General features: G+C 47.0%; 4 protein-coding genes and 1 non-coding gene across 6 annotated transcripts; 2 read left to right on the top strand and 3 right to left on the bottom strand.

Moving 5' to 3' along the window:
* Window positions 1–13,078: 13,078 nt before the first annotated feature.
* Window positions 13,079–13,690, bottom strand: LOC119314414 (histone H4). The gene has a single exon (XM_037589128.1). The coding sequence runs from the start codon at window positions 13,647–13,649 to the stop codon at window positions 13,338–13,340; it is 312 nt and encodes a 103-aa protein (XP_037445025.1). The 5' UTR covers window positions 13,650–13,690; the 3' UTR covers window positions 13,079–13,337.
* A 7,848-nt stretch (window positions 13,691–21,538) lies between these two features.
* On the top strand, window positions 21,539–24,869 carry LOC119318833 (potassium transporter 20-like). Of its 2 annotated transcripts, XM_037593410.1 has the most exons (6): window positions 21,539–22,177; window positions 22,271–22,748; window positions 22,822–22,872; window positions 22,972–23,232; window positions 23,310–23,362; window positions 23,443–24,869. In XM_037593410.1, exons 1-6 carry the CDS (start codon window positions 22,073–22,075, stop codon window positions 24,712–24,714), a joined length of 2,220 nt encoding a protein of 739 aa, XP_037449307.1. In that variant the 5' UTR covers window positions 21,539–22,072; the 3' UTR covers window positions 24,715–24,869. The 2 variants fall into 2 exon arrangements, with proteins under 2 accessions (XP_037449307.1, XP_037449308.1); XM_037593411.1 differs by lacking the exon at window positions 21,539–22,177 and having other exon boundaries at window positions 22,196–22,748.
* A 2,697-nt stretch (window positions 24,870–27,566) lies between these two features.
* LOC119314412 (protein H2A.5-like) lies at window positions 27,567–28,444 on the top strand. Its single transcript, XM_037589126.1, has 2 exons — window positions 27,567–27,839; window positions 27,946–28,444. The coding sequence occupies exons 1-2, from the start codon at window positions 27,663–27,665 to the stop codon at window positions 28,213–28,215; spliced, it is 447 nt and encodes a 148-aa protein (XP_037445023.1). The 5' UTR covers window positions 27,567–27,662; the 3' UTR covers window positions 28,216–28,444.
* Window positions 28,445–29,208: 764 nt separating this feature from the next.
* Window positions 29,209–33,581, bottom strand: LOC119314411 (putative F-box protein At3g16210). The gene is made up of 3 exons (XM_037589125.1): window positions 32,423–33,581; window positions 31,880–31,973; window positions 29,209–29,631 (listed from the first exon to the last, which is right to left on the bottom strand). The coding sequence occupies exons 1-2, from the start codon at window positions 33,537–33,539 to the stop codon at window positions 31,927–31,929; spliced, it is 1,164 nt and encodes a 387-aa protein (XP_037445022.1). The 5' UTR covers window positions 33,540–33,581; the 3' UTR covers window positions 29,209–29,631; window positions 31,880–31,926.
* A 4,418-nt stretch (window positions 33,582–37,999) lies between these two features.
* TRNAA-AGC lies at window positions 38,000–38,072 on the bottom strand. The gene has a single exon. It is a non-coding gene; the product is annotated as a tRNA-Ala (tRNA).
* Between the last annotated feature and the right edge of the window lie 26,528 nt (window positions 38,073–64,600).

Below are 64,600 nucleotides of genomic sequence, written 5' to 3'. Positions count from 1 at the left end.
AGACTAGGTAGTTATATACCGTATGCACCTTGTATAGTTTACCATACGGTATAGTACGGATCGTGCATCACTTGTATAGCTAGTGGTGCACGTCCTGAGGTAGTGGCATACCCACGATCTTGGCTCGGCTGAGGACAGCAACCTGTACTTCAACCCAGCCTCTGAGCATAATTGAAGTGTGTTGAATCCCATTCCTTCTCCTCTCCTCAACAAGCATCAACATGGATCTTTGAGTAACTGGGTGGAGGAGCTTTTGGTCGGGTAGTTCGACTTGCCTGCCGATTCGGGCACTGCGAATTTTCTTTGGCATAAGTTCAAGCTCTAGGATTAACCTGGTAACGAATTGGTGTGTGGCTGGAGGGCTTTGGAACAACTCCTCATGGATTGCTTTCCTTCTGGCTCACTATATTGCCCACAGTGTTACAACTAGCTTAACAAATGCCGCATGCAATAACGTGTCTATCATCAAAAAGATCCATTACTTGGCACTCGGTTCGGTAGTCTCGCAAAGATGTTCTGCGAGTTCTCCATCCAACAAGGCCCACAAACATCTTGCCATTGAGCACGCAAGTAGTGAATGACGCCAAGAGTTTTCGGCTCCACACAGGCCACCCAAACTTGATGATGACATATTCCTAATCTCTCTAATGTCCTCTATTGGGAGAGAGTGTTTAGCGAGACGCCATAAGACCATCCGAATCTTTCCAGGAATCGGAGTGTTCCATAGAAGTTTCCAAGACTCTTCATCATATTATGTACTAGAAGAATATGTTTTGCCATCAGTCCAGGCTCCCCTTCTTAATTCATTTTGTACCATCATATGATATGCTGATCTTACCGAGTAGGCTCCACTTCTTAAAATTCCATGCCCAGGAGTCCACCATATCAGAAGTACAGAGTAGGATACTCAAGATACATGGTATATCAATCGGGAGGCAGACCTCCTCCAACATTGCCATATTCCATGTGGTCGAAGTTTGATCTATGAGTTCGGATACTTTCTCAAAATTGTTGTTGACACGCCTCCCATAAGGCCTCGTCATAACATCTGTAGGTATCCAAGCATCTACCCATATGTTAGTTGATTCTCCGCCGCCAATCCGCCTAATGAGACCCAACTTTAATATGTCACGGCCTCCAATGATAGCTCGCCATATTTGGCTAGGATGGCTCCTAGGATCGGCACTCAGGATGGTTCCATTCGGAAAGTAAACCCCTTTCAAGATTCTAGCACTTAGAGATTGAGGATTTCGTAAGTTCTCCATGCCTGCTTAGCTAGTAAGGCCAAGTTAAACAACCCAAAATCTTTAAAGCCCAATCCTCCCATACTCTTGGGTTGGGTCATGGCTTCACAAGAAACCCAATTAGGTTTTTGTCTTCCATCCTTACTTCCCCACCAAAACTTCCTTATCAACATTTTAAAATGTTCGCACAAACCTCACGGAAGCTTCAAACATGACATAGAATACACAGGTGCTGCTAGGCAACCGCCTTTACCAAGACCACTTCACCTGCCAATGTCATAGTTTGTTCAATTCACCCTTGCACTTTACTCCATAGGTAGTCCTTAAGGTACTGCTACTTGTGAGCTGCGTTGGGATTTTCTCCGAAGAGGAAGATGAAGCAATACAGTAGCAGATAGTATTTCCATCAATGAGAACCAGGGTTATCGAATCAATAGGAGAACCATGCAAATTCCTAGTGAACATTATCTACACACACAAGAGCAAATACTTGCACCCAATGCGGGCAAGACGGTTGTCTGTCAATCCCCTTGAACTCGTTACTTGCAAGGATCAAATCTGATAACGACAGATAAGTAAACTGCAAAGTAAAATAAAAAGAGTAAAACTAGGTTTTTTTGCAATATGATTTAAGTAGACTCGGGGGCCATAGTTTACACTAGAGGCTTCTCTCTTAGAAAAATAGTATATGGTGGGTAGACAAATTACAATTGGGCAATTAATAGAAAAGCTCATAGTTATGATGATATTTATGGCAATGATCATATATAGGCATTGCGTCCATGACAAGTAGGCTGAAACGATTCTACATCTACTACTTTCACTCCACCATTCGACCGTTGTCCAGCATGCATCTATTGTATTAAGTTCATGATAAATAGAGTAACGCTTTAAGCAAGATGACATAATGTAGATAGAATAAAACCAAGCAATATGATTAAATCCATTGTTTTACCCTTAGTGGCAACAATACAAATACGTGCCTCGATACCCCTACTCACTGGCAAGGACACCGCAAGATTGAACCCACTATAAAGCACCTCTCCCATCGACGACAAATCAGCCTAGTTGGCCAAACCAAATGGATAGATCAGAGAGAAATATAAAGATATAATAATCATCCATAATAAAGTTCAGAAAAGACTCAATTACTTTTAATGAATATTACAATCATAAACCCACAATTCATCGGATCCCAACAAACACACCGCAAGAAGATTACGTCGGATCGATCTCCGAAAAGAACATTGTAATTGAAAATCAAAGAGAGAGAAGAAACCATCTAGCTAATCACCATGCACCCGTAGGTATCTACTCACACATCATTAGTGGTGCAGAAAAGTTGATATAAAAGCCCTCCGTGAATGATTCCCCCTCCGGCAGAGTATCAAAAAATGCCTTCAGATGGGATCGCGGAAGAACAGAGACTTGCGGCGGTGAAAAAATTGTTTCGGACGGCTCTATTTTGGTTTTGGGATTTATCTAATTTATAGGCTTGTAATTAAGTCAAATGGAGCTACGTGGGACCCACAAGCTCAGATGGTGCCCCCCCTTGGGGCGCGTCGTGTGAGCTTGTGGCTCTCCCGTAGATCTTCTGGCCTCCTCCCGAAGCTTCTAGGGTCCCATCTGGTCCAAAACAAATCACCGTAAAGTTTCATCGTATGTGGACTTCGTTTGGTATTGATTTTCTAAAAAAACTAAAAACATGCAGAAGATAGGAACTGGCACTGGGAACTGAATTAATAGGTTAGTTCCTAAAACTGATATAAAATTTCATATAAAGCATCCAAGATTGATAATATAATAGCATGAAACAATCAAAAATTATAGATACATTGGAGACATATCAGGTACTTAAAGGAACCGTTCTTTGATGACCCCACATGATGGAAGTGAAGGAAATATGCCCTAGAGGTAATAATAAAGTTGTTATTTTATATTTCCTTATTCATGATAAAAGATTATTATTTATGCTATAATTGTATTGATTGGAAACTTAGATGCATGTGTGGATACATAAACAAATACCGTGTCCCTAGTGAGCCTCTACTAGACTAGCTCGTTGAATAAAGATGGTTAAGGTTTCCTAACCATAGACATGTGTTGTCACTTGATAACAGGATCACATCATTAGGAGAATGATGTGATGGACAAGACCCATCCGTTAGCTTAGCATTTGATCATTCAGTTTATTGTTATTGCTTTCTTAATGTCAAATACATATTCCTTAGACTATGAGATTATGCAACTCCGGGATACCGGAGGAATGCCTTGTGTGCTATCAAACATCACAAACGTAAGTGGGTGATCATAAAGATGCTCTACAGGTATCTCCGAAGGTGTTTGTTGAGTTGGCATAGATCGAGATTAGGATTTGTCACTCCGTGTATGTGAGAGGTATCTCTGGGCCCACTCGGTAATACACATCACAAGAAGCTTGCAAGCAAAGTGACTAAGGAGTTAGTTACGAGATGATGTATTACCGAACAAGTAAAGAGACTTGCCGGTAACGAGATTGAACTAGGTATGAAGATACAACGATCGAATCTCGGGCAAGTGACATACCGACAGACAAAGGGAATTACGTATGTTGTCATAAGGTTCGACCGATAAAGCTCTTCATGGAATATGTAGGAGCCAAAATGGGTGTCCAGGTTCCGCCATTGGTTATTAACCGGAGAGGTGTCTCGATCATGTCTACATAGTTCTCGAACCCGTAGGGTCCGCATGCTTAACGTTCATTGACGATATAGTGTTATATGAGTTATGTGATTTGGTGACCAAATGTTGTTCGAAGTCCCAGATGAGATCATAGACATGATGAGGAGCTCCAGAATGGTCCGGAGGTAAATATTGATATATAAGACGATGATATTCGGACACCGAAAGAGTTTCAGAGTGCACCGGGTAGTCATCGGATCATCGGAAGGGGTTCCGGGCACCCCCGGGAGGATGATGGGCCTATTGGGCCATTAGAGGGGAGCACACCAGCCCACAAGGGGTTGGTGCACTCCCCTATGGCAGCCGGCCTATGGGAGAAAGGCAGGAGGGGGATTCGGCCTCCCCCTTCCTTCCCTCTCCCCACTTTTCTTTCCCTCTCCGGCATATATGGTAAGCGGGGCGGCCAAGGCAGGAGCCCAAGTAGGATTCGGCCCTACTACTTGGGGCGCCTCCTGGCTACTCCCCTCTTCCCCCCACCTATATATATGTGGGAGGGGGGCGCCACACATAACCACGACAATCTCTTACCTATGTGAGGTGTCCCTCTTCATAGTTTTGTCCTTCGGTCATATTTTCGTAATGCTTAGGCGAACCCTGTGGAGATAGCATCACCACCTCTATCACCACGCTGGCGTGCTACCGGAACTCATCCACTACTTTGCCGTCTTGTTGGATCAAGAAGGCGAGGACGTCACCGAGTTGAACGTGTGCTGAACGCGGAGGTGTCATACGTTTGGTACTCGATCGGTTGGATCGCGAAGAAGTTCGACTACATCAACAGCATTACTAAACGCTTCCGCTTACGGTCTACGAGGGTACGTAAAAAAACTCTCCCCTCTAGTTGATATGCATCTCCATAGATAGATCTTGTGTGTGCGTAGAATTTTTTTATTTTCCATGCAACGTTTCCCAACAGGAAGGCTTATATATTTTGCACTCAATGACTCATTTGGAACTTGTAGTACGTTCTTAACTTCCAACCTCACACTTTTTTGGACAGCCCAAACTGAAATAGATCGAAGATTTCTCATTGTTTATGTGTTCTCCAGAAGCCTGACAATACCTATTCAACAACAAGTTTACCTCATTAGCCCCAGTTAGACTAGCTTTAAAAACATGAGGCTATCATCAGTGGATATAATAAATGGTTAGCCGGTGGCGTCAATGGGGCCATCCGAATGCTAGTAAGGTTGGATGACTCATCGATAGATTTTAAGAGGCACGAAGGGCCCCCTGCTACAATCAAGAATAGGTATGAAAAAATTGGGTTCCCTGTCGAATACCATGTGATGGTGTAAACTGTTGTAGCTTCTTCCCATTGAATAAAACTGAGAGCTTAACTGATATTGCTAGACTCAAGACTATATTAACCCACCTCATTGTGAAGCCGAGCTTTATCATTATTGCATGTAAATAGTCCCACTCCACTCTATCATAGGCTTTCATCATATCCAACTTGAGTTCACAAAACCTATTTCTCTTGGCCCTATTTCTTTTCATAAAATGAAGACATTCATAAGCTATGATTATGTTATCCATAATAAGTCTACCTGGAACAAAAGTTGGCTGCTCGTCAGACATGCATGATGTCAAGTAGAACTTGCTTCAATTTGTTTGATATGACTTTGAAAACAATCTTGTATAAAACATTACATAGAGAAATTGGCCTGAGCTGAGACAATAATGTGAGGTTCTTTACCTTTGGTATTAGCACTAAAATAGTCTTATTAATGCTCTTCACTAGCTCAGTTCCATTAATAATTCGAAGTACCACTGTTCTGACAACAGTCCCACAAACATCCCAGTGACGCTGAAAGAAGTGGCTGAGAACCCATCTGGACCTGGTGCTTTTGTTGGGAACATCTGGAACATGGCTACCTTAATCTCCTCCTGAGTGTACTCTGCATTAAGAATATCATTCATCGCCGGAGTAACCTTCCCTGGAACTGTATTTAGAACTTGATCAATATCAGTCACACCTCCAGAGGTGTAGAGCATGCAGCAAAAAATCGTGACCATCTCTTCCATCTCCGTGTTGTCCTCAGTTACACTGACATCCGGTCTTTGGAGAAACTTAATTTGATTTTTCCTGCGGCGCTGGCTCGCCCTCGGATGGAGAAAATAGGTGTTTTTATCACTGTGAGCAAGCCATTCGATGCAAGCACGCTGATCAGGGATGCGGCGGAGCTCAAGGGCGTGGCGGACCTCGAGCACGGGGACGTGGCGGAGCTCAAGGGCGTGGCGGACCTCGAGCACTGGGACGCGGCGGCCAGGACGGGCTCCCGCAGGGGAGCTCGGCGGCGCGGCGGCCGGGACGGGGTCCTACAGCGGAGCTTGGGGGCGCGGCGGCCGGACGGGCTCCTGCGGCGAAGCTCGGGGACGTGGAGGCCGGAATGGGCTTGCGCGGTGGAACTCGAGCACGGGGACGCGGCGTCTGGGACGGGCTGGTGCGGTGGAGCTCAGGAGCGTGGCGGCCAGGACGGGCTCCTACGGCAGAGCTCGGGGCACAGCGGACCTCGAGCACGGGGACGCAACGGCCAGGACGGGCTCCTGCAGTGGACGCAGCCGGCCAAGCTAGGGCGGAAGTTTCACTCCCGCCAACTGCTTCTGTGCGATACAGGAATCCACAAAAACAGGTCTGATTCCCGCATATATAGAGGAAATGGCCCAAACTATGCGGGATCCCACAAAAAAATAGGGGACGGATGATTTTGCTGGATATGTTTTAGGCAATAAAAAACGCACTCGTCCGCTATATTGGTTGTTATTATTTCGAATGACCCGATTTACAAGATCTGCTAGAGATGCTCTAGTCACTTAGGACACATATACAACTTTGCAGTAGGCGAAATTAGTGCCTCTTCGCTGAAAGATCATGGTCATTACCGCTTCTTTCAGATCGGCGGTGTCAGTTTCAAAAATTACACTACCAATTCCAGCTTCCGCGGCAAAACCGAGGGAACACAACCATCGACTGCTGGGGCAGACTTTTCGCATGATATTATTCTAGTTTATATATTGCATAAAACACGATATGCATGGTTCTGTCATCAGTTTGACACGCGAACCTGAAACGAAACCATGCACCTGAAGAAGAACCCCTTGCTCGCGCACAAAATTCACAAGGCCCCACTCCCAACATGCCTCAAAACTGCAGTTCAAACCTGCCCGTTACAGCAAAAGAATGAGTAGTGCACCCGCAAAAAAAAAAATAGAGTAGTGAACAGCAAGGCTAGCTGAGAGGTGACAAAGCGCATAAGCTTGAGTAAGGACATTTCTAACCGATTTCCTAAAAATAGTGGAGGATCATGTAGAGTAACCTTTAGTAGAGTATATTTACTCCACTAAAAATAGATTTCACCGGACCTAGCTGATCCCCTATATATAATGGAGTAAACATAAATTTAACCTAAATTCGACCGAAATATGCATACATTTAAACATAAGTTCAACTTTGTCTTGACAACCAAATTTTAGACATAAATTCGAACTTAAACTACACTAGACTACTTATAATCATAGCCATAGTAGAGGTCGAGCCAATCTTCCCTTGTCATGCCACTGTGCATTGGGTCCGGGCCGGTGCCGTCATCGTTGCAGTTGGGGAAGATGCGCCGCCACTCTTCGGCGTCGAACTTCTTCTTGTCCTGGCCGCTGTCGTCGCCGCCTTGCACCTCGTTGTCGGAGATGACGATGACCTTCCCTCCACACTCCACGAGTATCGCCCGCTCGGCCTCCACGAGCTAGGGGTGCTGGTGGCGGAGGTTCGCCATGTACGCATCGTCGGCGGCTTCCTCCGCGCATGAGGCGCTCCACCTCCCGGTCCTCCCGAGCCATCATCGCACTCACTACACCCGGCTTCGAAGAGACGAGGTGGGTGGGCGCCTTTCCCCACGGGAAGTTGAGGCGTGCCTCTACGCCATGGAACCGGACCTACCACCGGCCGTATTCAAGTGCGGCGAGCTCCGCCGTGTGGAATGACCTGCTCCACTTCCTCGTGTGGGTCTCCCGGTCGGTTATCTCCGCCACCCATGTCCCCCACACTCGATGGTGAACGCCGGGGTATTTCCCTTACGGCTTCTGCGGCGGAGGGAGGTCCGGGTAGTTAGCGAAGCGGGCGGGGGCCGGCGCATCAGCCGCGCGGCTACGGCTCGAGGATGCAAAGCTTGAAAGGTGAACCGCGGGCGTGGTGGCGCGGATCGGCGGTGGGGAGCGCCGGCGATGGGGTCCAGCCATTGGGAGGAGGGGGGCGAGTCGCCAGCGCGGGGATAGGGAGAAGAAGAAGCAAAGGAAGCAGAGAGGAAGAGGAGACGAAGTGAGATTTTTTTACTCGGTCACCGTATGGTGGAGTAAATATAGGGAGGTGTGGCACAGCTGAGGATAATTTATCCTCCACTAACGTCGATTGGGGATCGGCTAGGTGCTGGTTAGAGAAGTAAAACCGGGTTTTTACTCCTCTAACTAGTTATTAAGGATCGGTTAGAAATCCCCTAAGCCCTTATGCTAGCATAAACACATCTTTTATAAGGTCTAAACACATCTCTTATATGCGCATAAGCTTGAGTAAGCCCTCAAGGATGAACTAACTGCAAAATCCTCAGTGCTCCGGCTACCGTGACCATCTCCTACATAACTGCAAATGAGCCACTGTCCTGTTCTCTACTCGAAGAGCAAATTTTCGGAACAAGCTGAGAGCTTGCTTAAAATAAATTGAAACAACATTTTCATGCATGCTGAGCTAAGAGGCTAAAAATTGGCTCTGACAACGCCATATTCCAATTACATCTGACATGGTTATACTACAACTATATCAAAGGTTCAAAATTTCTTTGGGCTAGACCTACATAAAAGTCAAGGCATCTTATAGGGGAAGCTACCACGGCGAGCAGTAATAACCATGCATCAAGCAGGTCACGAATAGAACCATGCATCAAGCAGGTCACGAATAGAACATACTAGGCACAACCCACGTAGGTTGCATCATACTGGCACGGCCTCTGCAGATAAAGATTGTTGGAGTAGAGGCATTTCCCTGCAGTGGCTTGTCCAGCTCAAAATTGATCCAATTATTAGAATCATGGAAATAGAAGTATATAAAATTGCTCCTCCCTCCCCATCTCTCTGGGTTCATGCAACACAATGGCTGGCTTCTGTCGTCTGTGCTGATGAAGATTGCCCAATTTTCTAGCTTTTCCACCTTCACCCACTTTGCAGGTTCACTCGTTAGGTCGAGGCGGAAAGCTTCAAACGTATCCCCTGTTGATGGAAAAGATCGATGACAACCAACCAGGAGAAGCATATCGCCGCACGCAACAAGCCATGGGTGGGGAAGATGCCATTTGTTGTGCATGCTTTCACCAGGATCAACTGTTATTTTCTGTATTCGGATCCGTGGTACCAAGTTCATGATAATGAGCCTGCAGTCATTATCCATGCCAAATATTTGTCCTTTGAAAACCATGACCTTCTCGATCGTTCCATTGTGAAGAGAACGTCTCAACCAAGATTTACTACCAACACGCCAAAAGAAATAGTGGCGTCCTTTGGTGACCATGAGATATGAGTTGGGTGACGCCAGAGGAGCCGTGAGGGAAGCATGGTCCAGGAAAGTGTTTTCATCGACTGGTAGTTTCGGAGTTGAGAAACTAACACCAGTAAAGACATCAATAACAAGACATGATTGATTTTGGTTAAACAAGATGAGATGGCCATAGGAAACACCCCCGAAATAAGAACTATCTAGAGGACTTTGTGGGGATTTGCTCTCACCAAAATGAGAAAACCAGGGAATCTGACAACGCATGTAGGTACCTTGGTTGGCTAAATCAGTGACATGGCATGAATGTTTAGGCACGAGGCTGTTGCTAAATGGGCGAGGACGAGGAGGGCACTCATGAACATCAGGTTGGAGGAGGAGAGGTGGCAACATTTGCAAGAGCGTGTGTTTGGATGGATAGGAGGAGAAGGCAGCACGCCAAGAGGAGCAGGCGGCAGCGAAAGCAAGAAGGTCAAGGAAGGATCCCAATCGAGGAACAATGGAATGAAGCAGGTCATCCGGGAGGTCTGGCCAACCTTGAAGAGTGGACATAGCTGAGAGCCTCAGACGGGACAGACCCAAACACAGCAGACCTTGGAGTTACCCGCGACTGCAGCTTCTCTGAAAGAAATTTTGAATCAAAAGAAAAAACATTAGAAGAATGACGTGAACATTTGAAAAGGCAACAGGTAGAGAAGCGATAACATATATGCGCTTCGACATGAAAAACAACAGTGACACAGTAACACAGCAAGAGATTGGGTTCGCATGCTGCTGACAATAACATCGAAAATCAAATGGAGTAAATATTTATAACATTGCCTCAGTCTGTCATGTCCCTAAGCTACCATTGATTACTTGAAGGCAATGGAGAACACATCCATCTGTATATATAGACCAAAGAGAACAGCTATACAGTTCTATCTGTATCTGATAGAGGTAGTCTTAGTCATAGAGGATCAATGGATCCCATGATTCCCAATTTACCATCGATCCAATATCTAGGACCCATAGCAGTATGTTCAAAATTCTTTCTTACAGAAAATAAATCAAGTGGGAGTCTAAATATCTAATCTAGCCCTATCGAAGTGGCGACGCGATCTGGAACTCTTTCTCGCAGCAATTAATGGTGGCAAGACGTATGGACTGTACTACAAAGTAGAGAACAGCTGCGGCTCTATCTCTAATAATAACAAAGTTCAGCCAGCGTATCAATCGATCTGGACGATGAAACGTTGACGCAAGCAAAAAATTCTAATGGAACAAAAATCAAGTGGGAATCAAGAAACAAACAAGGGGAAAGCTAGCATGCCTTGTAGAGAAGGCGTGCGTTGGAGACGACGGCGACGGCGATGCGGTCGGCGGCGGTGCTTCGCATGCGTCCTTCTCCGGCGGCAGCTTGAAAACGAGGCGGAGCGACGGCGGAACGGGTGTGGTGGGGGGTTGGCGCTGTTGGTTGGACTGGGCTGAAGCCTCGGCATACAAGCGGGCCAAGCATATACTAATATTCTTGGACTTTGTTTTCTGTTTTTTTTTCCTAAAATATTAGAAATTGCATTTTTCACTTTCACTTTCTTTTTTCCGAACAGAGCCAAATAGAGCGGCCGTGTGTTTTCCTGTTTCCAGTTTTCAGTTTCTTAGCTTCAAAAAAAAGTTTTCACTTTCTCTGTTTATTTGTCTCAAAAAAAAAACTTTCTCTGTTTATTTGCCTAAACCAAATCTTCTCTGTTTATTATTTTTCCTTTTACACTTTAGTCCTTAAACATTTCAGGTTTTATAATGTATCTTTTCTTTTGTTCCCCCGGTCTGTCTTCCTCCCCTCCCCCCTCGCACCATCACCGTCTGTCTTGTTTCATCCGGCGCCGCCCCTCGTGTCGGTCCTGGCTTCATGTCCGGATGTTGTTTCTCCACCTCCTCTCCTCCGTCGATCGTCTTATCCTTTGCTCTGCGGCTATTGTGTTTTATGTCGGTTAGCATCGACTGTCCTCTTTGTTGTTCAATGTTTTCAGTTTCTTTTCCCCGTCATATTTCTGAGTGATGGAGTTTTATGGGATAATTACGGGTGGAGGCTCCAAGTACTACTAAAACAACAGCTTTCAACTCGTTTATACAATATATTTATTGAATAAATTCTTAGTAAATCTATCATTATACAACATATTTATTGAAGCAACATATTGCTTTGCAGCTATGTCTTGACCTTCTTGCTGCATGGCAACTAGCCCTTGTCCCCTTGGTTATGTTTGTCCAGGTCAGTTCACTATTATCTAGGATTTCTTTCATAAAACTTTATTTACTCCTAAGGACGTCACCTGTGGAATACCGAGAAAATTTAGTGCACGAACGCGGTAAAACTCCTCAAAGCCTAACATGTAGGCACAACATAACTATCAAAATTATCACATAAATTGGACTAATCAACTCCCCCAAGATAAAAGGTTTGCTCGTCCCGAGCAAATGCCGCAGCTTGTAAGAAAGAGGTCATCTTTATTATGAACTGCGGATAATCGAAATGAACGACTCCAATACATAATTCCAGAATTTGCCTCGTATGAGCTATCTTGTTGTGCACTATCATATTTCCATCCTAATTAGACAAGCATGAAGGTTTCCACACCTTACTATCAATCAGTAAAGAGACGTGTTCCAACTCTATGTGATAATTCACCCTGTCTTTCAGACGAATAATTGAGATGCTTTATTTCTTAAGAGGTAGTAGAACCATATCCAAAACAATGTTAGTTTCACTTTAATCCGGCCTATCCTTGACTGGATCAAAATCTATGTCTTTTTCTTTGCGGGGAAGTGAAAAGGTCCATTTGTTAAGAGAACTCTTGAAAGGGTTGAATTCAAATGTTAGCCAGCTCATGGAGGCCTTGGGCACACATCATCAGAGAGGAGAAAACTATGTCCCTGTAGCAAAATAGCAACTTTTTTTTAGGGGAAGCAAAATAGCAGCTAAGAAATTACTAGGACAAGATGAATGTAAGATTTTGTTTCCCTCTCTCTCACGTCACTACTCTACAAGTTAGCCGGCTTTTATGTTGAGCAATGTGCAACTCTATACCCATTTGATTTAACTGAACTAAAAAATTCGCCATCACCAGAGTTTTAGAACATACAGTATGAGTATGACTGATGACAAAAACAGATAAGTTCAGAGAACGTTTCTGCGTAACCAACTACGGTATTGCAGAATAACGGGAGGATCGCTCCCGGCTCCATTTTCATCATGAAGCCATCAGGCGCCAAGTACAGCATTCCAACGCCAAAAGTAGTGCTGAAAGTAGCACAGAACAGAACCATGATGCATCAAAGCATCAGAGATAAAACATCTACAGGATCTAAACAGCAGCACCTCTTAAGAAGGAGACAGTTGGACCGCCACCCCCTTCCACCTCGTTGACATACGGCTGCAAAGGAGCTAGCTTTGGCAACAGAGCGCACAACGAAATACAGCAGAAACAGAACAAAGGGGGCTGAATCGCCTGTCTATTTCGATCTCTGCGTGCTGCATGGTTTGAAGATCCAAACGAAAATTACCAGAATTAACTTTCTCTGCTGAGAAAATTTTAGGTGGCATAACAAGTTGATGGTGACGATTCAACTAGAAAGAACCATCAATCAATCCCATTTGCGTTCATACTCATCGCCTTCCACTGTGGAACTGACTACAGAGACCGGTAGAACAACGCACGCACTCTGACGAACTGACTGCATTCAGATCCATCGCCATCCACTAACTACACAGACCGATGGACCAACAACGCACGCACTCTGAATTCAGAAACGAAACCATAGCACGAGAACATGGAGATTGGAGCAGCGGGCGCAGGTCAGCCGCCGAATCCGTAGAGGGTGCGGCCCTGTCGCTTGAGCGCGTAGACGACGTCCATGGCGGTGACGGTCTTGCGGCGGGCGTGCTCGGTGTAGGTGACGGCGTCGCGGATGACGTTCTCCAGGAAGATCTTGAGCACGCCCCGGGTCTCCTCGTAGATGAGCCCCGAGATGCGCTTCACGCCGCCCCTGCGAGCCAGACGCCGGATGGCGGGCTTGGTGATGCCCTGGATGTTGTCGCGGAGCACCTTCCGGTGGCGCTTGGCGCCGCCCTTGCCGAGGCCCTTCCCTCCCTTGCCGCGGCCGGACATCTTGGCTTCTGTGTGTGTGTGTGTGTTGCGGCGGTGTGGTGGCGAGGTGAGCTGGATGGAGCTCGGGCGTGCGGGATTTATAGATGCGAGGTTTCCGACGATGAGAAGGGCACGATCCGCGTGATGCGTGGTGCGGGCCGTCAGATGAGTGATGGATGGCTGTGGGTGGGGGAGGAGGGGTGGCGCGGATCGGTGACGCGGCGGTCAGCGGGGGCGTGGGCGGGAGGAGGTGTGCTTTCTCAGGATGGTCGGGGTGGACTTGTGTGCATTTTGGGCCTTGGGAGCACATTCGAGCTCGTTCATGTGTTTTGGCCCAGGTAGCTCGGGAACAGTTCTATGAGTGAGCAGGCTCATGTAAAGACTATTTATTGTCTCAAAAAAAGTAAAGAAAATTACAACAGTTTTCGTGAAGCACCCGGATTTTTTTTGTTTATTATTTTCCACTCGGGTTTTATCTAGTTTGTTTTTACATTTTCATAAATAATGTTTATGAAATTTTCAAAGTTTGCTTTTTCAAAATTTATGAACTTTTTTAAAAAAACATCACCTTTTTTGAAATTCTGAACATAATTTGTAAATGATTTAAATTCACTTTCGGAATTTATAAATATTTTTAAAATTCATGAACTTTTATATTTCAACAACTAACACAAAATGTGATATCTACTTTTTCCATGGGAGAGCATACAGCAGAGGAACGAGCAAAAAAAAGAACAAGTCGATCGAGTGATTTGAGTGTCGGTCGAGCGTGTGCTATAGAAGTATCTTCGCCTTAAGCGCTAAATAGGAGCTCCCAAGTTTTGGTGTCAACAAAGACAAACTTGAGAGTGGTTCCCAGGGTTCTCCACAAGGCCCAACTGAAAGCAAGGCCCCTTTGTTTGGGCTACAAATTCTTGAGAATGTGAATTCTTGGAAATGAGTTGTGGCTGTAGATTTTCAGGGATCAAATGGGGGGTGTCAAAAAGCAGGTTGGTGTTGTTTACTTAGTTATTCGGGTTGTAGGAGTTGTTTGGGTTGTGAAGTGTTAATGACTTGCTTGAATGGTGAGTATGATTTTATATGTTGATTAAGTGCAAATTAGTTGTTTCAACTTGATAAAGTGATAATGTTGGTATGATCGTTAGTGCGAGCACGTTTGCCCGTACCATGCGTCGTCTTCTCCTCTAGAGGCGCCCCGACGCCTCCCGTTGACTTGTCTTGTTCACCACACTTCATGTTTTTGTTCTATGTGATGATATTGTTTCAACAACAAAATGAACTCTCTAAGGAGTAAGGAGTATCCAAATTGAATATAACTAGCTAATTGTTCGTGTGTTACAATGGGGGCATATATATTGTAGTGGTTCAACAGCAATCATGTGTGACATAGATCTTACACTCGTCATATTCTAGATTTTGGTAAGTTTTGATTTGATTTGAGTATTTGTAGGGTAGACAAGATAAGTTTTATTTGGCTGAAGTTTTTGATAATATTTGATTTAATTTTTGTATTGATAGGGGAATGCAAGTTTTTTTAAATTTCGTTAATGTTTTGATAAGATTTGATTTGTGGGTATGTGAGACTCAAAGAAATGAAACCTTTTATTTTGCTGAGGTTTTTATAAGATTTGATTTGATCGATTGAGTTAATGCACGATGTGGGCAGGGGGTAGAGGGGAGGGGGAGTAGGGCGTACAAACGTACATCCTAACTCGTCTTTAATAGTAGAGATAATTAGTGATATTTTCATAGAATTGTGGGACCCACTAGTAATAGTAATACTAGGGTGCTGCTCTAATTATATTTTTTTGTTAAAAAGGTCCATCAATACCTGGTTTGTGGGGCATGTAATCGGCCCTGCTTCCAGCATCTACCACGTGGCCCGGGCTGTTGTTCCAATATCCCAAGACACACAAGTTTGGTGTGGAAAGCAAGGCATAATAATGATAGTCGACACCATGGGGATGTTCGGGTCTTTCTGGCTGAAGAGATGAAGATGAGCTCCAGTCCACCTCGTCCAAACCCATCTGTCCAAAACGGAAAGAAACTAACGCAAGAAGGTCCTCTCGTGGCTGGACAAAACAGAAACAAACAAATGCAAGGACGCCAAAAACGACAAGTGCAGAGTAAATCGGATGGAGAAATCCTTTGCATGAACGACGAGTAAATGCGTCATCCAAGAGCGGTGGTCAGAGAGGAAAAAAAGGGTGGTCAGAGGGAAGATGAATGACGTGTGAGCGAGGACATGGTAGTGTATAAGGCTGGTCGTAATGGCAAGTATCATATACTAGTATCATGTTGTTGTAAATCAGAGAAATATTCAACAAATCTGGATTAGAAGATGGTAGAAGGAAGAACTAGAATGAGAAAAAAATCTGGAGCGCCTTATCCAGCCTCCTCTTTCTCTGTATTCTATATAGATATGTGCTTTTACATCTTAGCCCCCCAACTGTTACATATTCACACATTTACACAACTCAACACTCCCCCTCAAGATGGGATAAATGCATCATATAACCCCATCTTGCTACAAAGGATAGAAAACATTCTATCTGGTAAGCCCTTAGTCAAGATGTGTGCAAGCTGGTTTGAGGAGCTCGCATATGTCATACAAACAATTCCTTGATCCAACTTCTCTTTAATAAAATGTCGATCAATTTTAACATGCTTTGTTCGATCATGTTGCATAGGATTTTATGCGATACTAAGGGCTGCCTTATTATCACAATATAGCATCAATGGTTTAGTCTGAAATAAACCCAGCTCTGTCAAAAGGATTCGCACCCATAACACTTCACACACTCCATGTGCCATGGATTTAAATTCTGCTTCAGCCGTGGACCGCACTACAACACTTTGGTTTTTGCTGCGCCATGTGACAAGATTACCTCCAACAAATGTACAGTAGCCTGATGTTGACCTTCTATCATCCAAAGAGCCTGCCCAATCTGCATATGTATAACATTCCACCTGCAGATTGCCATGTGATGTATATAGTAGACCTCGACCAGGACATCCCTTAAGATAGCGAATAATTCGGATCACAGCATCCATGTGGCGAGTCCGTGGATCATGCATAAACTGGCTAACAACACTTACAGCAAAAGCAATATCGGGACGAGTGTGTGAGAGATAAATCAGTCGTCCAACAAGCCTTTGATAGCGCTCTCGATCCACAGGGGATCCTGCTTCACTAACTAGGCGATGATTTTGCTCAATGGGAGTGGGAGCTGGACGACATTTGGATAGCCCAGTTTCTAGTAATAAATCTAAAATATACTTTCTTTGGCAGAGATAAATACCTTTTTTGCTCCGAGAGACCTCAATTCCAAGGAAATATCATAATTGTCCAAGATCTTTAACCTCAAACTCCTTCGCTAGCCGCATCTTCAAGTATTCTATTTCCTTAGTATCATCTCCTGTAATGATGATATCATCAACATATACTATCAGTATTGCTAACTTGCTCATATTACGCTTATAGAACAAGGTGTGATCAGCATTACTCTGATGATAGCCCATTTTAAGTAAAGATCTCCTAAAACGATCAAACCAAGCACGAGGCGATTGCTTTAATCCATATAAGGATCGATGCAGCCGCAAAACTTTATCCTTAGTCTGAGCAGTGTCAAAGCCCGGTGGTATATGCATATAAATTTCTTCTTGAAGGTCCCCATGGAGAAAGGCATTTTTCACATCTAGTTGATGAAGATCCCAACTAAGATTAGATGCACATGAGATTAAAGTTCGTACTGAACTCATCTTAGCAACAGGTGCAAAGGTTTCTTCGTAATCAATCCCATATGTTTGTGTGTATCCCTTTGCCACTAGACGTGCCTTATATCGCTCCACCTTGCCATCAGGATTCTGCTTGATCGTATACACCCACTTGCAACCCACTGGCTCCTTGCCATGTGGTAGTTTTACGAGTTCCCATGTGTTATTTTTCTCCAAAGCCTTCATTTCCTCCAGCATTGCTTCCTTCCACTTAGGATGTTTAATAGCATCTCTCCAATCTGTGGGTATAGAGGTAGAGTCCAAAGAAGCAATGAAAGTCTTAAATGAGGGGCTGCAATTTTCATAAGAGATAAATTTAGCAATATCATGTTTATAACCCACACAATCCTTAAGACGTGCTGGTACGTCTCGATGTCTCACAGGTTTTCGTAAGGCGATAGGGCAATCATCTGGTGGAGATTTAGGAGCTGCAATAGGAATTTCAGTACCTTCATCAGTCGTGTCATCAGTATAACCATCAACTAATGGAGAATCAGTAGGGTCCATAGCATGTCCGCTACCTTCCTCTGTTTCCTCACGCGGCACTGAATCAAGAGGCAATGACCTGTAACTTGTAGACAGAGGGTTGTCATGTTGTATAACTTGTTGAGAAGTAGGAGTGTCACATACCTCATGAACAATTGAGCTGCTCCTACCCTCATTAGTACTCGCATTTTCCTCCCCCTTTGTTCCTTGATCTGGTTGAGATATATCTAGCAAAGGAGTCAAAATTGAACCAATACGAACATCCACCTTATCATAATTCTCCCCCTCACGACCAATACTATCAATAGTACTGATGGCTGACGTGTAATAAGGTTCTTTCTCCCGAAAAGTGATGTCCATACTCACAAAAAACCGTTTCTCAGTAGGGCACCAACAACGATAGCCTTTCTGGGTAGAAGAATACCCAACAAAGATGCATCGAACAGCACGGGGATCAAGCTTTCCCACCGAGTTCCTGTAATCATGAACAAAACAAACACAACCAAACACCTTTGGTGGTACAGTAAACGAATTAGTACCACTTAAGCATTCCATTGGTGTTTTATAATTCAAAACCCGTGATGGCATGCGGTTTATTAAGTATCCTGCTGTTTTAATGGCCTCGCCCCAAAGAAATTTAGGTACATTCATTGTGAACATGAGGGACCGAGCAACCTCCAATAAATGTCTATTTTTACGTTCAGCGACTCCATTTTGAGCAGCAGTGTTCACACATGTAGTCTGGTGTATAATGCCATTTGAAGCTAGAAAATAGTCAAACTCCTGATTAACATACTCGGTTCCATTGTCTGAGCGAAATATTTTCACTCTTGCATTATATTGATTGCAAATCAAGGCATAAAAGTCTTTAAATGCAGATAACACATCACACTTTTGTTTGAGCAAATAAAGCCAAGTATATCGGCTAAAGCCATCGATAAAAGTCACAAACCAACGCTCTCCTAATAGAGAGGTTACAACTGAGGGACCCCAAACATCTGAGTGCACAATTTCAAAAGGGGTTTGACTTCTCTCACTACTACTAGGATAAGTAGCCCGTGTATGCTTAGCTAGTTCACATACATCACATACAAGCTTATCCTTGCAGCAGGAAGCAAAAACTGATGGAAACATACGACTTAGGACTTGGAAAGATAAATGCCCTTGTCTACAATGGAGCAACAACAACTCATCTGTGGATGAGGTGGATGAGGTACATGCTGTAGCAAATGCAAGTGGAGCTGCAACATTGTCAAGATAGTACGGGCCATCACGCTCAGTTCCAGTCCCAAGTATTTTTCCTGACTTCAGGTCCTGAAATACACAGAACCGAGGCTCAAACATAGCTCTGCAATTAAGTGACTTTGTGATTGAACTGACAGATAGAAGGTTCATAGGAAAATCGGGAACATGTAAGACAAGACTTAAAGGTAAGGAACGTGTACAACTAATGGTTCCACATCCCATTATGGAAGACGAAGATCCATCAGCTATACGGACCTTATCCTTTCCTGAACGAGGTATGTATGATGAAAAATATTTTTGTGAACCTGTCATATGATTTGTGGCACCCGAATCAATTATCCAGGGCATAAGTAAATGGTTCTCACCTTCTGCACTCTGAGAGCTGGCAGCTTCACTAGATCCTTCAGCAGTAACAGCCATCAATTTTGCCTTGAACTCTTCTAGAGCCTGAGCAGCAATTGCAGGTAACTCTCCTGTGGATGATGCAAGATGAACTCGGTCTTGTTTCTTCTCGAGGCTGTTATCGCTGCCATTGAACCTGTTTATTTTTCTCTGCTGCCATCCTAGAGGATAACCAATCAACTCAAAAACAATCCTTTTTCATATGGCCAGGTCTCTTACAATGATCACACACAACTTTGTTTCTCCGTTTGTGGTCAAACTTAGTAGTATTTGCTTGACCACTTCTAAAACTCATAGAGGATTGTGTGTGAGTAAGTGCAGCACGATTATCACCATGCATCTGTGGCATTGCTTCCTGATTGGCCAAACGAGTCTCTTCTTCAAGAATACTGGCAATAGTTTCATCCAAGGTAGGCCAGTCAGGAGATGCTTGTATCATCTGAGAGCGAAGTTTGAACTCAGGATTCAAACCTTCCAGGAAAACCTGCACCAACAATGGTTCAAACCATTCTCTGAGGAGAGTCAAATCTCTAGGATCATGTGGCTTGAATGGTCTAAAAAACTCTAGATCCCTGTAAAGTTTCTTCAATTCCCCTGCATACTCTGTAACTGATTTCTGGTCTTGTCTAAAGTGCCACATCTCATGTAGTATTCTGCTAACCTGCATTTTGTTTGATTTACCAGAAAACTGTTTTTCAATACTTGTCCAGACTTCAGCAGCAGTTTGAAAACTTTCAACTTGTTCCCGAACAGTTTTTTCCATTGAGCCCAACAGCCAAACCATGACTCGCTTCTGATTCGTCTCCCATTGTTCCTGCATTACCTCTCCTGGCTTTTTCTCATCTTCATTTAGGTACTTATGCAGACCATGCGCTTCCAGAATTAACGACGCATTGCGAGCCCAACTAAAATAGTCACCCGGACCAGTTAATTTTACTGGATTTGGTTCCATAATTTCTCAACACTTGAATCTGCACCCTTGTCCTTGTCTTTGTCTCCCATGATCACTAACTAGCAAGAGAACTCTACGGCAACAGACCACAAATAAGACTCACAGGTCACAAGTTTGTATCAGCCAAACTCACCACTACCAAATCAGCCCAGCAAACGAAGTTGCCCCAGCCACAGAAAAGAGAACTGAATCACAAAGGACTCAAACTGACCGGAATCTCAGCAACTTAAAGTGAGAACAGCACCGCACCGTATCCGTCGTTCTTCTCTGCCGAACCCTCGATCTTGCTTGGCTCCACCAAATCGCAAAGGATCTGAGCGAAGACGAGCCCCAGCCGCCACACGACAGCAACACCTCAACGATGCGGCGTTACGGCAGAGCGAGAGAAGCACTAGGATCGTCTTGCTCTGATACCATGTTATAAATCAGAGAAATATTCAACAAATCTGGATTAGAAGATGGTAGAAGGAATAACTAGAATGGGAAAAAATCTGGAGCGCCTTATCCAGCCTCCTCTTTCTCTGTATTCTATATAGATATGCGCTTTTACATATTCTATATAGACGGCACGCGGGTTTGGGCTGCCTCATATACAAGTCGTTTGTGCAGAGGAGATGAATGTGGTTGAGTGCAAAATATTTTGACGAGCAAACACGGAAATGTTTTGGTCCTTGTGGCCGAAGATAGTTATGTGCACCGCGTCCGACTCCAAGCGTCCAAAAAGGGAAAGAAGCTAACGCCAGAACGTGCTCCTGCCGTGGACGAAGCAGAAAGAGACGAACGCGTAAAATCGGGTGGAGAAATCCTTCGCATTCACGCCGAGTAAATGCGCCGGCGAGCTGTGGCGAGGCAGGCAGCTGATGATGAGCCTGCCTGGCTGGCTATAGCCTGCTGCTTCTACGCGTTCCTCAGCCTCTGCCTGTATATAATTAGCCGGCGGGAGCGCGGCAGCGGGCAAAGGGATCCGTCGTCTACCGCTCTCGCGCCGGCGCCGCCGTAAGGACGGACGATCAATCTGGTCGCCGTCGCGTCCGCTTCAGATCAGACCTCTCCTCGCCCGCCGGCCCCGGTATGATCTATCTATCCCTCTTCATTTCTTTCGTCTCCTTCTCCTCGCCCGCCGGCCCCGGTATGATCTATCTATCCCTCTTCATTTCTTTCGTCTCCTTCTCCTCGCCCGCCGGCCCCGGTATGATCTATCTATCCCTCTTCATTTCTTTCGTCTCCTTCTCCTCGCCCGCCGGCCCCGGTATGATCTATCTATCCCTCTTCATTTCTTTCGTCTCCTTCTCCTCGCCGTGTGGATTTCCCACGATTTTGCCCGGCCGTGCGGTGGTGGTTCGTACGAAAATCGCCCTTGAGAATTCCGGCTTGTCTAGTGTTTTGAGTTTTGACGACCCAATTAATCCTCCTGGAGGATACAGGAGGATCTGTTTTGGATCACTCTAATTAGAATCCCTTATTGCTCTCGTAAAGTCTTCAAAAACCAGATCCGCCACCGCACTAAAGACTAAACCCTTACTTGTTTCAGCATCGAGCTTGGCAGGTTGTGCTACTTGAAGACGAGATCAAGATCAAGATCATGTCGGTGGAACCTGCCGAGGCCGCGGGGGAGACGCTGGCGCGCCACGACTCGCTCTACGGGGACGCCGAGAAGGTCTCCGGCGACACGCGCCACGGCTCCGGGGCCAGCGACCAAAAACTCATCCATCACCTTGTTGACTTGTACACTTAACCAGCTGTGCTGTGCCTGACTGTATGCATGCATGCATGCAGGCAGGCGAGCTGGAGGCAGACGGTGCTGCTGGCGTTCCAGAGCATCGGCGTGGTGTACGGCGACCTCGGCACGTCGCCGCTCTACACCTACTCGGGCACCTTCCCGGACGGCGTCATCAGGCACCCGGACGACCTCCTCGGCGTCCTCTCCCTCATCCTCTACACCCTCATCCTCCTGCCCCTGCTCAAGTACGTCTTCATCGTGCTCTACGCCAACGACAACGGCGACGGGGGCACCTTCGCGCTCTACTCGCTCATCTCGCGCTACGCCAGGATCCGGATGATCCCCAACCAGCAGGCCGAGGACGCGTCCGTGTCCAACTACAGCATCCCGGAGCCGGGCACCTCCAAGACCAAGAGGGCACAGTGGGTGAAGCAGCGGCTCGAGTCCAGCAAGGCCGCCAGGATCGCGCTCTTCACCGTCACCATCCTCGGCACCTCCATGGTCATGGGCGACGGCTCCCTCACGCCCGCAATCTCTGGTACCTACTCTACATACATTCAGCAACTTCAAGTACATTACCCATAGATTAATTGATGGCTGTGCTGCTGCAGTGCTCTCCGCGGTGAGCGGGATCAGGGAGAAGGCGCCCCACTTGACCCAATGTACGAACCTATGTTTTTGTACTACTAACATTTGTCAAGAGCTGTTGGTCAGCGAACTGAACTGAATGTGGTTTGTTGTATGTATGTATGTGAAAACAGTGCAGGTGGTGTGGATCTCGGTGGCCATCCTCTTCATGCTCTTCTCGGTGCAGCGCTTCGGCACGGACAAGGTGGGCTACTCCTTCGCGCCCATCATCCTGGTGTGGTTCGTCCTCATCGCCGGCATCGGGGCGTACAACCTCGCCGCCCACGACGCCACCGTGCTCAGGGCACTCAACCCCATGTACATCGTGGACTACTTCCGGAGGAACGGCAAGCAGGCGTGGCTCTCTCTCGGGGGCGTCGTCCTCTGCACCACAGGCACGTAATTCAACTCCAGTCAGTCAGATGATGCATGCCATTCTTTCTTTCTACTCATCATTTATTTCCCTGCGCAGGCACGGAGGCCATGTTTGCTGACCTTGGCCATTTCAACATCAAGGCCATTCAGGTTCATTATTAGTGCTATTGATCTGTGGTACATTATTAGTTCAGAGAATTTTTCTGAATTTTGCGGCCTGTTGCATGCAGCTGAGCTTCAGCTTCATCATCTTCCCCTCCGTGGCGCTATGCTACATGGGCCAGGCATCCTACCTGCACAAATTCCTGCATGACGTCGCCGACACCTTCTACAAGTCGATCCCGGCGGCGATGTTCTGGCCGACGTTCATCGTGGCCATCCTGGCGGCCATCATCGCGAGCCAGGCCATGCTCTCCGGCGCGTTCGCCATCCTGTCCAAGGCGCTCTCCCTCGGCTGCTTCCCGAGGGTGCAGGTGGTGCACACCTCCAAGAAGTACGCCGGGCAGGTCTACATCCCGGAGGTCAACTTCCTCATCGGCGCCGCCAGCATCGTCGTCACCCTCGCCTTCCAGACCACCACCAACATCGGCAACGCCTACGGGATCTGCGTCGTCATGGTCTTCTCCATCACCACCCACCTCATGACCCTCGTCATGCTGCTCGTCTGGAAGAAGAACGTCGCCTTCATCGCCGCCTTCTACCTCGTCTTCGGGGCCACCGAGATGCTCTACCTGACGTCCATCCTATCCAAGTTCGCCGAGGGTGGCTACCTGCCCTTCTGCTTCTCGCTCGTGCTCATGGCGCTCATGGCCACCTGGCACTACGTCCACGTCTGCCGCTACTGGTACGAGCTCGACCGCATCGTGCCGGCCGCCAAGCTCGCGGCGCTCCTGGGCCGCCCCGACGTGCGCCGGGTGCCCGGCGTCGGCCTGCTCTACTCGGAGCCCGTCCAGGGCGTCCCTCCCGTGTTCCCGCGCCTCGTCGACAAGATGCCGTCCGTGCACGCCGTCTTCGTCTTCATGTCCATCAAGAACCTCCCCATCCCGCGGGTGGCCGCCGCCGAGCGCTTCATCTTCCGGAGGGTCGGCCCCGCCGAGCACCGCATGTTCCGCTGCGTCGCGCGCTACGGCTACACCGACCAGATCGAGGCCGCCGAGGAGTTCTCCGCGTCTCTCCTCGACGGCCTCAAGCTGTTCGTCCACGAGGAGGCCGCCTTCGCCTGCAGCGAGCACCCCGACGACGGTGACGGCGGCGCCGCTCTGCGGGCGGCGCAGGCGGCGGCCGCGGAGGAGAAGCGGTTCATCGACGCGGAGCTGGAGCGCGGCGTGGTGTACCTGACCGGCGAGGCGGACGTGGTGGCCGCGCCGGGGTCGTCGCTGATGAAGAGGGTCGTGGTCAACTACGTCTACACCTTCCTGAGGAAGAACCTCAGCGAGAGCCACAAGGCGCTCGCCATTCCCAAGGATCAGCTGCTCAAGGTCGGGATCACCTACGAGATATAGAACATCAATCAATCCTTGTGCGTTTCTTTTGCAGAACTTGTTGATGACGACGACTTAGTTTTAGCACAAATGGATTAGCGGTGTAAACCTCTGAATTCTGCATGGCTTGGATGATCCTGTACACCACTTGCGGAAACAAAAGTTTGGATTGCCTACATGCTGTTGTGGCATGATCTAATTAGGAAGGGTGAATAGCTCCCGCGCGACATCTTTGACACGAATCGGAAAGAAAACGACGTAGTTGATGAAAATAGCTTGTGTGTGACGTTTTAGATGGCAACAATAGCTCTTATGCGACCAGGCCCTCTTTAACCCCAAAACATAAGAGACAAGGGGTTAGCTCGGGTGTGTTGGGCCCACCAATTTTCCACCTTAGCGCGGAGCCACAACTAATCCACATGCATGCGGGACCCACAGCTTACCCACATCAGTGTAAGCCATTACAAGAGGGTACGGGAGTCAGATCCAGCCCCGAGCCCGTGCCCGTGCCATTGCCCTTGCCTGATCCCCTCCCCTTTCCTTCCCCCACCCCGTTCTTCTTCTTCTCCGGCGACGAAGCACGGCAATGCCGGTCGGCGAGAGATGTCTAGCTCCAGTTCGGCCTCCCGCCCATCATGACCGCAGTATGGTCCATTGCCATTGACAAGATGCCTCGACTGCCCGCGCAAGTAGCCTCTGAAGCGGTTGACCTATGTGAAGGAAGACCATGGGAACCGTGGGTGCGATTTCGTCAAGTGCGATAGCAGGCACAGTCAAAGCAGGTTATATCTGAGTACTCCTCCGTCATTTGTATGCTCTGATTTCTTTCTTTTATTTCCGTTGAATTTGGGATCTAGGATTCAAGTGTCGCCGTTTTCAGGTCCTGAAGAAATGTGGCCATTTCGAGTGGCTCGATGCGTACATTGAGAGGTTATAATTGGATGGATTAATTGTCGCAAACCAGGAGCTTAATTCGGGGCCGCTTGCCGTGGAGCCCCGAATGGCTTAATTGGCACAAACCCGAGGCTATAGTGCACTCGGGGTGCTACATCACCCTTGAGAACTTTTTTGTTGGTTTTTTTTTCTTAAAGTCCACCAACTGGGTGCATTTCTCACTCAGATTTCTTTACTTTTCACTAGACGTCTAACTAAATGTGCTCGGTACCTAACATCCACTCTTCGTCTCTAACTGATCGCAACCCGATAGTCTAGTTGGCAAGAGCAAATGCTAATGGTCTATCGACTCACGAAAAGGCTAACCCGCAAGGATCAACAAAATTCGAGTTGAAAATAACGATAATGTTGACTACAACCAAAGGATCTTAAGTTTTTATGAGCATTTTTTACTCAGCATTCCAAGTGTGAATTTTACAAAGTTTAGCTTCTCCGCTGCTTGTTTTTTTCTTCCACAAATACTTCCAGGTCAAGGAAGGAAAGCGGAACCCATGCGAATGGAATGTTTTCAGTTTCTTCTCTGCTTGTTTTTTCTTCCACAAATACTTTCAGGTCGACAAAGGAAGGCAAAGGAAGTGTGATTGGAATGTTTACCACCCGCAATGACAAACATTTTTTCCCATTCAGCAGCTCCGAGCTTTTTCTATCTTCACCCCATCCTTTTTTTCCAAAGGGTGATGTTCTCCATCTCCAGCCCGAATTCATCTACCGTGTCCGTTGCACGAAGACAAGACTGATGGAATCGGTTCATGAGATGACCTAAGGCGCACCGGCTGCTTTACTCGGGGCAGACATGTGTACCACAAACAATTCACTAATAATCTCCGAACCTTCAGTTATACTACTATAATTACCCAACACATGTTCTAGAACAATAAGGGAGACCCTCCATCAGGCTCGGGGGCTATGCCCACTGGGTGCGCTGATCGTGCTCTCACCGTCAAACGGATCGACATGGCACATCATGACCCACACAAGCACATTTACTAGGCGGTTCGTGTCGTGCCAGCCCATGTGCCTCACTCCTCGGCCTAGGCATGACACATTTAGCAAACCGGTCGTCGCGCAACACGTTTGGGCCACATGCTTTTTCGGCTTGTTGGGCTATTTTTGGGCCATTTTGCTATTGGGCTGTTTTTTGGGTCATATATATGAAAAATCAAACATAAACAGTTCATGTGCCCAGCCTCACGGCCCAAGCACGACCCTGGCGGTTTAGCCCCTGCCGTGCTAGCGTGCGACCGGGCCGGCATGGATGGCACGAGCCAGATAGCTAGGTCTGCCCGCCTCCCCATTTCAAGGGAGATATAGCGCTGATATGGAGGAGAGCCGAGGGAGAGAGGGAGAGACCGGGGAAGCTCGGTGAAGAGAGGGAGACGAGGTCAATTCAATGGACGAACATCCAAATAGAAACGAAATTGCTGCATAGACATGCTTTTCCGCACGATTTGAGAACGGTACTTCATTCGTGTCCAAATCTCGTGAGTGCACGCTCGCTGTGGCGCTGCGATGTAGTATCGTTTAGGCATTGGCTGTAAGTTTATTGTGCGTATTAGCAGCGCTCAAATAGAAAATGCATTGACACCCACCTCATTCCAACTAGCAATTCTATCTTCAACGAACCAGCAAAATCAGAACTCAAGTCATTTACCAACAACAATAATAATTCAAGCCACTTTTTAAAACATAGGCTGAATTTGGTTTTGAACTCATTTTGAATTCCAAGTAGTATCCTGGACGATGCAAATCGCTGCTCTCTGATTGGTCCATCTGGGCCTCCCACGGATCACTCTCCCTGCCCGGCAATCTCCCCTCAGATCCAACGGCGGGCGCACCGCGTCACGCGGATCGCTCCCCCCCCTCGAGCGAAGCTCCCGTCTCCAATAAAAGCCGCGCCCCTCGCCGCTGTCCCAACCCACCAAACCCAGAGCATTCCAATCCAGCGCCAGCACCACCGCCGCCAGCTCCACACCTCGAGAGGGACGCCTCGTCGCCGGAGAAGCAGCAAGAAGAAGATGGCCGGAAGGAAGGGCGGCGATAGGAAGAAGGCGGTGACCCGCTCCGTGAAGGCCGGGCTCCAGTTCCCCGTGGGCCGCATCGGGCGCTACCTCAAGAAGGGCCGCTACGCGCAGCGCGTCGGCTCCGGCGCCCCAGTCTACCTCGCCGCCGTCCTCGAGTACCTCGCCGCCGAGGTAACCGCATATCTTCGCTCGCCGCCCTCGAGCGTCTGTTCTGCTGCTCCGTTCCTCTTGTGTTGGACAGATGACCGATTCCGTTCTTGGTTGAAATGAATCGCAGGTCCTGGAGCTGGCCGGCAACGCGGCCAAGGACAACAAGAAGACCCGCATCATCCCGCGCCACCTGCTGCTGGCCGTCCGCAACGACCAGGAGCTCGGCAGGCTGCTCGCCGGCGTCACCATCGCCCACGGCGGCGTCATCCCCAACATCAACTCCGTGCTGCTCCCCAAGAAGTCCCCCGCCGCCGCCGAGAAGGAGGCCACCAAGTCGCCCAAGAAGAAGACCGCCGCCAAGTCCCCCAAGAAGAAGACCGCAGCCACCAAGGAGTAGCCGTCCCAGTCCCCATAGCCTAGCCAGTGTTGCTGCTCTGTTCCATTTCTCATGGACAAGATGAGTAGTAGTCGTTTGGTTGGCAGATCTGTATGTAGTGCCTGGTAGTCTCTAGTGACCCTTTCCTCAGATTCGTCGAGCAAAAGGGTGGGCATTGTATCTCTGATTTCTGTGGGAAATACTATACTAAAGATGCATCCATCTGAATCTTAGTAATTCTACTGTTCTACTCCATTTGTCTATGGCTGTCTGCAATTGGTCTTGTGAATGCTTGCCGCCTGCTTTTGCTACTGAGCATTTGCTAGTAGTACTTCTTATTAAGTTCCATTTGTATGAAATTTCTGTCTTCTATCATCTGAAAATTCTCCTTGCTCTTTGCTCTCATTTCAGGCAATCATGTTCCAGTCAAGATGCAGGGAACTGATTCTTTGAAGAAATCACGCCTGACGATTCCTATAATCCTCCACCTCCATGTGAAGCCAAGAAATGCTAGGTTGGACAAGGAATAGTTGAAACCACAAACTGCAAGATGCTTCAGAAGTCTTGCAGATAAACATGGCAAATTATAGCTTGACCTTCGTAGCTCAAAGTATTCTTGAAGGCAATTTAAGCTTTCAAACGTACGTAGATGCAAACTAAACTAAGCCAGAAACACATGTTATTTTGGATTCACCTAAAGAAAGTAGAAACAGATGCTAGGAGGGCAGATTAAACATAGATGATTAAACGTGCAATAACAGGCATCACTGTTTGCATTCGGTTTGGTTTTCTTTCTTCCTCTTTTTTGTTGTTGCAAAAGGCATTCGGTTTTGTTTCTCTGCATCAACACATGCAGCAGCTTCACAGTTGAGGGATTATTTAGAGCTGGAGATGTATCATTAGAACCTTCTGAACGTAATTCCAGCGAAATAACTCATGTAGAAACAGAACAGAAACTTTATGCATCCTGAGCCACAGACAGCAAATTCTACACAGTTCACATCCTGGGCACTCTGGTAACAACACAATGGGGTGCAATCTTATATTCTCCAAGAGTAATGAGATCCTGACAACTGTGGCACAAATTCAACTCATAATACCCTCACCGCAGCATTCCTATCTTTTCGACGCACAGATTTATATCTAATAGTATGAACCTGTGAGCACGCACGCACACACGCAAAAAAAAAGAAGACAAAAGTTTAAGTAGAGATTAGAAGTTGCAATCTCGACCAGACACAACACGGGACAGAAGACTTTAGCTTGCCTCAAACGCTTGCAAACGAGATAGCTGACAGCGCCAACACAAACGAGCCATCGTGTCTTCATGCCAGTTGACCAATGACTAATACCAGCACCAACACAGCATATAAAATGGAAGAACCTACAGCAAAAAAGCCATTTCTGCATCTGCCACCGGACTGTAATTCCAGACACCTGCAGAGCAATCAATTTCATCAGTCAAGCCAATCTGCACAAGTCATTCATGCAAAATCTATTAAAGTTATATCGCCCAATTTTTGTACGACTCAAACAGTAACCGTCGCTACACTAGTGTTGTGGACTTCTACCAAAATCTCCAAATTTGGATCCTCTCAGCATTAACACAATGCCAGCAATACGAACAAAGAGAAGCAATAGGTGATTTGCAAAATAGTGGCACGCCTAGAAATTCCATCGCCAACGTCAAGTTTTTTGGCTACATTTGATGTTAGTAGAGGCTAAAAGATTAGTGGCTTTAAGAACTCCATAGGAGGCCAATTCCGAAGATCCTAGCTCATCAAATCATTTAAAATATTTTTTGTTATGATGGGCATATGAGGGGCTCATGGAATAGGAAAGGAGAAACATTTGGTTTACCTAGCTAGTTGCTAACAAATCAAACTTAGTTAGATTGATTCAGTCGAAGCATCAATTAAGGGATCATGGATCGTCTTATTAATAGATACACTTCCTTCAATTTATGACATTCTATTTTAATCCGTACAGCATCAAAACAGTACTTTGGCCACCACGTACAATGATAAATGTTAATTAAAAATGCAATTCAAGATTAAAGCAGTATTTATGGTGAATCCAGCCATTTTGATCATGTGTTTAATATGAAGTATTGATCATCGAATATGACCAAATATTGAGAAAATAGGCCGCCCATACATATTCCAGTTAGACAAACATTGCAAGATATGCTGAGAAAATATTTAAGAAAACAGGCTAACACTAGAACAAATATTCTAATAGTCATTATTTCACTACTCCCTCCGTTCGGAATTATTTGTCGCAGAAATGGATGTATCTAGATGTATTTTAGTTCTAGATACATCCATATCCGAGACAAGTAATTCCGAACGGAGGGAGTAGGTACCATAATGACCCCAAATATCAACAGTGTAAAATGTGCAAAAATGGCATAGCTATAAGCCCGTACAATTAAAGAAAGTATAAAGGAAATGAGAGGGAACAGCATACAAATTACACTAGGACTTGATATATCCTTAACCATACAAAATGATCAAATGCAATGTAGAAATGGTAGAAGTAAAACAAAAGAGCATCCATGAAGCACATGAAAGATGATGTATTTAGTTATGCTACCACTAATGTGACATCATTATCATCTATGAGCAGACACAAACATATGCAGAAAAGGGGAAGGGTCCTAAGTCATCAGCCATCAGAGGAGTAGAGGGAGAAGAACCTGCACTAACAGAAGGAACTGGGAGAGTAACAGGGAGGAGCTAGCTGAAAGTGAGGCGGCTGGATGGACAGGGAAGGCAACTGAAAGAGCACATCCAATAGAGAGGGGGCAGAATATCAGCAAATACAAGAGAAGGTAGATGGGTGAAGGCATGAGGAAGAGAATGGAGAGCTGCTAATGAAGGGATGAGGAAGCAGGGTGCCGAGAAAAGACTGTCAAATATGCAGTGTGCCATGAAAGCGTGACAGGTGGCCAGCCACTGGACCATCTCCAAGACTGTCAGACCCTGCCGTTCAGCTTCACTTGCCCCACCGGTCCACTCAAAATAAGTTCTAGCACATCCTTGGACATGCCTGGGATTAGCGGGAAAAAGGCAGTATGGGATCTATTTCGTTCATATTCCTAACAAGTGAGAATCAGTTTCGCTCAGTCACAGCCATTGTCATGCCTGATGCATCCCTTCCTTGTTAACTTAATAAATACACTTCCACTAGTGCAAACATTATATTTTGCTGCAATTAAGAGACTAGACTATACAAATCAATCGTCTAGCAATTTGCAATTTAAATTTCATTATGTTTTAATTTGTCCAAATTATTTGAGATATTTAAAGTTGCCAAGAATAATGTATATTTACAAGGTAATCTAAATTGTGTTTTTCTTCATGGAAGGGTAATTTTGTTTTGTATGGTCGATTTCTCCAGAATTTGAAAAACCATTCTCCAAATATTGTGCCTACCACTGCTTAACTTCGCCCCTCATATTTCGTTCAAGCTCCACCACTGCCAGGTGGGCAACATCTAAGCAAAGTGTTGTAGAGAAAATCTGGGTCCTCTCTTGTAGTACTTGAGGAGTGGCAGTAAAAAGGAAAGCCATACATTTCTGGGTCCTCTCTTGTACTTGAGGAGTGGCAGTAAAAAGGAAAGCCATACATTTTGTTTAAGAAGAGTTCAAGTGCCCCAACCTGCTTGCAGAAGGTAAGCTTACCTGCGTAACCAGTAAATCACAATAGCATATCTAATTGGACAAGAACCTCAGGTGTTGTGCAAAAGAACAGCTTCAGGACCACCAATTCCTCTTTCTGCAAGCATACAAAGTCAAACAACCAAGGACATTCCAACAAAAAGCCAAACAGACATGAGGAGGCATCAAGATACTTAGATAAAACTCACAGCTGTAGTTTGAAAAAAAATCAATTTGGAGACAACGCCAGGGAAAGATAAATGAAACCGGATCTGATTATCGTAAAAATGAAAAATGCACACTAGGACTATTAGCTCCTCAGTAGAGGTGCAAAAAATGGGTATCCTTTAGGGTATTCTCTGACCCTCTTTAGATCAACTAAATGACACAAAATATCACAAATCACATCACTTTTGAAAATCTAGTTCGTCAAGTCGCAATTAAAAAACTGATATAGCACTACTAAATTGATAGCTTAACACGAAAGTGTGTGCACAGTATTACTTCAAACAATTATCAACAATTAACTTGGTTTTATTATACCCATGATGTAAAACATGATATTACCTGTAGTATAAACACTTTCGAATGAGTGATAGTGAGCCATGATTTTGGTTCCCAAGACTTTCTCAGACTGTAGTGACTCAAGCTGTAACATGACAAGGCCATCAATTGTCCAGAAAAGAACCACATTATTGTCCTCAGCAAAACCTAGTATTAATTGGCTCCCATTCAACTCTGGTTCGCATTGAAGTAGCTTGTCAATTTCAATGGTTCTTCCCAACACCCATGAAGCAACACCATCGCAATTGGTCCTTCTCTTCCAGAATTGGGCACTGAAGCCTGATAAAACGAGGAGACCAAATCCACCGCCATCTGCCCGTATCATCGAGAAGTGGACAAATCTGAGGCCATTTACTGGCATAGGTATCACAGCTAGTCTTTGCCGATCCATATCAAATTCAAGGATCCCGCCCGAGCTCCCATCAAGCAACCAGTAAAGAGAACCCCCAACCAGCACAGCAGGCTTGATCGTAGAAACCGCGATGCGAAAATGGGCAGCATCCTCGAATTGAAGCGGTGTTGTGATAAGGTCGCCCCATACACCGGTTTCCGACGAGTAAACACGGGCGACTGCTTGCGTAATTTGTCCCTCACTGCTCCCTACCAAAGCCAGATGGAAGTGTTGGACGTCTCCGGCAGAGCGAAACACCGCGCCGCTGATTGGGGATGTATCCGTGTCGAACCCCGGGGGAACGGCAATGTGGTGCTGGTCGCCGGTGACCGGGTCCCACACAAGGAGCTGGAGACGCTTCCGAAGGTAGATGAGCGCCAGGCCATGGCGGCATCCAAGGGAGAAGAAGCGGTCGACCAAATCTTCGTGCTGCAAGGAGAAGCGCTCGGGCGAGATACGATCCGGGGCCTTGAGGGAAGGCACGAAGAAGAGCCCGTCGTCTACTTGGAAGAAACCGAGGAGGGGAGGGTTGCGGCGGTGGCGGCGGCGGAAGCGGCGGCAGAAGCCTGGATCGGAGACGAGGCCGCGCCAGCGCTTGCAGACGAGGGATGCGCGGGGGAGGGTGGACGGCTGTGGGGGGAGGCGGAGGAGGATCTCGGAGAGGAGGTTGTCGTCCTCCAGCGGCGGCACCGCCGCCGGCGAAGGGCGGCGACGGCGGAGGCTGCTCATCTCGCCCTACGATGTGGGATGTTTTTTTTTCTTTTCAGAAGAATGCGGTGTGGGACGTGGGTTAGGCTCGATGTAGATGCAGTAGACGCGATCGAGCCAGTGAATGTAGGCCGTGAGAGTGACAACGAAGAGCCCAAAACTGGGCTGGACATTGGAAAGCCCACGATGGAGAGGTCGTCTGTTTTTAGGGGAAATTCAAAATGAATGCTTTCTCAAAAAAATAAAATTCAAAATGAATTCATATTTAACACACACGCGCACACACCTATATTCTTTTTTTAACACATATGCATATTTTACGTGAGTTATATTATTAATTTTATGAAATAATACCTTCATTTTTGCGCTACAAAAAAGCGGATCCACAATAGCAAATTGTAGGTCCAATTATCCACATATTTGTTTTCTGTGTAGCCCACAAATAAAAATGTGCATTAAAAATGTTTATATGGTTCACACATATATATGTTTGACGTACAAAATTCCCGATATTATTTTAGATTTCAAAATGTTCTTTACATTTTTTCGGTAACTCGAGCTTCGTTGAGTCGGGTAGTTATTTTGCATTTCTGACACAAACGCGTGTGAGTGTGGACACACACTATTGAAAGGAGGGTAGATGCCACCATAAGTTTCTGGCTGGGCATGGGGGGAGTTTTTTTTAATCCTTTTTAGCATTTTTTTTGAGGATCAATGCTGCCGCAGTTTTATTTAACCAGCATAGCTGGGAATGTCGTCAGCGACTACAGAAAGAACAAAGTCAGGGGGAGACTCCAACCACACCTTACATAACTCATCACCCACACCTACTTTAGCAAACTTATGCGCATCAACATTGGCAGAACGACGAACCCAATCGACGCGAAACTCCATGCGGGAATTGAGCAAAGTTTTAATCTCTTGAATCCACGGACCCACCGCACTCAAACACCTTTCGGGCTGCACCAACATCTGAAGAACAGCCTTGCTATCGAGCTCAAGATGAACACGCTGGATTCCAAGCTCTACAGCAAGCTGTACACCCCGTCGGCAAGCAAGAATTTCAGAAACTTCAGGATCCGCCATGTGAGGGAAGAAGTGACACACCCCAGCCCTGAACACACCATCATGGTCTCGAAGCACCCCTCCTCCACCACCTGAGTTCCTTTGCTTAGAGACGGCCCCGTCCGAATTCACCTTCACCCAGCCCGGCGCCGGCGCCTCCCATTTCTGCACATGGCTAGACTTCGGAGCTTTTGCCTCCATAGCATGAATATTACACCACTCCACCAGGTGTGAGTGGACTCCTTCGACAACCTCATGTGGATGAGCAATCCTCTTGCCATCACGAGCTTCATTGCGGGCAAGCCACAGCCCGCACGTCGCATGAACCATAGCTTGTTTCTCATCTTCAGTTGCACCCGCAAAAAAACTCAGCAGCCAGCTCGAGAGTGCCTTTTGGGAGTCTACAGGAAGCGGTGGTGCTGCCACCGCGACACCCTTCTCTGAAGACAATATCTGCCAAAACTGGGAGGAGTGTCGACAAACCCAAAATCTGTGAAGAACCGTTTCCTCCCTTCCGCAGGCCGCACAAAAAACACCTGGCTTGATCCGGCGTCGATAAAGCTCATGACCCACTACCAGGCCATTCCGGATCATTCTGCAAACATGAATTTTAGCCTTCCCCGGCGCGTTCGTGCTCCACAAGCCAAGATACCCTTTATGGTCCTGAACCAAAGAAGATGAGGCCGGCCGTCCAGTCCTCACCCTCCTCAGAGAAACCGCCAAATGGTATGCCGACCTCACACTGAACACCCCATTCTTGGTGTCGTTCCACGCCAAGTAGTCATCCGCTCCAACACGCCCCACAACTATTTGCTTGATGTCAACAGCATCCGAAGGAGTGAACATGGCCTCAACCTTGTGCATATCCCAACCCGAACCCTCCTCATCCAGCAAGTCAGCCACCTTGGTTATGCCCGACAGATATATCTGACCCAGTGGTCGTAAGGAGCCCTGCCGCGGGATCCAATTATCATGATGGATGTTGATGCCACTGCCATCCCCAACACGCCATATCAAACCTTCTTTCAAGAGGTTTCGGCCATACAGAATACTTCTAAAGGGGAAAGACGCATTAGAGGGACATGTAGCTGACAGGATGGAACATTCCTTGAAATACCTAGCCTTTAGAACCCTTGCCACCAAGCTGTTAGGAGCAGTCAAGATTCGCCATGCTTGTTTCGCCAAGAGAGCTTGGTTGAACATTTCAGGGTCACAGAAACCCATTCCTCCTGCATGCTTCGAGTCACACATCTTCTCCCACGAGACCCAATGCACCTTCTTTTCACCGTTCATCGCACCCCACCAGAATTTAGAAGAAATACAAGTCAGATTCCGGCACGTTTTCTTTGTGAGGTGGAAACAATTCATGGTGAAAGTGGAGGTGGCTTGGAGTCCCGATTTGACTAGGACTTCCCGGGCTTTCTTCGACATGCCTTGTCCCTTCCAGCCCGTGACCTTGCCCTTAGAGCTCTCGGTGACAAATTTGAAAGTACCTTCTTTGGATCTGCCCACTTGAGTAGGCAGCCCAAGATATCTCTCACTTAGGGCTTCGGAAGAAATACCAATCTCACCTTTAAGCTCATCCTTCAGCTCATCCCCACAACCCTTGCCAAAGTAGATGGAGGATTTCTGCATATTCACCTTCTGGCCCGACGCCCTCTCATATTTCAGCAGGATCTCTCTCAAAGTGTGCATGTTCTCCCTCGACCCCTCCAAGAAAACAATGCTATCATCGGCGAAGAGCATATGTGTAACACGGGGGCCAGTGCTCCCAAGAGTAACAACCTTGATCATCCTCTCTCCTTGAGCTCTCCGAAGCATAGCAGAAAAACCCTCCACACAAAATAGGAACAAGTAGGGAGAGAGAGGGTCACCCTACCGAAGGCCCCGAGAGGGAAGGAAAACCCTGGAAAGGCCTCCATTGAGCTTGACATAAAATTTGGCAGATTTTACACACCTCATGATCATCTGAACCCACTGATCAGCAAAGCCAACTTTGTGCAGCATATGCTCCAAAATATTCCACTCAACCCTGTCGTACGCCTTCATCATATCTAGCTTGACCGCACAGAGAGGTTTCTTCCGCTTCCTAGTACGAATCGCATGCACACATTCATAGGCCACAAAGGACATTATCAGTAATAAGCCGGCCCGGCACAAAAGTACTTTGTTCTTCTGAGATAAGTAGCAGCAGCATATTCTTGAGCCTATTTGCCAAGACCTTGGTAGCAATCTTGTATAACACGTTACAAAGGCTTATGGGCCTAAACTGGGAGAGAAGCTCGGGTGAGCTAATCTTAGGAATCATAACAATAACGGTGTCATTAAAGGACTCCGGCGTGGCTGCCCCCGCCAGGAACTCCTTGACCGCCCGACACACGTCATCTTTAACCAGAGCCCAGTGGCGCTGATAGAAAAGGGCCGGAAGGCCGTCGGGGCCCGGAGCCTTAGTCGGCCCCATCTGGAAAAGGGCCATCTGAATCTCATCATCCGTAATTGCTGCAATTAGCCTCTCGTTCATCCCCGCATCCACCACCGTAGCAATATTATCCAGGAGATCATTGGCCCCTTGCGAGCCATCCGACGTGAATAGTCGCTCATAAAAGGAAGCAGCAAGGTCCCACATTTCATCATTGACAGTGCATCTAGTTCCATCCTCCCGTCTTAGGGCTTTTACAGTATTCTTCCTCTTCCTGTGAGTTGCTCGGTTTTGAAAAAACTTTATATTCGAATCCCCAGCTTTGAGCCAATCCACACGCGAGCGTTGTCAATACATGATCTCCCCTTGCTCATATAATTCCCTGAGCTGCATTTCAATGCCCTTTTTAGCATTGGTGAGATTGATTGACTGGATAGTTTTTTTTACTTTATTTCTGGAAGGCTGTAATTTTGACCCTGGCTATCATTTTGCTCTTTTTTAGGCCTTTTTTTACTGTACGGATGGTTAACAAAATCATGATGGTGACATTCAACTCTTGGCATGTGATTATTATTGCACCGCCTTAGTTTGCAGAACAGATTGTGGTTTTAATTTTCCTTTTATGTATAGAAGGATTTTGCGCATGTTTGGGGAGTTTTTGGAGTTTGCAAAAGTGAACTCAAGATAGTTTTTTTTATAGTATAATATTGAGATTTGCAAAAAAAAAAAATTGAAATTGGAGAAGTGGGGTATCGATCCCCATACCTCTTTTTTTACTGTATGGATGGTTAACAAAATCATGATGGTGACATTCAACTCTTGGCATGTGATTATTATTGCACCGCCTTAGTTTGCAGAACAGATTGTGGTTTTAATTTTCCTTTTATGTATAGAAGGATTTTGCGCATGTTTGGGGAGTTTTTGGAGTTTGCAAAAGTGAACTCAAGATAGTTTTTTTTACGGTATAATATTGAGATTTGCGAAAAAAATTTGAAATTGGAGAAGTGGGGTATCGATCCCCATACCTCTCGCATGCTAAGCGAGCGCTCTACCATCTGAGCTACATCCCCTTGTTGACAATATTAAATAGAAAACTTATTAAGCCGAGTACTATCTGTACATACCTGAGTACCTGACCATGAAGCTTTCGGTTTTGTGCCAACCAATGTTTGGAGAGATAGTTACAACAGCGCCCTGCTGTGTGCGAAAATGTATGCTTTTTCTTACAATGTTCTTCTCTAGATATTCATAAACAGGACTGTGAATATGCCTCTGTAATAAATATAAGAGCGTTTAGATCACTAAGCTCTTATATTTATTTACAGCGGGAGTACCATTGAATCATGATGTATGACTAGCAAGGGTGATGTCAATGATGTCCTAATTGAGAGGTTATTATAGTACAATAGGTGTTTAAATTAAACACCGTCTGGATAGCTTAAGGCATGGGCTTTAGACTTAAGACAGGGTGGGTGGTTAAAATATGTTACAAATAAAATACGAGTTACTAGTTTGCAATGCCATTTTAGTGGTATTACGAATTTGGTGATGTCTGCATGAACGTTTGTATGTCTAGCAGTTGTTAGATTATATAGGATTGCATCGATTTTGTTAATCATTTAGACAACATTGGCAGTTATAATAAATATCAAAACTAAAAGATTATCTAGGAGTAATCTACATTTTCTATTCAAGTGTCAACAGTGTTGTTGACAGCAGATGAGCGCACACACCCTTGCCATTACACAAGTCCTAATTTCCGTGGACGGTGTACGCTGCCAGTTCGCCGGCAAGAGATTCAGTCAACTGCTGGTTTCTCTGCTTGGGTCGTTATTTCCATGGACACAAGCCAGGGGAGCTTGCCATTTGGCTGCCCGGTAATCAAAACAAAGGGATTGGAGTTTGGCTAATAAGTCTCCATTCTGAAAAGGCCGGCCAATAGGAAAATGACCTTATTCCCTTCTTTTTTTTGATCTGCTTATTCCCTTCTTTTCTCCAGGGGGGAAAAAGAGTTGACGGGTGCAAAACACGTCCATTTTATTCAAGATGAGTTCATGAGCAGAGTTACTGCATACCGCGCTCTGCTTCAGTGGGCACGAACTGGATCGTTGTATCTTCCTCCAGATTCCAGCGAAATGAAACAGAAGACAAACTTTATGCATCCTGAGCAACAGAGAGATTAAATTCTGCTCCTTCCGTCCCATAATGTAAAACGTTTTTTAACACTAGTGTAGTGTTAGAAAACGTCTTATATTATAGGACGGAGGGAGTACACAGCTCACATCCTGGGCATTCTGGTAACAACACAATGGGGTGCCATCTTATATTCGCCAAGAGTAATGTGATCCTGACAACTGCGTGTGTTGATCATGTGGCACAAATTCAACTCTTATAGCATCACCGCAGCATTGCTATCTTTTCGACATACATATTTATATCTAATGTAGTACTCCCTCTGTTCCATATTACTTGTCGCTGATTTAGTACTCTTATAGCATCACCGCAGCATTGCTATCTTTTCGACATACATATTTATATCTAATGTTGTACTCCCTCTGTATTAAATCAGCAACAAGTAATATGGAATAGAGGGAGTACAAACCCAAGTGCACGCTTGCACACACGAAAAAAAAGAAGACAAAAGCTTGATCAGAGATTAGTAGTTACAATCTCGACCAGACACAACACATGACAGAAGACTTTGGTTTGCCTCAAACGCTTGCAAGCGAGATAACTTGACAGCACCCACACAAACAAGCGAATCGTGTCTTCATGCCAGTTGACTAATGACTAATGCCAGCGCCAACACAGCATATAAAATGGAAGAATGTACAGCAAAAAAGCCACTTCTGCATCTACCACCAGAGTGTAATTCCAGACACCTGCAGATCAATCAATTTCATCAGCCAAACCAATTTGTTTTCATGCAAAAGCTATTAAAGTTATATCGCCCAATTTTTTTACGACTCAAACAGTAAACGTTGCTTCACTAGTATTGTGGACTTCTACCAAAACCTCCAAATTTGGGTCCTCTCAGCATTAATACAATGCTAGCAATACAAACATAGAGAAGCAGTAGGTGATTTGTAGAATAGTGGCTCGCCTAGAAATTCCATTACCACCATCAAGTTTTTGGCTACATTTGAACTTAGTAGAGGCTAAAGATTAGTGATTATAGCAAAACCATTAGAGGCCAATTCTGAAGATCCTAGCTTATCAAATCATTTAAAATATTTTTTGTTATAATGGCATATGGGGGCTTCATGGAGTAGGAAAGGAGAAGCCTGGTTTACCTAGCTAGTTGCTAACAAAACAAATTTAGTTAAATTCATCAAGTAAGGGATCGTTCATCATCTTATTAGTAGATACACTTCCTTCAATCTACAATATATATGTCAATCTATTTTAATCTGTACAACATCAAAACAATACTTTGGCCACCACTTATAATGATAAATAAATGTTAAGTCAAAATGTAATTCAAGATTAAAGCAGCATTTATGGTGAATCCAGCCATTTTGATCATGCATTTAATATGCCGTATTGAACATCTAACATGACCAAATATCGAGAAAATAGGCTGCCCACAAAACATAGCTACCTATGGTTGGATAGGTGGCAGTTACATATTCCAATTAGACAAACATTGCGAGATATGCTGAGAAAATATTTAAGCAAACCGGCTAACACTAGAACAACCGTCCATAAAACTGCAATAACTGCAAGAAAAACGATAAATAGTAGTAACAAGGAGGAGATAACTGACAGCAAGGCAGCTGGATGGACAAGGAAGCAAAGTGAAAGAGCATATCCAATAGAGAGGGGGCAGAATATCAGCAAATAAAAGAGAAGGTTGGTTGGCGAGGGCATGAGGAAGAGAATGGAGAGCTGCTAATAAATGGATGAAGAAGCAGGGTGTCGAGGAAAGATCAAATATGCAGTGTGCCATGAAAGCGTGACAGGTGGCCAGCCACTGGACCATCTCCAAGACTGTCCGACCCTGGCGTTAAGCTTCACTTGCCCCACCAATCCACTCAAAATAAGTTCTAGCACATCCTTGCAAAGATGACTGTCCGGTCTACAGCGTGGGCTTGCCTGGGATTAGCAAGAAAAGGCAGTATGGGATCTACTTCGTTCATATTCCTAACAAGTGAGAATCAGTTTGGCTCAGCCACAGCTATTGTCATGTCTGATGTATCCCTTCCTCGTTAACTCAACTAATACACTTCCCTAACTGCAAACATTATATTTTGCTACAATTAGGAGACTAGACTATACAAATCAATCTTGTAGCAATTTGCAATTTAAAATTTCATCATGTTTTAATCTGTCCAAATTATTTGAGATATTTAATGAGCAAGGGTCGTCTTCGCATTTGACTTGACGAGTGCAAAGGATAAGGAAGCTAGCCGAGCCTAGGAGGATTCACTTAGGTAGCTGGAACGTAGGGTCTCTGACAGGGAAACTTCGGGAGCTAGTTGATGCAGCGGTGATGAGAGGTGTTGATATCCTTTGCGTCCAAGAAACCAAATGGAGGGGACAGAAGGCGAAGGAGGTGGAGGATACCAGGTTCAAGCTATGGTACTCGCGAACGGCTGCAAACAGAAATGGCGTAGGCATCTTGATCAACAAGAGTCTCAAGTATGGAATGGTAGACGTCAAGAGACGTGATGACCGGATTATCCTGGTCAAACTAGTAGTTGGGGACTTAGTTCTCAATGTTATCAGCGCGTATGTCCCGCAAGTAGGCCACAGTGAGAACACCAAGAGGGAGTTATGGGAAGGCCAGGAAGACATGGTTAGGAGGGTACTGATTGGCGAGAAGCTCTTCATAGCAGGAGATCTCAATGGCCACGTGGGCACATCTAACGCAGGTTTTGAAGGGATGCATGGGGGCTTTGGCTATGGCATTAGGAATCAAGAAGGAGAAGATGTCTTAAGTTTTGCTCTAGCCTACGACATGATTGTAGCTAACACCTTCTTCAGAAAGAGAGAATCACATCTGGTGACTTTTAGTAGTGGCCAACACTCTAGCCAGATTGATTTCATCCTCTCGAGAAAAAAGATAGGTTTGCGTGCCTAGATTGTAAGGTGATACCTGGAGAGAGTGTTGTACCTCAGCATAAGCTAGTGGTTGTTGACTTCCGCTTTTGGATTCGTATCCAGCGGGATAAGCGTGCCCAAGTCGCTTGGACGAAGTGGTGGAAGCTCAAGGGGGAGGTAGCTCAGGCGTTCAAGGAGAGAGTCATTAAGGAGGGCCCTTGGGAGGAAGGAGGGGATGCGGACAATGTGTGGATGAAGATGGCAACTTACATTCGTAAGGTGGCCTCGGAGGAGTTTGGAGTGTCCAGGGGAAGGAGAAGCGAAGATAAGGATACCTGGTGGTGGAATGATGATGTCTAGAAGGCAATTAAAGCGAAGAAAGATTGTTTCAGACGCCTGTACCTGGATAGGAGTGCAGACAACATAGAGAAGTACAAGATGGCGAAGAAGGCCGCAAAGCGAGCTGTCAATGAAGCAAGGGGTCGGGCGTATGAGGACCTCTACCAACGGCTAGGCATGAAGGAAGGCGAAAGGGACATCTATAAGATGGCCAAGATCCGAGAGAGGAAGACGATGGATATTAGCCAAGTCAAGTGCATCAAGGACGGAGCAGACCAACTCCTGGTGAAGGACGAGGAGATTAAGCATAGATGGCGGGAGTACTTCGACAAGCTGTTCAATGGGGAGAATGAGAGTTCTACCATTGAATTGGACGACTCCTTTGATGAGACCAGCATGCGTTTTGTGCGGCGAATTCAGGAGTATGAGGTCAAGGAGGCCTTAAAAAGGATGAAAGGAGGCAAGACGATGGGCCCTGATTGTATCCCCATTGAGGTGTGGAAAGGCCTCGGGGACATAGCGATAGTATGGCCAACCAAGCTTTTCAACCTAATGTTTTGAGCAAACAAGATGCCAACAGAATGGAGACGGAGTATATTAGTACCAATCTTCAAGAACAAGTGGGGTGTTCAGAGTTGTACTAATTATCATGGAATTCAGCTGATGAGCCATACAATGAAGCTATGGGAGAGAGTCATTGAGCACCGCTTAAGAAGAATGACAAGTGTGAACAAAAATCAGTTTGGTTTCATGCCTGGGAGGTCGACCATGGAAGCCATTTTCTTGGTACAACAACTTATGGAGAGATACAGGTGAAAGGATCGAGATGGACCTAGAGGGGGGGGGGAGTGAATAGGTACAATTAAATTTTTTAATTATTACTTATCAATTTTAGGCAATAATGTGGAATATGAAAGTGAGCCTAACAATTGCAAGTATGATACTAAGAGCTAAGCAAGCTAAACAAGTGGCACAAATATATGAGTAAGCAAGCACAATATGATAAGCGTAAGTGCAAAGAGACAAGTAACCACAAGTAGGGAGTTTAGTGTTAGGAATAACCGCAACTCCGAGAGACGAGGATGTATGCCGATGTTCACTTTCTTGGAGGGAAGCTACGCCACCGTTTAGAGAGGTGGATGTTACCACGAAGGCACACCAATGCCACGAAGGCTCACCCTATTCTCTCTTTGAGACAACACCATGAAGGCGTTTCTCAACCACTAGTGGTAGACCTTGGGGTGGTCTCCAAACCCTCACAAACTTTTCCGGGGGTAATCACAATGGTCGATTCCTCTCTGAAAGACTCCTACCACCTAGGAGTCTCCAACCTCCAAGAGTAACAAGAACATTGGGAAATGCTCAAGAACTTGCTAAAATCACGAATTCCTTTGGTGAGACGAAGGGGAAGGAGCGGATCTATTCCTTGATTGGAGAACTTCTCTCAAAAGTTCCTAAATCCCTTGGGGATCTAGGATTTGGTGTAGGGAATCAAGAGAGGGAGTGAGATGCGTTCTTAGAAAGTTCAAAGTGAATGGTCAACCTTATCCCGTGGGGGGAGGAAGGCTATATATAGTGGAAGTGTAAAAGTAACCATTTGAGCCACTTAAGTGCACTGTAGAGGTCGGACGTCCGGACAGGACCGGACGTCCGGTGGCACAGATACGTCCGGACGTCCGAGAGACATCGGTCGTTTGGTCGCTGGAACTCCACATGCCACGAATCAGCACACATCCATCGGTCGTCCGGAATGTGCTGGTCGACCGGCGACCGGACGTCCGGAGAAGACCGGAAATCCGTAAATAATTTCTATTGAGAAAGTGTCGGACCTCCGGAGGAAAACGGACGTCCGGAGAAGCTCGGATATCCGCAAATATCGTACTGTGAAGAAACACCGGACGTCCGTGGAGAGCCGAAAGTCCAGTCAGCTGTGAGGGCTCGGACATCCGTAGAGTACCGGATATCCGGTGAAAAATGGAGTTGGTGGATTTTGAGCAAATCTTTCACAGATCCAACGATCCCCTCTTAATAGTGCGGGATCCCTATACTCAAGAAACAAAGCCGCAAACAAAGAAAAAAAGCCAGAGCTATTTTCTTGTATCTTCGATCTTGAATGATATGCATTTGTCCCTAGTTACGATCCACACATGCCCTTGAGACTTAATCCTGAGATATACTTGACAAACATGATTAGTCCCATATATGCATGTTGTCATCAACATCAAAATAAGATTAAGGGCATGATTGCACTTTCAATCTCCCCCTTTTTGGTAGTTGATGACAACATACACGCACTTCTCAATAATAAAAAAATCTTTGAATATCGAAAGGATTTGTTGCGGAGATCCCCCTAACTATGTGCACAATTACAAATAAGCATGAGAGGAGCTCCCCCTCAGTGTGATACCAAAACACCCAAATCTCAAGTAACACATGATACCATAAATACCATAAATAGGTTCATCACTCACATCATAGAACATAAAGCAACAATAGTTATAACAAGGTTTATGGTACGATACATAACATAGTTCGATACAAGCTAACATCACATATTACAGTACTAGGAGGATAAGTGCTTACTCCCCCTTGGCATCAAGTACCCAAAAGGGGCCAAGAGGAGCAACCAGAACAACATCATCATCATTAGAACCCAACACCATCATGGTCATCATGAGCACCACTTCCACCGGCCTCGTCAAAGAAGTCAGACCACTCAGGACCCAATGGAAATCCAAAGTCAGAAGAGGGAGCATCAGGAAGACGGTCATCATCACTCCGTCCGAATACTCCGGAGTCTCTCAGACAAGCCTTCAGAGCATTCTTGGAGGTGATCAGGCGAGTGACAACATTGTGATTTTGGGAGCAGTCAAAAGGTAACAACCTTCATCAAGGCAGAGTGAGCCTTCCTAAGAAAGCGAGCAATGCGACCAAATGGTGGAGATCCAGAGGGATCAGTAGGAGCAGAACGAGGAATGCTAGAGCAGTGCGGCGCGGATGAGCAAAAGAGGAAGAGTCCTTGGGAACATAATCATCTGCCATGTGTGCGGGAATGACCCATCGCTCATGCAAATGAGTGCATATAATAGGAAACGGAGCCACACTCTCGATGAATGCCTGAAGAAAGGGAGCATGAGGAAAGGCCCGCTTATGCTGGAGAGAAGCGAGGCGAATCTCATGCCACAGAAAATGAGGGATAGAGGCGATGCATGAGATCGATGCAGTAGCTACTGCAAGATCCCTTGTCACCCATCTTAGGATAAATGGTGCGAATGCCACAGTCATAGATAATGAAGAAAGGAGAGAGCCAAATGGAGACTTGGTTAAGGCCCTTCTATTTCTCCTCATCAGTCATTTCTTCTATGGGTTTGAGAAGATCATCACATGCAACAATGCCCTTGGGCCTATGTTCGGGGTCATCTTTGAGAATTTTGAACCCAGTGTCAGAAAAACCAAGGCCAGCAACAGATTGCGAATAAGAAGCCGTGAGCTTTGTGTTGGAGGTCATCCAAGTAACAGTGTTATTTGGACCGAAGAAACATGTGGCATAGAATTGATGAATGGTGGCGTGGTTAAAGTCATGGTGAAATGCAAATGGAGCAGCAAGATTGGACGACTCAATGAGCTCAATAGCCCCGAAATATTTCTTCGGATGAGTACGAATATGCTCTAGATCAATGCACAAATGCAGAGAAAGACCTTTAGGAATGATGACTGTGGTAAAAATGTCAGCTTGGACATTAGTGCGAAAAAGATTGTCCCTAGAGTCGCGAGCAGCCGAAAATTGATCAACATCATGACACAACTTAAGATAGGAAGCAATGGGAACCTCGTTGAACCGCTTAACGTGGCGGCCGAGTGGTAAAGGTGGTTCAAGAGAGATATGACGAGCATCACTGTCGGTGTCAAAACCGGCAGATCTCGGGTAGGGGGCCCTGAACTGTGCGTCTAAGGCGGATGGTAACAGGAAGCAGGGGACACGATGTTTTACCCAGGTTCGGGCCCTCTTGATGGAGGTAAAACCCTACGTCCTGCTTGATTTATTCTTGATGATATGAGTATTACAAGAGTTGATCTACCACGAGATCGGAGAGGCTAAACCCTCGAAGCTAGCCTATGGTATGATTGTATGTTGTCCTACGGACTAAAACCCTCCGGTTTATATAGACACTAGAGGGGGCTAGGGTTACACAAGGTCGGTTACAAAGGAGGAGATATACATATCCGTATTGCCTAGCTTGCCTTCCACGCCAAGTAGAGTCCCATCCGGACACGAGACGAAGTCTTCAATCTTGTATCTTCATAGTCTAACAGTCCGGCCAAAGGATATAGTCCGGCTATCCAGAGACCCCCTAATCCAGGACTCCCTCAGTAGCCCCTGAACCAGGCTTCAATGACGACGAGTTCGACGCACATTATTGTCTTCGGCATTGCAAGGTGGGTTCCTCCTCCAAATACACCACGGAAGAATTTGAATACAAGGATAGTGTCCGACCCTGTAAAATAAGTTCCACATACCACCGTAGAGAGAGTAATATTTCCACAAATCTAATCTACTGACACGTGTTGGCAACATGACATTATGCCATGGCCCGGTGATTATTCGAACCGTTTCCTTTAACTAGCCCCGCACATAACGCGAGGCAGTTTCTTGACACGTCTTGTCAAAGCGGAGAACCTGTCCCCCTTATTATGGGATTCTCATCAATACGGGCATGGGGAACTCAACCACGCCTAGGACTCCTAGATCTTAGGCAAGTCCCAAACGGCCACGAGGAGGACGCTTGATATTCACCCTCTTTATAAAGGGTCAAGGTTTTTACTTTTTTCCTCTCGTGCTCAATCGAATCCTTCCCCCACCTCGAGTTCTAACACCCAAAACCCAGGTTAGGTGCTTCGGACCTTCAATCATGTCCGGATCCAGCCTCCAGGGCCGGTGGATGCCCTCCTCCGTCACGGAAGAGGATATCAAGAAGTTGAGGGAGGCAAGATACTTGACCGCCGAAGTCTCGCATCGGCTGCCCGCCCGAGGGCAGGTTGTCCCTACTCCCAAACCCAACGAAGACGTTGTGTTCATCTCCCACTTCCTCCGAGGACTAGGCCTCACTCTGGATCCCTTCGTTAGGGGTTTGATGTTCTATTACGGGCTTGATTTCCACGATCTAGCCCCGGATTCCTTTCTCCACATCTCGACATTTATTGTCGTATGTGAGGCCTTGCTCCGCATTACCCCTCACTTCGGCCTGTGGCTCAAGACCTTCGATGTGAAGCCGAAGACGGTCGAGGGGCAGTATGCAGCGTGCGGAGGTGCATTAATAAGCAAGATTGCTGGAGCTCCGTGGCCAAAAGGTTCCTTTCCAGAGGTGTCCGGATTATGGCAAAGGGAGTGGTTCTACATCACCGCTCCCAGAAGTGCCAAGTGGGTGGCTCCCCCCGCCTTTCGCTCGGGCCCTCCACCACAACTGATGTCATGGATCAGCAGGGGGCTGAGCTGGGGTCCAGCCAAGGATGTGCCCAAACTGTAGAGCCGCATCTGGGATCTCTTCGAGGGGGATTTTAGTTTGGTTATGGTAGTGCAAGTCATGCTGGTTCGTCAAGTCCAGCCTTGCAAACACCGGCCCCTCCGTTTATGGGAATTGAACCCAGAAGGACTGCGCGCTATTCAGAATTTCCTCGGCCTGGCGCATGAGGAGATGTACAAGTCATTCTTCGGACCCCAGATAGAGTGTCCGGACACCTCCGAGGACGTGGGCCTGAGCAGCAACCGCACCGTGACCCATGTAAGTAATCCTCTAACCGAACACACTGTCTTTCTTTTATCATGACATCATTCTGAAGAATCGCTCTTTGACCAGGACTGGATAGCAAAGGCAAAGATGATCCGGTGTTCGGCTCCCCTTCCCGAAGGCTTGGACAATCCGGTGCTGGAAAAGATGCTTGAGCCAGCACCTTGCCTGGTGCCCTCAAAGGAAGATGAAGGGGGGAATAAAGAGGGCCAAAGCGGGCCTCCACCGCTACCTGTTCCAACCGAGGGAACGGGCGCCTCCGTGAGGGAGGATAGCCAAGGGAAGGAATCTGACATTCCCTCGCCCCGTGGGAGGAAGAGGACTACCTCTGATGATCCGGAAACCAAGGTTTCCAAACGGGGGAAGAAAACTCCACCAGAGGGTCCCGTCTCGGAGGGTGCTCTTGTCGCACAAAGTTCGTGCGGGGATCAGCCCTCTAACGAGTCGTAAGTGATCAAAATCTACTTAATAGTAGAGACATTCTACCTTACTTCCGAGGAAAATAACCAAAGCGTTTATCTTGCAGTTCGGATCTTAGCCCTTGCTAACAGAGCTCGTCTTCATGGGACCTTCTTCCGGAGATGATGGAGAGGGAAACGCCTCCCCCGGACTCCCTCGCTCAAGAAGCGTGCGACCTTGAAGTGTCGTCACGGAGGGCCTCTCCGGATCCGGTGAGGCCAGAAGATAATCCTATAGTCACCCGAAGTCCCCAGCATCCGACTCTTGAAGAGGGCCGACAAAAGAGTCCGACGCCGTCTGGTGTGCGGTCGGACGTACTGAGGGATCTGCTGAAGCGAGCGACCATCTCAGAAGAACACCGTGCGTTGATGGGTACAATGATGGAAAGGATTTCGTCCGCCGAAAGCAGGTTGCATGACGCCTTTATGAGTCTACTAACGGGCTTTGAGGTACGTAAAATGATATACCTTTGTGATAGTACCGCACATTTTTAGGTGTGCCATGTGTAGATAGTAGCCCCTGAGACTCTGGTTGTTTTTTTTTGACAGAAAGACTGTAAGGGAACCCCCTACAGTATAGTTGTTGCAACAAACCCAAATTGCAAGTACCATGCCTTGAACCTGGGTGGGTGGGAAGGCATCAGCCCCTTCCCACCACTAGGCTATGCCTTAGTCTGCCTGAGACTCTGGTTGTCACCGAGAACGGCGATAAACAGAGGATCGTAGTCCCAGGTAACCATACTGCCTTTATGTGCAGGTAGTGGAAGCTCCGGTGGCTAGCCGGACTCATGAGTTTGCCGAACTAAAGTGACAACTGGATGCGGTGGATGCCGACATCGAGCTTGTTAACAAGCGGCTTGACGAGGCACAGGGTAAGTGATATTTTCTGGTGAATGTCACGTAGTAAGAGCAGTGTGATGCCAGTATCTTTAATATTTTGTGACTGCAGTAGCTGCCACCGTGGAGACCCTTTGGGCGGAACTTGCTCAAGCCAAAGAACAAGCAAGGAGTAGTAATGCGGCTGCTTTGAAGGCGGCCGAAGAGTTAAGAGCCGAGAAGGCCGCGCATTGCGAGAGCAAAGAGAAAATGGCCAAGATGGCTGTAAAGTTAAAAGACACTGCCGACCGTTGCCAGTTCCTTGAGGAAGAAAACCGAGCGAAGGCGACGGACCTTGAAAAGGCCACGATGGCGACCAAAGACACCCGTTCTGCCATGAGAGCGAAGAAGGAGGAGCTGCGTGAAGCCTGTGACATTGTGGCTGGGAAGCCCTTTTTGCTGCGGAGGAAGTTCGGAGATCCACGGTATGCCCCTCTAGATCGGTTGTGGAGTTCGGCAGACGCATATCTGGACTTGGCGGCGAGCGCTGTCGATGTGGCCGAATACTTCTGAGATCAAATAGATTGGGAAGTGGACAAGCTGTTCTGGTCATAGTTTAACGTTCCAGAGCGTTCGCTTCCATTGACCGATCAGCTAGCTGAATGGGCCGAACTCAATAGGTTGTCCGAACTCGCCATGAGGTTTGTCGTGGATCAGCTGTGGCCGGAAAGGCCAAAGCCGAATAGTTATTTTAGCCTGGTGCAGCAGTTCCTTGGTGCGGTGCCGCGCATCAATGCGATGAAGAGGTCGGCATGCATAGAAGGCTCGCGGATGGCCCTTGCCCGTGTCAAAGCATACTGGGTGGAGATGGATGCTACCACTATCGCGGCGCAGGGTTCGGCCATAGGCCGAGTGGCTGCCGAGCACTATTTTGAAGAAGTTCTTGAGGGTGCTCGTTTGATAGAGGCCCAGTGCTCAAAGAATATTATGTTTGAGTGACATGTATTCCCATTGTAAAAACAATGTTTTATTAATTTTATCAAGGCTGTATTTATACTTTTGCCCGAAAGTATTGTGATGCCTCCTGTGCGGCCGTTTTATGTATACATGTATATAACCTGAAAGATTGCAGTCGTCGGCTTCAGCCCCCACGCATATAATGCGGGGGTGTTCGCAGAAGACGCGTATTCACACTTAATCCAACGTCTTGGTCCTAATAAGGAGGTGATAGCGTAGCGAACTAGGAACCCGGACTATAATGCTTTAACACTTTCACTTAGCCATAGGAGTTTGACAGTGGGGCTACTATATAGCCCCTGGTGGCTCCGCACTCACCCGAGTTCGGGGTGCGTACATGCCTGGCCGGGAAACGGCCCTTCGTTAAGGCGGAGGAATTCTAGGATTCTGATAGGTCATCGAGTGGTTGACCGGTCTCGTGCTATATCCTGACAGTCAGTTTTCGGCTTTCTCTACTGAGGTGCTCGTCCGGATGAACCAGGGCACAATCGCAGTAGTTCTCCTGGTGCCGCCTTAGCCGATAGAGCGGAACGTAAGGCAGCAAAACATAGGAGCCGGGCAAACCCAACATTTGACCCAAGACATGATTCGGAGCTGATGCATATAAGGCCAAACTCGCGACGCCGAACACTCCCTAATGTATTCGGTCTTTATGGTGTAAACCGGGCCTAAACAGTGCCCTTTGTAAGAAGCCCCTAGTGTCCAGGTACGTGCATTGTTCTGACGTGGCCACATGCCAAGACGTCAGCATCCTTCTCAATTGTACTGAGAATCCGAGGGATGTGTATCAACAAGAGACAGTAAAAAAGGTTGACGCAGGGTCTTAATCTAAAAAGAATCCTTGGAACGGGTCCCTGCTGCACGCCCGCGCCTGTGTCTCCATTGTGCCGTATCCTGGACGGGTGTAGCACGATTGTCATTTGTAAAAGAGAGGAACTTAGGTGAAAAGTTGTCGTGCAAAAAGGTGGGTTTAAAGAAACCATTTACAGTTCAAGATGAATAAAAATTGCCACTTGTCTGCGCGCGTTGAGCCCCTTGTATTTGTAATAGGGGTGTGGCCATCAAACCTGTATGAATTTCATATAGCTGCGCCGGACTCGTCTAACCGTGTCCGTGGTCTTGACGACCTATCGAATGCTTTAGTTGGTGAGGCCGTTTTAGTGTGCGGCTGCCAAGGCAGCCGCACTCTCTTCGGCGCGCAGGGATCGCTCAATATTTCCATTTATTGTAATGATGCCACGTGGAACGGGCATCTTAAGTGTGAGGGAAGCGTAATGCGGTATTGCATTAAAGCGAGCGAAAGCTTCGCGTCCAAGTAGTGCTTGATAGCCACTTTGGAATGGAGCAATGTGGAAGGTTAAATTTTCGCTACGGAAGTTATCGGGGAAGCCGAATATAACCTCTAGTAGCAGGGAGCCCGTGCAATGAGCCCCTGGGCCTGGCGTTACTCCTCTAAAGGTAGTATTGTTGTGGCAAATTTTCATTGGGTCTATCCCCATTTTGCGGATTGTGTCCTGATATATCAGGTTTAAGCTGCTGCCGCCGTCCATCAGGACTCGTGTGAAGTGGTATCCGTCAATTATTGGATCTAATACCAAGGCAGCCCACCCTGTGTTCCGGATACTTGCTGAGTAATCCTGATGGTCGAAGGTGATCGGTTGAGACGGCCAGTGGCAGAACTCCACGGTGATAGGCCCTTGGGCATGTTTGTCTGGGAGTGCCGCTTTGCTTCTCCCCTTTATCACGTGTAACACGTTTACTGTTTTGACTTCTGGTGGAAATTTCTTCTGTTCCCCAGTGTTTTGCTTGCGAGGCTCATCCTCGTCTTCGCTTGGTGTATCCTGCCCCTTATGTTCGGCGTTGAGCTTGCCAGATTGCTTGAAGACCCAACATTCTCTGTGGGTATGATTTGCAGGCTTATCGGGGGTGCTATGGATCTGACATATTTGGTCCATAATTTTGTTTAAGCTGGACAATTCATCTCTGGCGCCTTTAGAGGGCGGCTTTTGCTGACCTGGCCGAGAGCTTCTGAACCCGGCGTTTATCGCCGTGCTCTTCGGGCTGTCTTCTTTATTCTGGTGCTTATTATTTTTGCTGCGTCGTGATTTCCCGTTTCCATCTCTAATTTCGGATGTACTTGGGTTGCTGGTGCTGCATCGGGCTAGCCAGCTGTCCTTGCCCGCGCAAAAGCGGGTCATGAGGCTTGTTAATACTGCCATTGTTCTCGGCTTTTCTTGGCCAAGGTGCCTGGCAAGCCATTCGTCTCGGACGCTGTGCTTAAAGGCTGCCAAGGCTTCGGCGTCCGGATAGTCGACTATTTGGTTCTTTTTAGTAAGAAACCTGTTCCAAAGCTTTCGGGCTGACTCTCTGGGCTGTTGAGTTATATGACTTAAATCATCTGCATCCGGTGGTCGGACATATGTTCCTTGAAAATTTGCCCAAAAGGCGTCTTCGAGCTCTTCCCAGCTTCCAATGGAGCTTTCGGGGAGGCTTTTAAGCCAGTGCCGAGCTGGCCCTTTGAGCTTGAGGGGTAAATACTTGATGGCGTGGAGATCATCTCCCCGAGCCATATGGATATGGAGGATATAGTCCTCAATCCAGACCCCAGGGTCTGTTGTTCTGTCGTATGCCTCTATGTTTACGGGTTTGAATCCCTCTGGAAATTCATGGTCCAGCACCTCATCGGTGAAACATAGGGGGTGTGCGGCACCCCTGTATCTGGGTGTACCGTGGTGTTCGTATGTTTGTTGTGTTGCATCGTATGCTAGAGCGCGCTTGCGTGGTCCATAAATGGATCTGGTTGCGCCGTCCTTTTGATGCGAGCCCTCATGTGGGTCGCGTATTGGCTTATGTGCGGCGTTGTTCACCGCTTTATGTTGGCCGTGAGGTCGTCTATCCGGCCGGATGGCCATTTTAATTTTTGGTTGCGGGGGATCTAAGGCCTCCTCATCAAATTCAGGTAGCAACTTCCGCTTCGGGTAGCTCTTGGTGTGGCGATTACTGCCGTACTTCGCTACTGTGTTGAGTACTTCACTCCATTTGATTTTGAGTGTGTCTTGTGTAGCCTTGAGCCTTTGCTTCTGTTTTTTTAGACTCCTCACCGTGGCAACAAGCCTTTGGTGGGAATTATGTTGCTCCTGGCGCCTGTCCGGTGTGATGTCCTCCGGACTGTTATCTTCGACAGGGTTGGGTTGTTTGGCTTGATTTTCCGTGTTACCGTGGTCGGGCAATGGTTCACCCTTCTCTAACGCTGGGTCTATGTGATCGTTATTTCTGTCGGGGCGGGATTTGGGGCGGCGTTTACGCCGCCGCTTTGACTGCTGCTCGAGGGAACCACCCGTCGCTGCGTCCTTCCATTCCTCGTCGTTATTTTCTTTGGGTTTGTCCACCATGTATACGTCATGTGATGAAGTGGGCGTCCAGTGCCCTGTGGGTAGTGGTTCCTGTTCGACTCCTGCATCGTCGTCCATACCGTCAATGTCTTCGGAGTCGAAGTCGAGCGTGTCGGTTAAGTCATCGACAGTGGCTACTAAGTGGGTGGTGGGTGGGCGGCGAAAATCTTCATCATCCGCATCCCAATCCTGCCGGACGTAGTTCGGACAGGATCCTCCTGACAAGGAGAGAGACCTTAATGAGTTCAGTAGGTCGCCGAAAGGCGAGTGCTGAAAAATATCCGCGGAGGTAAACTCCATGATCGGCGCCCAATCGGAGTCGATAGGAACGGGCGCAGGCGGTTCGGAGTCCGTGGCCGGAGAAGAATCCGACAGTTTGGCAACACGGCTCTCATGAAGGGTAAGGTCGATATTCGGCTCAATCGCCGTAGAGGATACAACCTTCGTGACGGGGTCTATCCACCCATCCATGGATGGCGAAACTGGCTCTGAATTGAGGGTCGGAGCGGCTACCGGTGCGATCCCCTAAATATGGTCCGATGGTAGAGCTAAATCATACTCATCGTGACCGCGTGGCACACAAGGCAGGGGCTCGAATCCATCGAAGATCAAGTCTCCGCGGATATCGACCGTGTAGTTTAAGCTTCCAAACCTGACCTGGTGGCCAGGGGCGTATCTTTCGATCTTCTCCAGATGGCCAAGCGAGCTGGCCTGCAGTGCGAAGCCGCCGAGCACAAAGATCTGTCCGGGGGGAAAAGTCCCACCCTGGACTGCATCGCTATCGATGATCATAGGAGCCATCAAGCCAAACAGCGACGACACAGAGAAACTCTCAATGAAAGCACCAATGTCGGTGTCAAAACCGGCGGATCTCGGGTAGGGGGTCCCGGAACTGTGCGTCTAAGGAGGATGGTAACAGGAAGCAGGGGACACGATGTTTTACCCAGGTTCGGGCCCTCTTGATGGAGGTAAAACCCTACGCCCTGCTTGATTTATTCTTGATGATATGAGTATTACAAGAGTTGATCTACCACGCACGCCCGATTCCCCGCCGCCGCTCCTCCCGCGTGCGCCCGCGCAAGCCCGGCCGGCCGCCTCCGCGGTAGGGCGCCACCGCCGCGCGTCTTGCCTCACCTCCCCGCCGACCGTCGCGCCACGCCGGTGCTGCCCGCCGGCGCTCGCCCGCGCGCGCCCACTGGCGCGTCTCTCTGCGGCGCCCCACGCCAGATCCGGCCGGATCCGGCAAGATCCGGCCCGGACCCCACCTTCTCCGGCCACCTCGACCAACTCCGGCGAGAAGCCGCAACTCCGGAGAACTTCCCGGCCAACCTCGGTTTGCGTGCCGGCCAGATCCAGCTACAGTAAACCCTAGGTCGATTTTGCCTAAGTCCTTTTTCTGCATATTTTTTAGCTATCTTAATCATGCTATATCTTTGCATCCGTAGATCCGTTTTGGGACTATAGCATATCAAAATGTTCGTCTCAGAGAGTACATCATTTCATCTCATTGCATAATTTTCATTTGAGTTCATCTTGATGCCCGAAATGCTGTTAGAAGAGTGCTATTTGAGTTAATTGCCAGATCTGCTGCTCCAATTAGTTATTTGTCATTTTCGCCATGATTATTATGTGCATGATATGCCCATGAGTTCTACATGTGTTTTGTTATATGTTTTGCCATCTATCCAGAGGTGCAACCCATGTATTTTTGTGATTTGTGTGGTGACTAGCACGAGCTTGCAAAGTGAGGCATTTGTTAATGCTGATTTCAGGGACTTAGCATTTCCACTAAGTCCTTGGACTGTTCATCTCATTATGCCATATGTTCATGTTGTTTCCTAGTGATCCGTGCCTCTTTTGAGGATGATCAGTAAGGATGTTTTGTTAATATTGTAGTGCTCTATCCATCCATGTCTTTTTCTGCAATTATGGAGTACCCTAGCTTGAGTCAATCGAGCTCTACTTTTGTCATTTTGTGAATCTGGGCAGATTGTCTACTTGTTAGCAATTTTGCCGAGGATGTTGTAGTTGATCCGTGCATGCTATGCTATTGTTCTTGCCATGTCTAGCTTTTATTTTGCGTATTCTTGATGGGTGCATGCTTAGATTGTCATGACTTGCTCTGTAGTGAGTGCATCGAGCTCGTAAATATGCCTACTTGATATCTGTTTCAGCATGCTCCAGTTTTCACCAAGTCTGAGAACTGATTATGTTTTTGCCATGTTCACATGCTTGCAAATGTATTTTCTGATCCCTCTTGGCTCAAGGTCACTAAGGGACTTTTGTTAAGCTCTTTGAGTAGCTCCATGCCATGCTTTACTTTGCCTTGTTCAGGTCCTGTAGCATATAGTTTTCATGCTCCGAAGTGTGCTATCTGATCTGAAATTCCAGACAAATGTTAATTTCACTAAGTCTGAAATCTGTTTACCAAATGCATTTTTGCCATGCTTGTTTGAACCTGTTAATGGATGAATTGGCCGTAACTCAGTGCTAGACTTTTGTTAAGCTTCATGAATAGATTCCTGCCATGTATTTTGGTGCCATGTTTGGGTGCTGTAGCATGTTCATCTTGTTGCGTTTAGATGGCTACTTGCTGTAAATCGCAGAACGTGGTCATATTTGAATTGCTTGCCATTTCCAAACCGTAGCTCCGATTCCGGTGTTCTTTATATCGTTTTCAAGCGTTTTCATCTCATCTTTCCAGTGGCACACTTGGATTTCCAAGTTGAGGCCAGGTTCATTCATACCTTGCCAAATCTTGCATATGCATCCCGCATCGCATCCCGCATAGCATACCATCCTTGCATCATGTTGTTTGAGTTTGCACATGGTTGATTGTGTCCTTGTTGCTTGTTTGTCTTGTTTGGGTAGAGCCGAGAGACGAGTTCACTAACGAGGAGCCCGTTGAGTTTGCCTTCGAGGATCCAGTCAACTCTGACAACTTTTCAGGCAAGATGGTCATACCCTTGAAATCACTACTATCTTTGCTATGCTAGATGCTCGCTCTTTTGCTATGCCTATGCTTCGATGCCTACCTCTTGCTTTCATGCCTCCCAAATTGCCATGTCAAACCTCTAACCCACCATGTCCTAGCAAACCATTGATTGGCTATGTTACCGCTTTGCTCAGCCCCTCTTATAGCGTTGCTAGTTGCAGGTGAAGATTGGAGACCGTTCCTTGTTGGAACATTATTTTACTTGTTGGGATATCATTATATTGCCATGTTATCTTAATGCCTCTATATACTTGGTAAAGGGTGGAAGGCTTGGCCTCTTGCCTAGTGTTTTGTTCCACTCTTGCCGCCCTAGTTTCCGTCATATCGGTGTTATGTTCCCGGATTTTGCATTCCTTACGCGGTTGGGTTATAATGGGAACCCCTTGATAGTTCGCCTTGAATAAAGCTTTTCCAGCAATGCCCAACCTTGGTTTTACCATTTGCCACCTAGCCTCTTTTTCCCTTGGGTTTCCGGAGCCCGAGGGTCATCTTGTTTAAACCCCCCCGGGCCAGTGCTCCTCTGAGTGTTGGTCCAAACTAGAGTCCTGTGCAGCGCCCCCTCGGGGAAACTCGAGGTTTGGTTTTAGTTGTATGGAGCGCTCATCTGAGTGTGCCCTGAGAACGAGATATGTGCAGCTCCTATCGGGATTTGTCGGCACATTCGGGCAGTGTTGCTGGATTTGTTTTAACCTGACGAAGTATCTAGAAGAACCGAGATACCGAGTCTGTTCGGAACGTCTCGGGAGGAGGTCTATTCCTTCGTTGACCGCGAGAGCTTGTCATGGGCTAAGTTGGGACTCCCCTGCAGGGATTTGAACTTTCGAAAGCCGTGCCCGCGGTTATGGGCAGATGGGAATTTGTTAATGTCCGGTTGTAGATAACTTGAACCTTAATTTAATTAAAATGAATCAACAGTGTGAGTTACCGTGATGGTCTCTTCTCGGCGGAGTCCGGGAAGTGAACATGGTGTTGGAGTAATGCTTGCACAGGTTGTCCTCTAGTTTCTCGCTCGCGCTTTGCCTCCTCTTCTCGCTCTCTTTTGCGAACAGGATAGCCACCATATATGCTAGTCGCTTGCTGCAGCTCCACATATTTTCCTTGCCTTACCTATTAAGCTTAAATAGTCTTGATCGCGAGGGTGCGAGATTGCTGAGTCCCTGTGTCTCACAGCTTACTTCCAAACCAAATGCAGGGCCTGATGTTTCCGCTCCAGATGACGCGCTTGAGCTCAAGTGGGAGTTCGACGAGGACTCTCAACGTTACTACGTGTCTTTCCCTGATGATCAGTAGTGGTGCCCAGTTGGGGCGATCGGGACCGTGTCACATCTTGGGTTATCTTTTATTTTGGCGCCGTAGTCGGGCCATGAGTGTTTGAATGTTGTAATGCTATTTATGTACTTGATTGACGTGGCGAGTGTAAGCCAACTATGTTTCTCCCCTTTATTATTTATATTACATGGGATGTTGTGAAGATTGCCTAACTTGCGACATTGCTTTCAATGCGGTTATGTCTCTAAGTCGTGCCTCGACACGTGGGAGCTATAGCCGCATCGAGGGCGTTACAAGTTGGTATCAGAGCCTTCCCCGACCTTAGGAGCCCCCATTGCTTGATCGTTTTTAGCGGCCGAGTTGTGTCTAGAAAAATGTTTTGAGTCATTTAGGAATTATATATCAGAGAGTTTAGGAATTATTTTTACTTCCCAGTCTCCTCATCGCTCTGGTAAGGCATCCTGACGTAGAGTTTTGACTCTTCTCTTCTCAAATTTCACTAAATTTTTTTTAGGATCACGCGGGTATCTTGGAATCGTTCCGATGGTTTTGTGACGAGAACATTGTCTTGGTGCCTCCTGTCAGGGGTTTTGTGGCAGTGTCCCGGTGAGTTGAGCTCCGAGGTGTTGTCGTCATAATTTTATCGTTGCAATTCTGGAATACCTGAGTTTAGTACGCCGACATAAAAAATCTCTTTTATGCAGTTCGTTGGTGAGATAACCTCGACGCCACCCAGTACTGGGGCGAGAGTTCGGGAGTATTGCCATAACTTGTATAACGGATGCTTTTCGAAGGTTGAGGTAGATGGTTTCCGAAGTTTTCTTGGTTATGTGTTGAAGGATGGATACAGCTGGATGTAGGAATTGCTAGATTTGGGTGAGATATTATGCTTCCCCTGTATCCCCAACACCTGATTGCATAACCGGAAAGGTTCGGGAGTTTCATAGGTGGGAATTCTCGTAGCTCTAGTTCTTCTTCCATAGATATTTGGTTTGAGATTGGGATTTCTTACCGAGTATTCGTTCTTGATCCGTACCTTGTTGATTTATTTCTCTACCTGAATTCTAAGTGGCTTCTCAATTTATGGATATGTGACCATTTCAAGAGGAATGCATTCGTTCATTTTGTTCGGATGTGAAGACTTTATGTTGCAATTTTCATTCCGTTGGATTCAGCTTCATCTTATCTGTCAATGTGCTAACGGTGGTCAACCTCTTCAGGATGGCCCCCGCTAAGAGCACCAATCAGAATCAGAATCAAGATCCGCCACCACCTCCACCTCCTCCGGAGGCATGGCAAGCTGTGATGGCCGCAACCAATGCAAACACACAGTTGATCATGCAAATTCTTCAAGAGCGCAATCAAGCGAACCAAGGCAACCAAGGCAACAATCAGAATCACTTTGCTACACTCAACCAGTTCCTTGCTAACGGGCCAAGGACTTTCAGCAATTGTGTTGAGGCAACTGATGCTGACGATTGGCTCGTGGATCTGTGCAAGCATTTCGAGTGCAGTAACGTCAGACCTGAGGACTTCGTCAAGTTCGCTTCCTTCCAACTCAAAGATCAAGCTGCAGAATGGTTCCAGCAGTACAAGGATTGCAGAGGTGGACGTGTTATTACCTGGGATGAATTCCGTCAAGTTTTCAGAGCTCACCATATCCCTCAGAGCATGGTTGAAAGCAAGCGTGAGGAATTCCGCAACCTGAAGCAAGGCTCTTTGTCTGTCTATGACTACAACAAGTTGTTTCAGAAGCTCGCCCGCTTTGCTAAGCAGGACGTCCCTGATGAGAAGAGCATGATATACCAGTTCAGGGGTGGTCTCAGAGAATAAATTCAGCTAGCTCTTGTTCTCTTTGAGCCCTTGAGGTACGATGAGTTCTACAACATGGCATTGAAGCAAGAGGCTGCTCAACTGAGGTGTGATGCTTCCAAGAAGCGAGTTAGGGATGCTACTCCTTCCTCTACTCAAGTGGCCAAGCAGCAGAAGTATTGGCTTCCTCCTCCTCCGTTTTGTCAGCCATATCAGAAGAGCAAAGGTGGCAGTGGATCTTCCCACCCACCCAACCCTAGCTTTCAGAACAAGACTTTGTCTCAAGCTCCAAGATCGAGTGCTCCGTATCACCGTCCGCTTTCAGAGGTCACGTGCAACAAGTGCCAACAGAAGGGTCACTATGCCAACAAATGCTTCAATCAGATGCGCCTTCCTCCTCCTCCTCCTGTGAGATCGGCAAGTACAGCTGTGGTCAAGCATAACCCCAAGCACGCCAAGGTCAACTTGATGAACGAAGCGCAGGCAGAGGACTCATCATATGTCATCATGGGTAACCTTCCTATTAACGATGTTCCTGCAAAAGTACTTTTTGACACTGGTGCATCGCATTGTTTCATTTCCAAACCTTTTGCATCGAAGTATGAGTGCGATTATCAGTATCTGCAAAGTTCCTTGCAAATTGTGTCACCGGGCAAGCAGATGACAGCTAACACCTGCGTGCCGGATGTTACTATCACGTTGGGCGACTACAAATTTCTAGCTTCTCCTATTGTTCTGGGAAATTCGGATATTGATCTTATTCTCGGAATGGATTGGCTTTCTAAGCACAAGGCGCATCTTGATTGTGCAGCCAGGCAGATTCAGTTGACTCATTCGTTTGAGGATGTAATTGTCTTTGCCGCTCGTGATGATACCATCTGTCTGATTTCTCTCAATGAGAAGGGTGAACTGGATGCTATCTCGCAAATTCCAATCGTTTGCGAATATCAAGACGTCTTTCTAGACGAGCTTCCAGGAATGCCTCCGCACCGGCCAGTTGAATTCGTCATCGATCTTGAGCCCGGCACAGAACCAGTGTGCAAGCATCCTTACAAGCTCGGACCTGAAGAGTTGAAGGAGCTGAAGAAGCAACTCGATATTCAAGAGAGAATGGGTCTCATCCGGCCTAGTTCTTCTCCGTGGGGTTGTGGTGTTCTTTTTGTGAAGAAGAAGGATGGAACGGACCGACTTTGTGTTGACTACCGTCCCTTGAACAAGAAGACCATCAAGAACAAATACCCACTTCCCAACATCAATGAGCTGTTCGAACAACTCAAAGGTGCTCAAGTATTCTCCAAGCTTGATCTCCGTATGGGTTATCATCAGATTCGAATCCGTGAGCAAGATATTCCCAAGACGGCTTTTAGGACAAGCTATGGTTCATATGAATACACCGTCATGTCTTTCGGCCTCGTCAACGCTCCTCCGACTTTCTCTCGCATGATGAACTTCATCTTCAACGCCTACACCAATGACTTCGTTTTGGTCTATCTCGATGACATTCCGGTTTTCTCGAAGAACAAGGAAGATCATGCCAAGCACTTGCGTTTGGTACTCGATAAGCTCAGGGAACACCAGTTCTACGCCAAGTTCTCCAAGTGTGAATTTTGGCTCGATGAGGTTCTTTATCTTGGTCATATCATCTCTGCCAAGGGCATTGCGGTGAATCCTGAGAAGGTGTCTGCAATTGTGAATTGGGAACCTCCTAAGAACGTGAAGCAACTCCGTAGCTTCCTCGGTCTCGCAAGCTACTGCCAAAGATTTGTTGAAAACTTTTCCAAGATCGCGAAGCCTCTCTCAAATCTTCTCCAGAAGCACGTCAAGTACGTTTGGTCTCTGGAGTGTGACTTTGCTTTCAACACTTCGAAAGAGAAATTGGTCACTGCTCCAGTTCTGACTCCGCCTGATGAATCCAAGCCGTACGAGGTCTTTTGTGATGCCTCTCTCCAAGGTCTTGGCGCAGTGTTGATGCAAGAGAAGAAAGTTGTTGCTTATACCTCTCGCCAGTTGAAGCCCAACGAGAAGAACTACCCCACTCATGATCTCGAGTTGGCGGCAGTTGTGCATGCTCTTTTGACTTGGAGACATCTCTTATTGGGAAGAAAAGTGGACATTTTCACTAATCACAAGAGTCTCAAGTACATCTTCACTCAGCCTAATCTCAACCTCAGGCAGACTCGATGGGTCGAAATGATTCAAGAGTATAATCCGAGTATCGAGTATACTCCAGGCAAGGCCAATGTGATTGCTGAAGCTTTGAGCAGAAAGGCTTATTGCAACAGTCTGATTCTCCTTATCAACCCGAGCTTTGTGAAGCTTTCCGCAAACTTAATCTGCAAGTTGTTCCTCAAGGTTTCCTCGCCAACCTTCAAGTCTCTCCTACCTTGGAAGACCAGATTCGCCAAGCCCAGCTTCTTGATGCTATGGTGAAAAAGGTGAAGATTGGGATTGCCAAGAGTCAACCCAAGTACAAGTGCTACCGCCTTGATGACAAGGATACTCTCTTCTTCGAGGATCGTATTGTTGTGCCCAAAGGTGACTATCATAAAGTGATCATGAACGGGGCTCACAATTCTCTCCTCTCCATCCACCCTGGGAGCACGAAGATGTATCAGGACCTTAAGCAGGCTTATTGGTGGACTCGAATGAAGCGCGAGATTGCTCAATTCGTGCATGAATGTGATGTCTGCAGCAGAGTGAAGGTAGAACACCAAAGGCCAGCTGGTCTCCTCCAACCTCTTGCCATTCCAGAATGGAAGTTTGACCACATTGAGATGGACTTCGTGACTGGGTTTCCAAAGTCCAAGCGTGGCAATGATGCTATATTCATTGTCATCGACAAACTCACTAAAGTGGCTCACTTTCTGCCTATCAAAGAGTCTATCACTACAGCTCAATTGGCGGAACTCTATACCTCTCGAATTGTCTCACTGCACGGTATTCCACAAGTGATCTCTTCAGACCGTGGCAGCATCTTTACCTCCAAGTTTTGGGATTCTTTTCAGAAGGCCATGGGCACCAACATCCGCTTCAGCACAGCTTTCCACCCTCAAACTAGCGGTCAAGTCGAGCATGTCAATCAGATTCTTGAAGATATGCTCAGGGCTTGTGTGATCTCCTTCGGCATGAAGTGGGAGGATTGCCTTCCTTATGCTGAATTCTCCTACAACAACAGTTTTCAAACAAGTTCGGGCAAGGCCCCATTTGAAATTCTGTATGGCAGGAAGTGCCGTACCCCTCTCAACTGGTCCGAAACCGGTGAACGTCAGCTTCTGGGAAATGACTTAATCACGGAGGCAGAGGAAATGTGTAAAGTCATTCGAGATAACCTCAAAGCATCCCAATCCCGCCAGAAGAGCTACTATGATAGTAAGCACAGTGATTTGGCTTTCGAGATCGGAGATCATGTTTACCTCCGCGTCTCTCCTATGAAAGGTACTCGTCGCTTCGGTATCAAAGGGAAGCTTGCCCCTAAATACGTGGGACCTTTCAAGATTGTCAGCAAGAGAGGCGATCTCGCGTATCAACTCGAGCTTCCTTCAAACTTTGCAAATGTTCATGACGTGTTCCATGTCTCTCAGCTCCGAAAGTGCTTTAAGACTCCTGACCGCACCGTCAACTTCGAGGACATTGAGCTCCAAGAATATCTCTCTTATCGTGAGCACCCCGTGGCTATTCTTGAAGAGACTGAACGCAAGACTCGCAACAAGTCAATCAAATTCCTCAAAGTCAAGTGGTCACACCATTCTGACCGTGAAGCTACCTGGGAACGCGAGGATCACCTCCGTTTTGAGTACCCGGCGTTCTTTCAGTCCTAGATCTCGGGACGAGATCCTTTCGTAGTGGTGGAGTGTTGTAACACCCCGGATATGATTTACCCAATATGTATTCCAACTCTTGCCGTTTCCGGCCTTAAGTTATTTTATTTTCTCGGGTTCGGGTTTTTGCCTTCGTGTGTTGTTGTCGTTGTCATGCATCTCATATCATGTCATCATGTGCATTGCATTTGCATACGTGTTCATCTCATGCATTCGAGCATTTTCCCCGTTGTCCGTTTTGCATTCCGGCGCTTCGTTCTCCTCCGGTGGTCATTTCTACCTTTCTTTCGTGTGTGGGGATTAAATATTTCCGGATTGGACCGAGACTTGCCAAGCGGCCTTGGGTTACTACCGGTAGACCGCCTGTCATGTTTCGTACCATTTGGACTCCGTTTGATGCTCCAACGGTCAACCGAGGGACCGAAAAGGCCTCGTGTGTGTTGCAGCCCAACACCCCTCCAAGTTGGCCCAAAACCCACCAAAACACTCTCCATCGTCTAGAGCATTCGATCACGATCGCGTGGCCGCAAACCGCACCTCATTCTGAGCTTCGTAGCTCCTCCTACCTATAAAAGAGCACCCCTCCCCGAAATTCCGGATCCAAGACCACCCTAACCTAGCTCCCCACCTCTTCAGTGCGCCGGACGTTGTCCGCCGGCGCTGGATGAAATCGCCCCGCCAACCAGCAGCATCCACGTCAGCTCCCGCGGCGCCCCACTTTGCCGGATCCGCCAGGGCCCACGGGGCCCGTCACCGCCCCCCCGGCCCATCGACCGCCCGATTCCCCGCCGCCGCTCCTCCCGCGCGCGCCCGTGCAAGCCTGGCCGGCCACCTCCGCGGCAGGGCGCCGCCA

The sequence above is a fragment of the Triticum dicoccoides genome, chromosome 6A (genome assembly GCF_002162155.2).
Source record: "Triticum dicoccoides isolate Atlit2015 ecotype Zavitan chromosome 6A, WEW_v2.0, whole genome shotgun sequence".
NCBI lineage: Eukaryota > Viridiplantae > Streptophyta > Magnoliopsida > Poales > Poaceae > Triticum > Triticum dicoccoides.
This window is presented reverse-complemented; position numbering and strand designations above follow the sequence as displayed.

Excerpts from the sequence above, each read along its gene's own strand:
- LOC119314411 (XM_037589125.1), bottom strand. The coding sequence starts at position 33,539 with ATGAGCAGCCTCCGCCGTCGCCGCCCTTCGCCGGCGGCGGTGCCGCCG. Across the intron at positions 31,974-32,422 it reads CGAAAGTGTTTATACTACAG|AAAGAGGAATTGGTGGTCCT; the intron begins GTAATATCATGT and ends GTATGCTTGCAG.
- LOC119314412 (XM_037589126.1), top strand. The coding sequence starts at position 27,663 with ATGGCCGGAAGGAAGGGCGGCGATAGGAAGAAGGCGGTGACCCGCTCC. Across the intron at positions 27,840-27,945 it reads TCGAGTACCTCGCCGCCGAG|GTCCTGGAGCTGGCCGGCAA; the intron begins GTAACCGCATAT and ends AATGAATCGCAG.
- LOC119318833 (XM_037593410.1), top strand. The coding sequence starts at position 22,073 with ATGTCGGTGGAACCTGCCGAGGCCGCGGGGGAGACGCTGGCGCGCCAC. Across the intron at positions 22,749-22,821 it reads CCTCACGCCCGCAATCTCTG|TGCTCTCCGCGGTGAGCGGG; the intron begins GTACCTACTCTA and ends GTGCTGCTGCAG. Across the intron at positions 22,873-22,971 it reads GGCGCCCCACTTGACCCAAT|TGCAGGTGGTGTGGATCTCG; the intron begins GTACGAACCTAT and ends ATGTGAAAACAG.
- LOC119314414 (XM_037589128.1), bottom strand. The coding sequence starts at position 13,649 with ATGTCCGGCCGCGGCAAGGGAGGGAAGGGCCTCGGCAAGGGCGGCGCC.